The 71,189-nt window shown below is 37.3% G+C and overlaps 7 protein-coding genes and 1 pseudogene across 11 annotated transcripts in view; 5 read left to right on the plus strand and 3 right to left on the minus strand.

Annotated features, from left to right (window-relative positions):
• Positions 1–3,550: 3,550 nt before the first annotated feature.
• On the plus strand, positions 3,551–5,105 carry LOC116111917 (pentatricopeptide repeat-containing protein At3g16610-like). Its single transcript, XM_031398079.1, has one exon. The coding sequence runs from the start codon at positions 4,140–4,142 to the stop codon at positions 5,103–5,105; it is 966 nt and encodes a 321-aa protein (XP_031253939.1). The 5' UTR covers positions 3,551–4,139.
• Positions 5,106–20,700: 15,595 nt separating this feature from the next.
• On the plus strand, positions 20,701–21,300 carry LOC116111924 (ethylene-responsive transcription factor ERF109-like). Its single transcript, XM_031398085.1, has one exon. It carries the CDS (start codon positions 20,701–20,703, stop codon positions 21,298–21,300), a length of 600 nt encoding a protein of 199 aa, XP_031253945.1.
• Positions 21,301–25,241: 3,941 nt separating this feature from the next.
• LOC116111934 lies at positions 25,242–25,681 on the minus strand. Its single transcript, XM_031398095.1, has 2 exons — positions 25,387–25,681; positions 25,242–25,282 (listed from the first exon to the last, which is right to left on the minus strand). The coding sequence occupies exons 1-2, from the start codon at positions 25,679–25,681 to the stop codon at positions 25,242–25,244; spliced, it is 336 nt and encodes a 111-aa protein (XP_031253955.1).
• Positions 25,682–28,520: 2,839 nt separating this feature from the next.
• On the minus strand, positions 28,521–38,173 carry LOC116111963. Of its 4 annotated transcripts, none has more exons than XM_031398159.1 (8): positions 38,125–38,173; positions 32,648–37,952; positions 32,285–32,535; positions 32,058–32,202; positions 30,929–31,127; positions 30,521–30,838; positions 29,706–30,397; positions 28,521–29,438 (listed from the first exon to the last, which is right to left on the minus strand). In XM_031398159.1, the coding sequence occupies exons 2-8, from the start codon at positions 37,793–37,795 to the stop codon at positions 28,770–28,772; spliced, it is 7,422 nt and encodes a 2,473-aa protein (XP_031254019.1). In that variant the 5' UTR covers positions 37,796–37,952; positions 38,125–38,173; the 3' UTR covers positions 28,521–28,769. The 4 variants fall into 4 exon arrangements, with proteins under 4 accessions (XP_031254019.1, XP_031254014.1, XP_031254006.1 ...); XM_031398154.1 differs by having other exon boundaries at positions 29,706–30,400; XM_031398146.1 differs by having other exon boundaries at positions 30,509–30,838.
• A 3,246-nt stretch (positions 38,174–41,419) lies between these two features.
• On the plus strand, positions 41,420–44,369 carry LOC116111952 (eukaryotic initiation factor 4A-like). 2 transcript variants are annotated; one of them, XM_031398126.1, is made up of 8 exons: positions 41,420–41,551; positions 41,630–41,678; positions 41,766–41,903; positions 42,889–43,122; positions 43,441–43,480; positions 43,569–43,669; positions 43,912–43,977; positions 44,080–44,366. In XM_031398126.1, exons 1-7 carry the CDS (start codon positions 41,493–41,495, stop codon positions 43,927–43,929), a joined length of 639 nt encoding a protein of 212 aa, XP_031253986.1. In that variant the 5' UTR covers positions 41,420–41,492; the 3' UTR covers positions 43,930–43,977; positions 44,080–44,366. The 2 variants fall into 2 exon arrangements, with proteins under 2 accessions (XP_031253986.1, XP_031253976.1); XM_031398116.1 differs by having other exon boundaries at positions 43,912–44,369.
• Positions 44,370–66,794: 22,425 nt separating this feature from the next.
• Positions 66,795–68,420, plus strand: LOC116111942 (protein DETOXIFICATION 48-like). Its single transcript, XM_031398106.1, has 2 exons — positions 66,795–66,935; positions 67,026–68,420. The coding sequence occupies exons 1-2, from the start codon at positions 66,795–66,797 to the stop codon at positions 68,418–68,420; spliced, it is 1,536 nt and encodes a 511-aa protein (XP_031253966.1).
• A 1,270-nt stretch (positions 68,421–69,690) lies between these two features.
• On the plus strand, positions 69,691–70,431 carry LOC116112002 (annotated as a pseudogene).
• Positions 70,432–70,708: 277 nt separating this feature from the next.
• LOC116112013 (cell number regulator 1-like) overlaps positions 70,709–71,189 on the minus strand; it is an 867-nt gene continuing 386 nt past the window's right edge. The window contains exons 2-3 of the mRNA XM_031398184.1: positions 71,000–71,189; positions 70,709–70,811 (exon numbers count right to left, since the gene is read on the minus strand). The exon at positions 71,000–71,189 is cut by the window's right edge and continues 23 nt beyond it. Coding sequence (XP_031254044.1) covers positions 70,738–70,811; positions 71,000–71,189 — 264 coding nt within the window. The 3' untranslated portion in view covers positions 70,709–70,737. The remainder of the gene's footprint in view (positions 70,812–70,999) is intronic.

Here is a 71,189-nt window from a genome sequence, read left to right on the forward strand (position 1 = left end):
TTTCCTTTCAGTTGGGGGGTGTCGACGTGATTTTGGGCATTACGTGGTTGAGTTCCTTAGGGGACGTTTGTGCCAATTGGAAGAAGTTGACCATGAGGTTTGAATTGGATGGGGTCAGGGTCAGTTTACAAGGGGATCCGTCTCTGGTAAAGTCAGGTGTCTCCCTGAAGTCAATGTTACGGTCCATCAATAGCACTGGGGGAGGGTTTCTGGTGGAATGTTTTTCAATTGAAAGGAAGCCAATTCACCCAGACGAAGACATCAGTCTGCAAGTTCAGGCAGTTTTGGATGAGTATCGGCACCTTTTCGACCAACCCTCCAAACTTCCTCCACACCGACCCCATGACCATGCCATAAACCTTATAGAAGGCGCCCAAGCCCCTAACATTAGACCCTATAGGTACCCATATTTTCAGAAAAATGAAATTGAAAAATTGGTGGAGGAAATGTTAGCGGCGCATATCATCCAACCGAGTACCAGTCTGTTTGCCAGCCCGGTGTTGTTAGTTAAGAAAAAAGATGGAAGCTGGAGGTTTTGTGTGGATTACAGGGCCCTCAATGAGATAACAGTCCCCGACAAATTCCCAATCCCTACCATCGAAGAACTGTTGGATGAATTGGCAGGGGCAACAATCTTTTCTAAGTTGGACCTTCGATCAGGGTACCATCAGATTAGGATCAAAGACGAAGACATTCCCAAAAAAGCTTTTCGAACACATGAGGGCCATTACGAGTTCTTGGTGATGTCGTTCGGATTGACCAACGCTCCTTCAACATTTCAGTCACTTATGAACAGTATTTTTAAACAGGTTTTGCGTAAGTTCGTATTGGTTTTCTTTGACGATATTTTGATATACAGTATTAACTTGGAAGCCACACTCAACACCTTCGGCAAGCCCTTCAAATTTTGGGTGACAATGACCTGGTTGTGAATTTGAAAAAGTATTCATTCGGACAGCAGAGACTGGAATACCTAGGGCACTTAATTTTAGCACATGGGGTGGAGGCAGACCCCCAAAAAATTGCTGCTATGGTTTCCTAGTCCACACCCACCAATGCGAAAAGTCTCCGCGGATTTTTGGGTTTAACGGGGTATTATCGCAGATTTGTTAAAGGATATGGCAGCATCGCCCAACCACTCACGCGACTCCTGAAGAAAAACTATTTTAATTGGGATCAAGCGGCTCAGCAGGCCTTTCACGCCTTAAAGGAGGCTATGACATCAGTTCCAGTGCTGGCAGCCCTGGATTTCAACCTTCCATTCGAGATCCACACAGATGCCTCAGGCCAAGGTATGGGAGCTGTGCTAGTTCAACACAAACGACCCATAGCATACCTAAGTAAGGCTTTTTCCTTTCAAGCTAAACAAAAATCGGTCTATGAAAGAGAATTAATGGTTGTTGTTTTCACTGTACACAAATGGAGTCCTTATTTATTGGGCAGAAAGTTTATCATTCGAACAGATCAGAGAAGCCTTCAATTCCTCAAGGATCAGGGGATTAAGACATCGAAACAGCAGAAATGGTTGTCCAAATTGATGGGGTATTCATTTGACATTCAGTATTTGCCGGGCACCACAAATAAGGTCGCGGATGCACTATCCTGTCTAGATGAGAACCCAGAATTATCCTCCTTATCAAAGATTCAGTTTCCGAAGTATGAGGACTTGGCAAACAAAGCCCACCAGGATCCCAAGCTGAGGCAGTTGATTCAAGCGTTGATTTTGGACCCTAACAGCCGACCACACTATAAAATCCACCATGGGTGTCTCCTGTACAAAGACAGGTTAGTTTTGCCTAGAGATTCTCGGTTTGTTCAAAAGCTACTAACTGAATTCCATTCCAGTCCGTCAAGAGGCCATTCCGGATTTTTTCGGACATACAAAAGTGTGGCCAATGTGGCTTATTGGGCAGGTATGAAGAAGGATGTCCAGGATTTTGTAAAAAACTGCACCATTTGCCAAGTTAATAAACACTCAGCTTTGAAACTCGTAGGGCTACTTCAGCCACTTCTTATTCCCGCTCAGGCATTTGATGACTTGACAATGGATTTCATCGGAGGCCTCTCAAGAACCAAGGGGTTTGATAGCATCCTGGTTGTAGTGGACTGTTTGACTAAATACGGCCACTTTCTACTTCTGTCACACCCTTATACCGCCAAGGAGGTAGCCTTAGTTTTCCTAAAAGAAATAGTGAAGCTTTATGGTTTTCCTCAGACCATCATTTCAGACAGGGACAGATTATTTATGAGTCACTTTTGGCAGGAGATTTTCAGAATATTAGGGACAGCTCTGAAATTCAGCTCTGCTTACCACCCTCAAACGGATGGCCAAAGCGAGGTGGTGAATAGGTGTCTAGAGGCGTACCTCCGCTGTTTCTACAGCTCACAGCCCCGTCAATGGCCAAACTGGCTATCATGGGCTGAATTTTGGTACAACACGACGTACCATCGCTCCACTAAGATGACCCCTTTTAAAGCATTGTACGGCCGAGACCTTCCGACTCTCCTTAAGCTCACCGATTACCCCTCTTCGGTCGATGAAGTAAACTAGCAGATCCGTGAACGCAATGCCATCCTTCGAGACCTTAAACATTACTTAGAAGTAGCACAAGCTCATATGAAAGCCCAAGCAGACCGCCACCGAAGGGACATCCAGTTCTCTCCAGGAGATTATGTTTATCTCCGGGTTCAGCCCTACAAGTTTAAATCTCTCGCCAAACGATTGAATGAAAAACTGAGTCCCGAGTCTTATGGGCCCTTCCGCGTCGTCGAGAGGATTGGTCAGGTGGCATTCAAGTTAGAACTGCTGGGGAATCTGCTTGTTATTTCTATTGCTCTGTTTATGTTATCTTAGTTCCAATTAATATAATCTGCCATTTCCTTCTCTTTTCGTGCATATTCTTTGGCTGTGTGTTGCTGTGGTTCACTGATTGCAGGGAGTTCCATCAGAAGCCATGTGCCCTTTTGTAAACAAGTTTGGTATTTTTAAGAAGCATAGGAGGTACTATAGAGCAAAAGCAGTTCCTATCAAGCCTTCCTAAATGCACTCATAGAGAGTCTCTAGTTGGAAATCCTTAAGTTGTGGCCAGTTAAAGCCAGAGGCCTCACTGGTGCCGTGACTCATTCACTTGAATAATATCTAAATGTGATGCTGGTTCATAGTTTGGGAATTGTTGGCCAAAGCCTTCTCAACCATTTGGTACTGGAAATTATGTGTGTTCTGTGGGCTCTCTAGCTATCTCAATTGGTGCAAAAATTCTGGACTGGCTGTACAAACATGTTTTCTTTCATTTTCATCACAAAACAAATTTCGCTGCTGCAATTTTTTGATCATTGTTTTTCATTTTATTACCAAGTCTTATGAATTTTGAAATATCTATGTGGTCGTAGTAGTAAATTGCTTACTATGGATGTGATTTTGTTGAAATATGTAGATGATGGAAAAGGGAGTGTTGATGCGTTTATGAGGATGATGAGGAGAACTACATACGGGTACTAGAGCCTCTGCAGAATGTTGGAGAAAGAATTGTGCCGTAGATAGCAAAAGCAATGGGTAAGAAGACAGCTTCAAAGTTCAAATCTCTAGTTCAATGGCATTATGTATCTCCTTTTTCTCTTCTACCTCATTTCTCTACAACTCCTTTACATCTATTTTTATCATCAAAACACTCACAACAATCCACAAATAACTTTTCTCTCAATTTTATTCCGCTGTTGAAACACTGCCGCACTATTCAACACTTGAAGCCTTTGAAATCTCTCCTCATCGTCCACGGCCTTACAAAAAACAAACTTTTACTTGGAGATTTTTTCAAATCTTGTTTTCATCTGGGTGCTCCAGGTCTAGCTCTCTCTACATTTCAAACCATTAAACAGCCATGCATGTTCTTGCAGAATTTAATGGTCAGAAATCTTTGCAATTATGGGCTATATGAAGATTTGTTATGTCTCTACATGAAGTGCCGAGTTTCGGGTTGCTCATCTGATGATTTCACATTTCCTTTTGTGATTAAAGCATGTTCGTCTTCAAGGGCACTTGGGATTGGAAGAGAGATTCATTGTGTTGTCTTGAGAACAGGGTATGACAAAAATCTTGTTATACAAACAGCTTTAGTTGATTTCTATGAAAAAATGGCGATATGGAGGCTGCACGTGTATTGATTGATAGAATTCCACAACCAGATTTGGTGTCATGGAATGCTTTGATTGCTGGTTATTCCTTAAACGGGCTTCATCAAGAAGCATTTGAGACTTTCAGGCGGGCCCTGGAAACGGGTTTGGAGCCTAATGTGAGCACTTTGGCAAGTGTAATTCCCGTGTGCACCCGTTTGGGTTTGTTTCATATTGGTAAATCTCTTCATGGCTTTATCGTCAAATCTGGATATATGTGTGATTTGTTTTTGGAGCCTACTTTGATTTCAATGTATACCGGTGATTTTGATTTATCTACTGCTAGAAAATTGTTTGATTCTGTGGTGGAAAAAAATGTTACTGTTTGGAATGCCTTGATACCTGCTTATACACAAAGCAAAAAGTTTTTTGAAGCTTTTGAGATGTTCAGGGGAATGGTCCGGGCACAACTGAAGCTTGATTTGGTCACTTTTGTTTCCATTATTCCATCATATGAGGGTTATAGTTGCATTGATTATGGTGAATCCCTTCATGCTTGTGCAGTAAAGCATGGATTAGAAAATCAGCTTTCTGTGTCAACAGCGTTCTTATCAATGTATGCGAAGTTTGGAAATCTTGATTCGGCCAAGTTCTTATTTGATCAGGTCCCGATTAGAAACCTGTTGTCATATAATGCAATGATTTCTGGGTGCGTGAGTAATGGGCTATGGGATGCAAGTTTAGCTGTATTTCGTGAAATGAAGATTGAAGGGTTCAACCCGGACGCAGTCTCCCTTATCAGTGTCATTTCAGCTTGCTCCAAACTAGAGGTCATTTTGCTGGGTAAATCTGTCCATGCATTTAGTCTAAGAAATGGTTTACACTCAAACATTGATGTTTCAAATGCACTCCTGATGTTTTACTCTGATTGTGATCAACTATCCTATTCTTTTAAGCTATTTCATAGAATGCCTGTGAGAAATTTGGTGTCATAGAATACTTTAATATCTGGATGCATACATTATTTTGTTTAAACCCACTCTTTAATTTATATTTAAAGAATAAAGAGTCTGTTAGACTTTTATTTTTATGGATAAATTTTTTATAATAAAGAGTTTTTGAGCCGGTCCACGAAATGAAAAAACACAAATTTTAACGCATTGAACTACTAATTTTTTTTGTCTTTTTAACATCCTTAAACGTGCGATAACCTTCTTTTATTTCTATTCAAATGTCAAATAGAACCCATTTAATAAAATATCGTGTAACATGACAGTTTGGGAGATTTTGTTACAGGAATTTTGTTTTGCACAATGGTGTTGCAAATCATAGTACTTCACATGGAGTTAAATCCAGTTAATCACTTCGGAGGAGATCATTTAGCAATTTGCTGCTAAAGAAGCAAGAGACATTGACGTAGTCATAGTGTGAAAAAAAGAAAAACCCAATCATTGAATATTTCAGAGGAGACGATAGTTTATGGTGGCGTACAGTGTGAAATTAGGGTATGAAAGGATTATTTGTCGATAATTTGAGATTGTGTTGATACAGCATGAGAATGAACCAAGAAGCATGGATATAGTGGAAGGGGCGGTGAAGAATGCGGCGGGGCGTGAAACAATCGATCTGCCGAGTGGAGGTGGACAGGGCAACCAGCTAACCTGAAGTTGCCATAAAGGGAGGGCTTTTCTTCGACGAAAGTATCAGTCATTGGTTAGAAGGACGACAATGGTTACGGTCATGGCCGACGGATAAACGGTCAACAATTTATCTAATTACACAATATGATATTTGTGTTCCGTGCTAGTGCCACCACACAATTTAGTCAACACTGTTTCAAAACACTGTTTTTTGTTGTACATGTCGGGCCCTTCAATCCAGCTCATCTTTGGAATAATAGATGCTTGTTTGAACTATTCATATTCAAATTTATATGAATAATAGATCAAAATATTATTATTATCACTACTTTTAATTTCAAAATTTTATTTTAGAAAGTGATAGGTAGTCCCAAAGTATAAATCCAAGAATTCAACGAAAGAAACAAACTTCTTTGACCGTCAGACCGATCATTTAAAGTTACTTAATTTGATATTTATTAAACACTTTAAGTGATAATTACTTTGTTTTATAACAAAAAGACACAACTTGATTATATTTCTTTTTGTGGTCAACTAATATGTAAAAGTTTATCATTATCAATATACATATAATATATACAAAATTATAAGTTCTGTATTTCAAATAAATATTATATAAGTTACATACATCTATATTAAAATTGGCTGATGGACTTAGTACTTGCATGGTTTTAAAACACGGCTCCGCCCGTTGAATCGGTTCGATCGAGAAATGATGGCTAAATCGGGTTGGTTCATGTTAAAAACTGGAAATAGCAATTGACCAGCTTCCACCCGTGGTTGAACCAATTTTTTTCCAATGAACCACCGGTCCAACCGGTATAACCCAAGTTTGCTACATTAAAATATTAAAAATTAAAAATAATAAAATTAAAAGTAACCATTTTCAGCTTTTCTCTTCTCCCTTCCCTATTTTTATTGGACAAAACCAACACCAACAGAGAAGAAAAATTAAAAAAAACCCATTAAAAATTAAAAATTGCATTTTTTTTTAATTTTTTGTTTTTTTGTTGACATCATGAATGGCGTCATGGTCCGACCTACCGGTCGGACCTTTCGACCCGTAAAACTCATGACCCAATAGCTTGGTCGGGTTGCCTCTGGGTCGGGTTTTAAAACTTTGCTTAATAGAATATGTTTACATGCATTTAATTTGAATTTGATTAATTAATCACGCGTTATAATGACATAATGTAGTATATAGACAAAAATGTGTCTTGTAAGGGTATCTCCAACCCTGCGTTAATGCAAATTTCAACTCCAACCCAATGCTATTTTTTTCCCTTATCCGAAAGCATGTGTGGACAAAGTCAATAGATGAACAATTCATATCGTGTGATTCTAGAATCACTACAAGAAAACTGAATTCCTGCGTCTAGCAAAATTAGACGCAGAAAGTCACATTTAGACGCTAAACATTTTTAGCGTCTAAATTCGGTAGTCACCCCCTTATTTGCAGTAGGCTGGTCGCAGATTCATAGCACGTCTATATTGTGGTTTAGACGCAAAAAGTTTTTTTTTTTGCGACTATCAAAATAGTCGGCAAATGTTGTTCAAAATAGTCCCCCAACTTAGACACTAAAAGTTGAAAGGTAATTTGGTAAAATTATATAGCGACTAATCAATTAGTTGCAAAATGTCGGTTTTAGTGTCTAATAATTTGTCGCGAATCCCACGCAAATTAGTCGCCAAAGGTGTAAGGGTAATTTCGTCAAAGGCTTTCGCAACTATTTTATTAGTCGACGAATGTATCTTTTTGTGACCAAAATTTAGTGGCTACTTGTAACTCTTTTAGACGCTGAATGTAGAATCCAAACGGTTTTCGCAACTATTTTATTAGTGGCTGAATATATTTTTTGGTGACCAAAATTTAGTAGTTAATTATAGTCATTTTAGACGTTGAATGTGGAATCTAATAGGTTTTTGTGACTATTTTATTAGTGGCCGAATTTATCTTTTAGTGACAAAAATTTAGTGGTTAATTGTAATCATTTTAGACGCTGAATGTGAAATCTGAAATGTTATCGCGACTATTTTTTAGATGCTGAATATGGAAACAATTATACTAAATTACTTTTTGCTACTAAAACATTAGTTGCAGAATGTGTTTTTTTAGAGCATTTCATATTGACCTTAGCGATGTGCAAAATGCCTAAATGACTTTTGCTACTAAAATATTAGTTGCAGAATGTTTTTTTTTTAGAGCATTTCGTATTGACCTACATTATACATTCAACATGAACAAAATAATGGACACAATATTAAAATTTGATCACTAAATCAAAAATCATATTTATCATATATATGTAGTCAATACATGGATTTTTATGCATGATGAGCAATAAAAATCAAAATGCACTATCACAGTGCATAACCCAAAAGAAACACATGCACCCACATTATCCTTTTTTACCTATATCTGGGCATAACTAACAAAAAAATGCCCACCATGTACACCATCTAACACTATATGCAAACAATCCTAAAAAGATGGTTTACCCCCATGTCAAAATATCTATTGTCCATACACACAAAAATAACCATCAATACCGTTAGCACGTCAAGTGTCACTAGTTCCGGTATTTGAAATAGCTGTAGTGATGAGGACGAGTCTTCATCGTTCGAGAAGGCAAGTGTGTCGCGTTGGAGCTTTATCAGATTTCTCTAGTTCAAGGGCTATAGTTAGCTGCTTCATCATCTCTAACAGACCAATTGTGGTGTTCAAGGCTTTTTATTTTCTCTTTTGGATCAAAAGATTAGAGGGTCCTCCAACTGTTTAACTCTATCCATTGTGACTTCTAGGTTCACAAAACATAAATTCAGTATCATAAATATATTCTATCACAAAGACAATACTCAAAATTAAACCACATTCTCATGCCAAAATATAGTACTAGTGATAATGTAAATGGGTCTAAACGATCAATCATTAATAAATATCAATTTACGTAACTTATAACTTTTTGTTATGGTTGTAGTAGCTGTGGTGCCCGCAGTCTTCTTAGCCTCGGTCTTCAAGTCAACTTTAAGATCTCAAAAACCTTTTACAACAAAATAATTAGGTTTTAATTTATAATTTATCAAGAATATGTCATTTTTTTTATATGAAAAGAAATAACACACTCTAAATTATTAATGTAGGAGGTCTCTCTTTGGTACCTAATTAAATACATATAAAAAACGTCAACTCTCCGTAGAAGTCAATGGAGACAAGAGGGCTATGGAGGCAAGCAATAAAAAGAAAAAGAATATGAACTGGCTAATTAATTAAAGAGATTAGGTAAGAATTACAAGGAGTTTAACAAGTAACACCATGATTAGACATTATAAAGTCTTAAATGATAGAATCAGACTTGTAGAACAGTAGGAAAAAGCAAGCTTTACAACTTTAATTATTTTTTTCTTGAGCATGCCTTATCCTCACAATCTTATAGATATTAAAAATTAATATATACATAAACAAACTTTGTTATTCACTTTTTATAAGAATTATTTAAAATTAAGAATTGTTGTAACTGATTATTCATCAATTACCATACTAATTAAAGCCTTCTATTACTTTTACTTGCCCAAAGCACTTAACAAATTTTTACTTGCCCAAAGCACTTAATAAATGTATATGTGTAGTTCTCAGCTCGGAAACAATATTTAATTTTAGAAGAAATTAAAGGTATTAGATATAGCTAACTTATACCAGGACTTACTTCAAAGTTAAATAAGCAAAAAGCATAACATCCGAAGATGAAATGTAGCATAAGGCCGCACAATTGAATGGATGCATTTAATAGTAAGGGTATCCAAACCAAATTAATTTCACTTTATGGATCTCTTACAAGAAACAGATGGGATGAAGAGCAAAAGACAACCCCTTTGAATGTTCTTTAAGTTATAAAATGAAGCTTCCGTTTATCATAATCTAGACACAGCATGCATAAAAGTCTATAGCAAGTAATTTAGTTCACTTGTTTGATCTTACTTTACTCTAATTTCACTCTATCATATTTATTAAAGATCTTCTATCGCGAAAGAGGAGGTCATTCAGTACGAAACAAAGCGAAGTGAATGAGATGAAGAACTAATGAGGCGACCAAACCAAAAGTATTGTCTGAGCCCTGTACAAGTGGCATCCCTTGCACCACCGCATGTCTTTCGGTAATTTCAAGAGCATCTGTGTCAAAATGGATTGAAGCTCCATTCCAATAGCTAAGATTATTGCAACCAATTAAGTATTCAGAATTTCAACTCTTCCAGTAAGTCAAGATGATAGGTTGCAGAGAATAAATTCTTACAATCACAGGGATTAAGGATGCCCACAATAATGCTTGCCATCCTGAAAAGGAAAATAAATATGTTAATGAACTATATCAACTTCTAGTAATTTAAAGGCAGAATCATTTAGTTCAAAAGGCATTATCGAGGAGAAAACTCACCTAACATTTACAAGCAAGAAAAGCACAAATGAGCCACGACAGGACTGCCAATAACAAAAAAAAAAGGAAAAAAAAAATGTTAGGACAGAAACATGACTATATGTAATTGATTAGGCAAGAGTGGTACAAGAAAACTGCAGAACATAGCATGATGAGAAAACACATTAAATAAAAAGAGTATACCTTACTCCCACCACTATCTTGAAGTCATCCTCTAATGATCGTTTAATATATTTTGAAAGTTAAATTTGCTTCCAGGAGCTAAATGAACCTATCATTAATACAGAATTGTTAGGGTAGAGCCACGGACTCAACTTTCCTAACTTTAGGAACTGTGAATTGTTTAACTGAAACTCACATTGATGAATCCGTTATGCAGCCTGCGTCATCTCTCTATTGGAAGGGAAAAGGCTTCTTCTTTCTCTTAGGTAGTACAGGTGGAAGATCCACATTTTGGGGATTTCTTGTTCTTTACAGTTTGATAATGTCCAGATCTCTGGCTAGAAGCATAACACTTAATTTTGAACCCCAATAATTAAAATTCAGCATTAAAATTTGATTAGAACATCAAACTAACCGAGCACAGCCACTTAAATAAGTCTCATGTTTCCACTTTTACTCATTCTTTGACTCATTTCCTAAGCACATGGTGAGTACAATGCAAAATAAAAAAATACTGTAATTAACAGCATACCATCTCACGCAATTCATGAAAATCACATGAAAACCTTGATTAATCAATAAAAATTTGGCATTATAAGCTAGATTCTATCAATCAAATTGAACTCAAGTGAACATAGATATCTATTCCACAAATCCCAAATTCTGTAACTTCTAGATCCATGCTTCTTTCATCTTATACACTTAGTCGCCAACAAGTACAAACACCCAAAACTGAAATTAGCTAATCAACAACACATACAACGCAATCATAATTGAGTTTAATTCAAACGAATAATATATCAGCTCTAAAAACGCAGTAATGAATTACCTTAGAAACAACATGAAATGTGTCAAGCAACAGTTCAAAAGCCTCCCTAGCGCCAGCAGCCTCCAATCTTTTCTTAAAAACTCTTGCAACGCCAAAATGGAACCTTCAATAGTGACTCTAAAACCCTCGATTCTCTCCCTCAACTCCAACAATGGGGCCTGCATCGTACGAGGCCGCGTCGCGACGAGCTTGGTGTTCAAGTTAACGAAATCAGCACAGTCCGGTCAATTAAATCAATAAGTTCATGCTTGAGGGAAGATAAAGAGAGTAGCTTAGATCGGAGTGTCTCGAAGGGAACAAAATTTCGAAGCTCCGAGATATAGGATCGGAGTCAAAGGTTGGGGAGGAAAGAGATTGGATTTAAACCAAAGAGGATGAGCGGCAACTAGATCGAAGAAGAGGTTAGTGGCGGATCTAGGCGGTGGAAAAGTTGCGATCGAATCCACATTTCTGATTGTGGTTGGTGTTCTTTGATAACAAGTTTTTTCTCCTAATTAATCAAGACTTCGTATTTGCATTGGAATGAAGATTTTAGAGTGCAACTGTAACTGCAATGTTAAGACAGAACGAACGCTTCTGACGTCGTCGTTAATAAAGAACATTGTTGTAAGAGCGTTTAGGGTCAGAAGCCGGCCGTGAAAAGATTGAGAACAAGAGGTTCGATGGACGACAGTCAGAACTGACAAGGAAAACGGGAGAAGTCCAGATTTTAGGGAAAAAATGGAGAAGAAGATGCAGGCGGAGTGATCAATTAGGGTTTGGGTAAAATTAGTTTGGGGCTTTTGGATATTGGGTATATGTAAAACATTTATTTGGTCCTTACATGAATGAAAAGTGACAAGTAGACCTAAATATATCATTTGACCCCTAAACAAAAAAAATGAGACAAAATCAAACTGTTATATACTTTGGGCATTGTAATTACTGTCCAAATATGGGATATTTTGAAATATAATTCTATTATGGAAATAAGTCGATTTGCAACTAAAAATTTAGTCAGTAAAGAATTAGTGTTAGTTGCCCATAATTGAGGTCGCGCGGGGAACAAATAATTTGGGGGGAATATGAATTTTTTAAGTTAAATAGAACTAAATCAAATTTAGTTGCTGTATATACTTTGGGGCCCTTGTAATTATGTCCAAATATGGGATATTTTGGTAATTTCATTTTCTATAACTAATCATAATAGTTACTAATAAATCCCTAATATTCGCAACTAATTTAGCAACTAAATTAGTAGTTGCAAAAAATTGTTTTGTAACAAAAAATGTAGATGCAAAAAGCCATATTTAGATGCAAATTTCAAATTTTGGAGGGGAAAAATCACCGGAAAAAATTGCAACAAATTTATTAGTCACTAAAACAACCGGTTCTGTGCACTAACAAAATAGTCGCAAAAAATTAACTTTAGATGCCAAATGTTGGAACATGTGGGCCCCAAAATTTTAATTCTCTTTGCTCGACTAATGTCAATTTAGTTGGTAAATGTAGTCTTTTTGCAACTAATTCTAGTTAATTACTAAAAAATTGTGTGCAAAATGTCAATTTTTGTAATGAATCAATTCACACAGTTTTTTTTTTTTTTTTTTTTTTTGTCATTAACTGAACTATGGATGTTGTTTTTATATGGTAAAAAGTTATGTCTTCGAAAAGAGAACTCATACACGTCGTATGATTTCTAAACAATAAAAGCACCTGATTTTTTGTTAAATCATTAACACGCACACTCGGGTTTACGACGTTTTTACCACTGTTAGTTTAAGTTACTATAGCATTGGTCCTAATAATTTTACCCTGCTTATAAAATTTCATTCTAAAGGACTTTTTTTAAATCTCTAATCTTCATCTTTCCATCTTCATTGCAAACCCTATCCAAACTCTTCTTCATCTCTCTCCCTTTTTACGTTTAATCACGCCCAGTTCTTTATTTCTGGGTAACTAACCAACAGTTTGCATACAGTACAAAACGGAGATCAGTTCACAGCACAATAAACAAAAAAAGAAACTAGCTAAGATTATGTTATTAAACTTTTCATTACTGCTAATTATATAATAAAAAACAAACGGATCTGCGTTTCTATGGGCTGAGATCGATGTGTAGTATAAGAAGAGAAAAGAATATGAGAAAGAAGAGGGAAAAAATGGCGAAGGATAAAGAGAATTAGAAAAGGAAGGTGAGGTAAAAAAGAGAAGAGACACACACAGTCACGCAGAGGAGAAAAAATTGGTGGAGACTCTGAGATAAGAGAGATAGGGAGAGGAAAACTTCATTTGGATTTTTAATTTTAATTGTATTCTCAGTCGTTAAATTTAGCTAACGTTTAATCAACATGAGGGGTGTTCAATAATTGACTACGGCATTGACATTTTGACATGATAGCTCGAATCATAACCTTCTCGAAACACTTGAATAATTCAATAGCAGTACTATATTTGTTGATACATAAATTTGCATCACCTCGACCGCTTCGATCAACCTTGGTGGGATCGTAATTGGTGTGTGCGTGATTACGGATATTCAACAATGAACGGATAATTAATGTAAAGAAGAAGATGACACATAGATTTTTAAAGTGGTTCAGCGAAATAAACTCTTAAGTTTACGTCCACTGTTCTTTGTATTTTCTGTGAGAGCTTATAGACTAAGTTCTATTAGAATTTCCTAACCCCTTTTTTATCATTTGAGGGGGTTTATATACAAAGTTTGTACAAGAAGCAAGAGCGAAATTAAATGGATTACAATTAGATTGAAATGTAACTCTGATATTCTCGCGATTGGGCGTTGTGATTGCACAAGGATTGTTGTCAATTTGATCATTCCCGTAATATTTGGGATATGAAGTTATCCTGGAATTGATTGAATGATCATTCGGATTGTTAGCAACTAGCTTGTGTTGGGTCGAGCTATACCTCAACGAGCTTATGCTGGGTCGGACAACCGATAGAGTTAGACTGATTCTGGGTTGAGCCACTACCTTGCAACTCCCTGAGCTTGGTGGAAAAATCACACATAACATCTGCCCCCTAATGTTTGATGCTCGTTTCAAGCTTCGAAGAGTATTGCTCGATTTAACATCGAGCTTTGCATTGTCAGTAGGCCATTAGATGCAGGCTCGGTCAAGCTCCAAGGGTTGTCCTCGAGTCTGGTCGACATACTTCACACTTGGGTCTTCTATCTTCTGTGATACCTGAAAAACTCAAAATATGAAAAGTTAGGACAATTATGTAAATTTCATGCGGTCATGTCGCATTAAATGTCGCAGCCTTTGGCAATCACGTTTCGTTGCGCGTAGGTGATTACAGTTCTCCACGCGTGGAGTCGAGGCGACAGTTATGATTGTAACAGTCTGACTATTCGTAACTCCTCGCGGATGGATGATGTGTGGCCATGTCCAATGGCCAGGATTGCTCAATGAATGGAGGGTCAAGATTTACTGTAGATCAACCGCTACGATCGAACCTCACCCTTTCATCTCCCATGCAAGCCATTATAAAAGCGAGCGAAGTCGTCAGAAACTTATTTTGCAAAAATTCTTTGACGTCTTTTGTTTATTACGTTGTCGCTACATTGTCGTCACGATGTCCATTTCGGCGAGTTCTTTCCCTTCTCTTATTCCGATAAGACTTCTTTCCTTCTCGTTAATTGCTTTCTTGATTTTTGCAGCTAAGGGTGGCCATTATCGTGGCCACATTGAGCTTTTTGGGATTTTACTAGGGTTTTTAAGTGCATCTCCGACGGCCTTGGTTTAAGAAAGGTTTATCGTGGTGGCCGCCGGAACCTTGGGTAGGCCGCGTGCAGTCACACAATTACGCCGGAACCTTGGGTAGGCTGCCGGAACCGATTGGTCGCCGAGTTTTTTTAGCTCTAACACATGTTCGCTTCTGTTTTAGGTACCCAGGAGTGAGCTATAATTACGTCTTCTTACAGCAGTCACACAATTAATCGTATGTTTGATTCACCCGCGGGCTCGACAATCCTTGGGGGTATAATCCCCAAGGCCTCTGAGGAATTCGTCACGTGGAGCTCGGATCCCGACATGGCGGGCTCGTTCAATCACGTCTCGGTGCAACTAGCTCATCGCAGACGATCTCCAGTTCATAAACGGCAGAGGGAACCACAATCCTCGATTAATGTCAAGAACCTGAAGCGCATAAGAGATGTTTATGCGCTGCAACTCAATTTAATGGTTCTTAGGGATTCTTCTCGAAAGAATGTTTCACCCGGGTGGGTAGCGACCTGTGAGATCCTCCTCAGATGTGGGGTATCTATTTCCCCTCATTATTTTATTGACAATGTCCTGAGTCGGTTTGACATCATTCCTCTCTGACTGTCCGCGAACTCATATGTCATAATCATAGGTCTATATATAGCATATATGATTGCCGATTTGGGTGAGCCATCCGTCAAGGAGCTCATCCATCTGTGTAGACTAAAGAAAGGGCAAGACCAGATGTACTCTCTTTCCAAGGCGAGGAAGGTACTTTTCATGATGGCATGGATATGAATTTATATATACATATTTAATGATCTACGCATAATTTGATAGTTGATGGATAGTTTCTTTGTATTGATACAAATATTATATGAATCAAACTTTATTCATATAAAATTTGATATAGATATTTGAAAATGAAATTGAAGATGATCAGCAGAAACTCAACATGATTGGACTAATGTGCTCAAAGAGAATTAATGTAAAGATTAGGGAAATTTTGATACATTAAGACCAACTCTTTAGTAAAGGTGTTGTGGCAAAACAAAACCACATCAAACAGTAAGCTACCTGGAAATGTGAGGATTCAACCCAAACAATAGGTTCAGGGTTTAGACTATTCTCCACATCTTTAGACTGTTCTCCACATCTTTTGAATATTATATACATAATAATAATAATAATAAATAAACAAAAAGAAGAAGAAGAATATCTTTTTCAAAGCATTTCCAATCAACATTTTCTCTTTTATGAAACAAAAATTGAAGTTGAAGCTAAAAATTTTGTACTCTCTCACATATAATTTACTTATTTGATTTATATGGAATCTTATTCCGGCCATTTAAGTTCAATGTGAATTTTATAGGAATTACTCATTCCATATCAAATCTTCATAGGTAATTAGGTGATGGCTACTACAAATCGGCAAATCATTGATTGATCTACAAAGATTGTTACCATGTAAAAAATTGCCAACAAGTTCATGTATCCATCTTTGGCTGAACGACATGCACCTACCCATAGTTTGTTATAAAGACAAGTTGGTACCTAAAAAGTTTGGGAATGACAAATACCCACTTTTCATCAAGTTCTGTTAGTGAATTCCGTCTGCTGAAGGATAGTGTGGTAATTGCAATTGCTTATTTAGTTGAAAAAAAAAAAAGTGGACATTTTCAAAACCATAGAACTTTTGGTCGTCGGCGACAGGGAAATGGCCGCGAAATCTTACAATCACTCACCAACAAACCCAGACTCCAACAGTTGGCTGTTGTACAGACTGGGAGCTGGATGTGGCAAAAGGTCGGACAAGTGGTGGGTGACGATGAAGCAACAAGGTTGGAGCGATGGGGGAGCAGCCGGTGACTAAAAAAACACCACAACAGCAACACAAACACTTCTAAACAGCAACCCACCGATCAAACACCAAAAACCAACAAAGCACAAAAGAAAAGGTTGCAAAATGTGCCTGTCTCGCGACGGCAGATGCAAGTCACAGGCAGCAAACGGCGAGTGGGAAGGGTTAATGGAGAGATGGGTTTTGAAGAGGAGAGGATGGGGAGTCAAACGGTGGTGACATGGGTGGTCAAATCCCGCTGGGGATGGTGATGGGAGGTGAGATCAATTGAAAAGGTGAAGGAAAATGGAAAGAAAGCCAACAAAAATGTCGACGGTGGTGGCTTTGAAGAAGAAAAAACTGAGATCGAAAAAGATAAAACAACAAAAACCAAAAAATCCAGATTCCAAAAAATATCAGGAGTTTGAAAGAATAAAACCAAAGAGATCTTTAATGGCAAGAAAATATCTGAACTTATAATGCAACATTCATAGTGTAGAAAGAATTGAGTTGACATTCAATTCACAATCCCACTTATTGTGATTAGTTGTCATGAGTTGTGAAACACTTGAATCAATACCAGGAATTAAAATTGTTTTTGTGTTCCTTGTCAATTCTTAATTTTATAAAATATCTCTCGAATCTAATTTATATTCCATTCAGGCATTTGACTGAATAGTTACCTGATGCACATGGGACTTTCAAGCTTTTAATTGAAGAAGAAAGGGGTAAAATGACATAATTGCCCTTTATTTGTTTTTAAATTTACTATTTTATCCTTCTTCAGTTAAACTTAACCAATAAATATTAACGGAAAGTAGGCGTTTGTCATTTCCAAACTTTTTGAGTATCAACTTGTCTTTACAGCAAACTACGGGTGGGTACATGTCGTTCAGTGCGGACGAGGTGTAGCCAAACACATGCGAGCTGCGAGTCAACGAGCATGGGTATAGCCCAACCCCCCCGACCGTCAAAGAAGGTCGTGTTCGATGTATGGCAACACTTCATCAAATCAAAACGGCCAAAGCCAAATGGGGAAGGGGAAGAATCATGTGGGATATGTAATTTCTATGGAACCATTATTGGCGCTGAGAAGGGGATTTCGATGATGCGACGACACGTGGAGAAGAAGCACCCCCAAATAATGCAGTTGTCAGATACATCTTCAAGTGAATCAGATAGACAAATTCAAACTCAACTTAATTTTAATCCACAATCCTCAACTCTTTCAACATGGCAATACAATGCACATGTTGCACGAGAGGAAATAGCAAGATTCATAGTTGCTACGAACTCTCAAATTTGTTTATCTAAAAATCCTTATTTTATTCACATGATTAAAACTGTATTTTGTCCAGCATATACCCCTGTTAGTAGAAGTACAAGTAGAAGAGATATACTAAAACTTTATAACAAAATAAATAATAAACGCAAAAACGAATTTCAAAATTTTAGGAATATATCTATTACACTCACATCAGACATATAGGCTTGTAGATCAAAAACCGATTTTTTAACTGTCACAATACATTTCTTAGATCATAATTGGGGTTTACAACAAAAATTGATGGGTTTTAAACCATTATATGAAAAACATAGTGCTGAAACTATTCATTTTACAATTCTTGAAGTTTTGCAAGAATATTTATTAACTGATAGAGTTGTAGTGCTAACGATAGATAATGTACCTGCTAACACCGCGACAATATCTTGATTTGAAAAGAAATTGGATCCGTGTGGTGAAGGCAAATTTTTTTCACCAGAGATGTGTTTATCGCATCATAAATTTGATAGTTAAAGCAGGTTTAGATGTTATACATTGAAAATGGAGAGGGTGCGCATGGCTATCGGATTTATCGTCGGCAGTAGCAATAAAAGATGGCAGGAGTACGTCAAATATTGTATACAAGAGGACCCACCAGTTCGACCTTTGAAGTTATGTACGGACATGCCTATCCGTTGGAACTCCACCTACTTGATGTTGGAAAAAGTTTTGCCAACCGCGAAACAAATTACAAATTTCATCAACTGGAAGCAATATCCAGAGGAAGTTGTTAGCTATGATGATTGGGCGGTTTGTGAACTTTTTTATCAATTTCTTCATATTTTTTATGATGCTACTAATACATTAAGTGGTATTTATTATCCGACTACTAATTTAGTGTTAGATATTTTACTTCAAATTGCTAAAACTTTTGCTCAATATAGATATAATAATGATTTAAGGGAAATTGTTTTAAAGATGGAAGAAAAATATGAGAGATATTGGTTAGATATTCCATTTTTATATGGATTAGGCCTTGTTCTAGAACCTATGTTTAAATTACACGTAGTTAACTGTATAATTACTGAGATAGACCAGCATTTAGGACATGATTATATGTCTTATTTGACTAACTTAAAATTGGATAGGCTTTTTTCTTTATATAAGAACAGGTACAATGGAAGTGGAAGTGGAACGTTCAGGAGAGAGGATTCGGACCTTAATGCAACCCTCCGTCAAGGATCGAGCAAGTGGACGTATGTGGAACGTCGCAGAAATAGCAGCTCCAGCTCATACATACATGGACCAAATGAGTTGAATCGCTACCTACAAGTAGACTTGTCTTTTATGATGATGAAGGAGCAATATGATATGGATATTCTTCAGTGGTGGAACCAACATGAAAGTCGATTTCTCATCGTAGCCCAAATGGCACGTGACATTTTATCTGTGCCGGTTTCTACAATTGCATCCGAGTCAACATTTTTAACGAATGGTCAGATTGTTAAAGACAAAAGATGTTCTTTAACCGATGAGATGATTGAAGTGATAACGTGTTTACGGGATTGGACTCATGCAGAAAGAAGACTACAACAGCACCCTGAAGATCCCGAACTACTCAAACTCTTTAGGAATACAGATTTGAATGATGTAAATATTGTTGACGGTGAAAATGAATAATTTAATAAAAAAAATTATTTAATTGTTTATTTGTGAAGCGTGAATGTGTGAAATGTGAATTTATCTTAAAAATTAAAATTAAAATTAACTATTAATTTTTTTATTATTTTATTATTTTTTAAAATTAACTAAATGTTTAGAAACTTACTAATCTACCCATGAAAAATTCTAAAAACCCCTTACAAAATTTTATTTTGCCCCTAAAATATAAAAAAAAAACAGGAGGGAAAAAGAAATTATCCAAACCCATAGGATCAGTCCTGGGTCATAGAACTGGTCTGAGTCCTCATATTTTTCATGGGCCTGAGACCCGTGAGCCACTGGTCCCATTTGGGACCAGTCCCAAACGGGCCCAGGCCTGGGCCTGCTTGGGACTTGTGGTTGACCAGCTCTCAGTTCGCCCATTAAGAAAAAATTGTGTTATGAAAAGAATAGAGAATGTAAAGAGGAGAGAGAAAAAATAATTGTTTAATCAAAAGTTTAAAATTTAATATAAAATGTGGGGCCACGTTTCTCTCTCCCACATCGTTTTCGCTCGACTGAGACTCAAGATTTCCAGTAGTTAAAATGGAGCTGAAAAAAGTGATTGAAATAGTGTCTATGGCATTGTCAAGAAGGAAGCAACAAAAGAGTAGACTATGCATGGCCACCGGCCTAAAAAGTACTTTCTTGTCTTCGTCATGCTAGCTTGGGGGTAAAAACAAGTTATTCTTTTCCCACTACACCAACCTAACGCCCTGAAATTTTAAAATCTCAAGCAAAACGTGTCGATGAATCTTTAGGAACTTAGATAAAAGAAGATAACAGAGAGGAGATAAAAACCGTTGGATAGTAGGACAAATTTAAAGAACCGGAAAAGAATAAAAAAGACGGCTTAATTCATGATATATAACCGTTTGTGTGACTTTGTAGTGTGTAAAGACGAAACAACAGAATCCGGCGCAGCTACTTACACAGGATGCCTCCGGTCCCTCCCTATAATTACAAGTTTACTTCTTCCATTTTCCTCGTGGCAGAATCTACGATAAACTGGGAAGCATGGAAAATCCCTCAAAAAAACTGAAACAGGAAGGACTTCCTGAACCAGAAAACGAGCACAATATCATGGTCTCCGCTCTGAAGCGCATAATCGCAGGCGACACTGGTGATGATCAAGGTGCTACCTCTTCATTTCCTTCAATTGGTACTACAACTGGTGAGAGCAAGGATGAGCAACTAGTCCACACAACCATATCTCTGCCTGCAGTTGCTGAAACGTGTCAGCAATGCAAAATTGAGGGCTGTCTTGGATGCAACTTTTTCTCCGATGAAAGAAATGAACAGGACGACCAAAAGGAGAAGAAGAAGTACAGGGGAGTTAGGCAGAGGCCATCGGGTAAATGGGCAGCTGAGATTTGGAACCCGGTCGGAGCAGAACGTGTGTGGCTTGGCACTTTCGAGACGGACGAGGCTGCTGCCAGAGCCTATGATGAGGCAGCCATTAAATTCCGACACTCACGGGGACTTAAAGCTAAGCTTAATTTTCCAATCTCAGACTATAATATAAATCAAATCGTCGAACGTGAACAAATCGATATAAATGCAGCTGAACGCCATACAGAAAACGATGAACAAAGCACAGATGATGTAGATATATAGCAATAGAGAGATATCTTCATAGAAATTAAATGAGATGTGAGAGTTGATCCATGAATTCTTTCTTAACAGAGTTTGACAGGGTTAACTCTTTTGTGTTTGAATTCTCCATTTGTCAGATTTTAATGTTAAGAAGTTCATTTAAGTCGTACATTATGGAAGATCAATATCGCAATTTCCTGATAGTTTGCCTTAGTTGAAGAGTTTCAAATTTTTTTTCCGGGTAGACATCTTGGAAATTCAACGAAGGCTATTTGAAACTCCGTGGGCGCGCGATAAATAAAAGAGAGTCAATAGTATGACCCTAATTATCTGAAAATTTTTGTTATCTAATGAGACCTCAATTTGAAGGGATTATTCCTTGACTCAATACAATAAAGCAAAACTTAATTGAAATTTTAGGGTAACTTTTTTTTTTTTTAATCACCGAGGTATTTGGGTCAGCCTGCGCATACTTCAATTAATCTTTCAGGGTTCTGGAACTACTGGTCAGATAAAAACCCTAGTGACCACCCTTATTAGTGTCTAAGGGGACTTGAACTCAACCATTCATAAATTCTCCTTTTATTCTTTTACCATCAAGTTACCTAGTGTCCAATAGCGGTTATTTTAGGATAACTTTTAAAGTCACTGTATTTTCATAAAGTACCGTCCAAATGCTAATTATAGCTATATTATACAAATCAGTCTTGTTTTTTTCAACAATTATTCAAACACCACCATGGTGTTAAGATTGGTATGTCCATTATTGTTATGGAAAAAATTGTCATTTCCATTATGTGCACTCATTTCTATCAATTATTAAAGAAAATGAGACGCTATTAACATTAGGGATTGTGTTTGATCAATTGTTGAAAAGATTGGCATGGCCCCGTACTTAGCATTTGAGTAATACTTTCTAAAACACCCAATGATAGTTTTCGAAATTACTCCATTAATATTTTATGTAAAGAAAGAAGGGATGAGATGGAGTAAATGAAAATGTAAATTCTATCAAAATAATAAAAAATTTATCTTCAATTTAAGTTGTTGTAGCTCAAATTTTTTACCTAATAATATATTACTTAATACTATATTACCTTGTGTAATTGATAGACACATGCCAGGTTAGTATTTTTTTTAATTAAATACCCCTTCAAATTTTTTTTTTCAAGATTACTATCACCATCCAAATAAATTACTGAAGAGGCTGTTGAATGGGATTTTATTAGTATTGGTTTGTTATTTTGTTAGAATTTTATAACGTCTAATCTCATCTAAGAGCTTGAATTAAATAAATTCTCGAGGATGGTGTTTAGATTTTAATTATTTGAGCCCGTTAGAAGGGAGATGGCCAAGAATTTAGACAAATTCAGAAATATCCAAAATTTGAAAGATAGTATTGAAAGAAATAAGAGTTTGAAATTTGGGAAAGAAACAGTCCACACGTAACAAAGTATCTAAAACAATAATCTCATGATCACTTCTATTGATGCCTGAGAGAATTCGAATTCAGAAATTCATGAAATCTCTTTTTATTATTTTATCATCTCTTTTTATTCTTTTATCATCATACTATTAATGATAGTTAAGGTTTTCAGTTTTTATTCTTCTTTTTTGTAAATTTAGTAGATCTACACGTATTTCTCTTTCATCTTCGTCTCTTTCCTATCTCTCTACGGTTTGAGTCTTTTTTCCTTTAAAAGTTTTCCTCTCCAACTTTTTCATATTTCTTCTTTTTCAGTCTTCACCCTTCCTCCAATTCTTTTTATCTTCTTCTTATTCGTCTCTCCTATTGAAAAGAGATTAATTTTTTTCCTTTGTTATATATATATGTTGGAAAGGAGGTTCACTACTGTTAGGGTTTGAATTGTAATTTACTTTTTCATACATGGATATGGATTGACAAATTTCTAGTGAATGTAAAGTGCTTAATATTTGTTATTTTTAGAAGATGACGTAGGATTTATTTCATGTAAAGAAAGTTGACTTTTTGTTAGATATTTATTATTTTTAAAACCATAATTACATTATCAACTTTTTAGAAATAATTTTATTTGAAAAACTAAGAGATACAAACTTTTATACATAAATCAATGTGTACATAGATGAGTATATGTAAAAAGTAAACTCGATAAATACTAAATCAATGTGGTAGCAACATAACTAGAAAAACTATTTACGGGCTAAAATGTAATGTTCAATGGATAAGGGTGGCCAAAGAGAATTAGAATTTTAAATTTAATACCATAATACTAAATTGTTATATTCAAAAAAAAACTATGGAGGGCTAAGTTGAAAAACTTGAATCTATAAGGATTAAATTGTTAAATTTCTATTTAATATTGGCCTCTGTTATTTATTTTTAGAAGATGATGTGGTACATATTTTACATAAAGAAAGTTGACTTTTATTGGACATTTATTTTATTTTAGAAATATTTTTCTTTGAGTGTGGATTGTAAATTAATGGACCATCTACAAAATTATATAATAAATCAAATATTGTGTCAAATTTTTCTTAATTTTAAAAAATAATTAGGATAAATTTGTAAAGTAATTAATATTCTTCAAAAACCTCATACATATTCTTTAAAAATTCTCAAATGTAAATTTCTTAAAGTTTCTAATGTGAAAGCTAAAGGTCAACGACTGGTAGTTGGCTTTGATTTCATAGCAACATGTTGTTAACTGTTAATCTCGTATGCTATAAATTTAAAAATGTCTACACCAAAGATTATATATAACTCATGTAAGGTTGATGATGGACTCATTTAAAAACATGAACATCTTATGGGTAATCAAGATCTTTGCCCATCCAAAATTACCATGAATCACTCCATTAGTTTAGTGTAAATCTTATGGTTTTTTTTTCATTATGTAACTATGCAATTAATTTCTGTAACATTTTATTTGCAATTATCTTTTGTTATTTTATAATTTTGATCAATTTATCTACAATTTAAATATGAAGTTATTTCTCACCCCTTCTTCACTTCTTTCAAAAAAAAAAATTTAGGCCTCAATCCGTTTTCATAATTGAGCTTTTGGAGAAACTAATTAGCGTTTAATTATAAGCCAAGATAGAGTACCAATGGTGATTAATTCTACCTATGTAAACATTTGTCCTGTCATGTCAACTCAAAAGCAAAAAAAGTGTTACGTACGTCGAAGTATTTCTACCTTAAAGCCTAGTACTTCTTTCAATTTCTCGAAATTAATTTTACAACCAATTTACAATAAAAACACTTAACAAACAGTTCAGTTTCTTTTCTACTGCTTGATATATGTTAATAAGCTTTTTTTTTTTCTTTAATTTATTCTGTAATTTTTTTTTCTTAATTTCCCTCTCTTTCTAATGTTGTTATTGGTTAACCTATTGGAAGTGATCCAAGAACGTTCTTGGATGACTTCAAAAAGGGTGAAATATATATATATATATCAACTTTGTATTTAATTGCATATGAGATTTTACAAAGAGGATTTGTTTACTTTTTAGTGTTTTCTAAAGAAACACATGTTTTCTAGGTAATACTTTCCAACCTTGATCGAATTAATAATTTGTAAAATGATATGGTATCACCAAATTAGATCCAAAATCATTTTGGAAATGCAAATATTTAGATATAATCTTGAAAATTAAGTATAACAATTCTCGTTAATGTGAAATGAAAAGCACATAGGTAAGTAGCATGGTGCCTTACTCCTATATCACATATGAATGATATGAATAACATATATAAAATTTAATTAAATATATAAATTAAGAATTTTTATATTTTTAATCGAGTTTGAATAATATATATATAATATCCAAGAAATTACATTTAATTAATGGTGTAGGGCTTTGCAAATATAAAATTTTAATTAATGCTTATATAAGTATTGACACATCCTTGAACACTCTTTATTATAAACTGAAAAAGCATATATAAGAAAATTACATTTTGCAATATTATAATTTTTTTATATCTTCCAGTTTGGTGGATGATCAGGAACTGTGTAGCCTGAAACACAAGATTAATTAGTTAATTTACATTTCTATTGATCAAATTAAAATAAAATTTAAGGTTTAAAGTTTAGGGTTTTTGAACTAAATTTTTATTCTTACTTCCACATTTGAAGCCTGGTTGAATTGTGAGACCACATTTTCTTGCTACAATAACGGCATTCGTCATGTTAACCAGCTTTGTCACAATGGGAGTAACAAAATTGCAAGCACAACGGATGTCAAATTTGTTCACTGCGCTACAACACTCTTGTGACGGATTCAAATTAGGATTTTCAACGAACTTGGAGCATTGTTTTCTAAGGTCGGAAATATTTCCTCCGCATAGTGTTTGTTGCGAGACCCCAAGATGAGCGAGCATCAAGTTTGCCGCCACCATCACCACTATTGTCGCCATGGCCAAACCTCGAGTGTTTACTATCACCATTTCTTGTTTATACACTATTGCTAAATCTTTGCTAGTGTTCTTGCATATAAATGTAAAGAGTTAATATTAGTTTAAGTAAATAAGGTTAATTTAGAATGAAAAAATTAATGCTTTTAATTGATTAATTAAAAAAGAGGTTAAAGTCTGTTGGAAAGTATATAAATGAGCCTTTATCTTGTAATTAATTTCTTTTTCCATATTTAGTATATAAATAAATTTTTTCATAATAATAATAATAATGGAAAGTAGTTGTAATTCACACAATTAGAGCCTAACTTATATTTTAACTATAAAAAAACCTTTTATTAAAAACTCTCGAATAAGGGGTACTTAATATTTTTCAATAATAACATATGCACTTCATAATAAGTGATCTTACTTGAAAGGGTGTCTACAACCTATACAAACTCGAAAATCTGACATGGACCAAATCGATCTAAGTAGGTTGGTTCAGTTTTGTAAGAGTGTTCAAATTACACAAGTACAAAAACAATAATACTAGAGGTACAAAAAATTTTACAAAGATTTATTGTACAAAGTGATGTGGCAGAGAAGTAAATATAAAAAGTCAAATTCATCATATTCACTGATCAATTCATTTCTTACCACATCACTTTGTATAAGAAATATTTGTAAATTTCTATGTACGTCTTGCATTACCTGTACAAAAAAGAGAAATTGAATTTTTTGTGGTTCGATTCGAAACAAAATTGATCCCGAGCCCAAAAACCCAATAATTTGGGTTACAAGGTAAATGAATAAATCGTAATTTTTTTTGGCAAAATAATTGATATGGGTTTTATGAGAATTAGTAGTCCTCGCGGCAAAAATGTTGCTCACAACAGAGATAGAACTAAATACTTTAAATTATATGGGTCTTCTAAAGATTTATTACTATCATCCAACATTAAAGTACAAAAAATTACATACATCGTTTTAGTAATATAATCTTATTTTTATTCTCATTAATACAGTGCAATACTATATATCTTAACGTTTATTATAAACTTTGTATCGTGTTAGGTAGAACAAGGAACACTTTGGTATATTGTATTATCATGTTTAGTACTGTATAACATTTATTATATCATATAACACTAACATAACGAAACATAATAGGGTGTTCAATGTACTACTAATATCATATACTTTTTCCTCATTCAATTACTATTGTTTTTTCAATACTGTTGTAGCCTGATTTAACACTCCAAAAAGTCAAGGATTAATTAGAATAATGTACTATTAAATCCAAAATTAAAAGGGTTTATTATTAAAGCATTTGTTTTCTTAGATTATACTAAAATATCAATTATCGCATTATTTTCGTCGTATAAGTCACCATGTGAGAATGAGAGTTCGGATAACGAGGCCCAAATATAAGAGCCCATAAGTTGGGAAGAGGAGAGGCTTAACATGGGTAAGCCCAATCAAGGCCCAAATACCTGGGTAGCCACAATCCATAAAAGGCTCAAACTCAAATCAAGATTCAAAATCTATACACAATGCTGTAAAACTCCGAAATTTTGGCTTTGGATGATAAAAAATAAGTCTTTCTATAATTCTAATTATTATTATAGAATTGGAAATTTTACCTTTTAGGGTTTAGGGTTTAGGATTTAACCTAATGATCTTGACATGCATAATTTATGTAGGTTGAGTCTTTATTTATTTTGTTTGGTTTTTTGCTTTAACCAATTTGTTTTTGTTCTAGTGTTCCTAGATTTGACCACACTCATCTATTTTCCTCCTATATTATATTATATTATTTTGAATTTGTCCCTTCTAAAATTAATTTCTTCGGGTGGCCAGGGCAATACCAAAATTTTAACATTTTGGATTATAATATTATTTAATACATTTTTAGATTAAATACCTATTTTGATATCCTCGGATGTTGAGTTATGTAAATGTATCAAATTGCCCTTGCAAATTCCAATTAAAAGGGTCTCTATTGATATTATTTTAATTATAAAGGCCTCAATTGTGTTTTTAATTTTGTTAAAGGTAAATTCGCCCCATCAATTTGTTTAAAATCAAAATTCCATCTTTTCCACTTCTCCAATTGTAATATCAAAGTCCCAAATCAGTATTAAACAAACTCCACTAATCCTTCAAATCAAATCATTAATATATATTATTAAACCTCAGGTGTGTCCAGTCAAAACCCCACAGAAGCAAGTAATGAAAGCAGATAATGAAGGGTTCCTGAAAAACCAAAATCAAAGTAAAAGCAGTGGTTGATGGTATTCAGGCTGCAGAGTCGGCTAAAAGTGATTTAGTGGGTAGACAAACAATGAGCATTTCCCAAAGCTCACATTTGTTAATATTGCCACATTTTTACATAATGTGATAGAGGTTCAGGTATGCAAAATCAAGCTATCTTGACCAAAGACAAGTCATTGTTGTACCTACGCTTAATAATGTTTTGTTAATAATCGCAGTGAGTTTTGTGTTTTGGTATTGGTAATCAACGAGCCTTTCAGCTAACTCCATGGTGGTAGTAGGAAATGAAACACAGGAGAATCATGTGAATCTGGTTCTAATCACTGAAACATCTAGTAAATTAAATCTACAATAAAAGTGATGAAAGAACAGAGTAGGAGGTCAGCGTTCCCCAAAGCTCACATTTATCATTACTGCCATGAAAATAAAAAAAAAAATCAGCAGGATCATAAATAATTTTAATACATCAAATACCAAGAGATAAACAATCAGGTTTGCAGCCTAGAAAGGACAAATAAAGGAATCGATAGACCACAACCGACTATTAAACAATACTTGTGAACAGCGGTGTGGCTACCAGCCCAACTACCACACTAGAATCCATTCCTCCCTCACTTCGTCAAAAGACTCAAAACTGCTATTATCGACCAGTTTTGCAAACTTACATTACAAAAACCAGCATAGCTTTAATTATATTGGCGCTCAAATTCACACACTTGACATTCCATATTTACGCAATGAATCATGCCAAATGTAAAGAAAACGCTCATCCCAAAAAGTCACCCTTCTTTCTGGCGCTCTTTTCTCAATCCAAGAAGATCATCCTCCATCATGCTCATGATGGTGCTGATGTCCCACTCGTGGTCTGTTTAGCCACATAAATCTGCTTCATCTTTGAGGGGGCAAAACCCTTTTCTGCACTGAAGGGCTGGTTCCGCCCATGGAACCCCATTCTTCGGTGGGACCATTCGCCTCCAGAACTATTCTTTTGTGAAATACCACTTCCTCTTTGATAACTGTACCCTGAAGAATTACTGTACTGCTGGGAAGATGTATTCTTTTGCTGCGAAGACTGAGGCTTAAAAGTAGCAATATTGTTTTGGCCAACACTCTCACTGCTGCTGCTGCTGCCGCTATTCTGAACAACATCAATCTTGCCAGCATCTGTGATGGTGCTTAGAGACAAGCTCTTAGCAACAACATTCTGTGTCGAAGTCCCAGGACCAGTAGTGTTTGATGAGTCAACTAACCCCAGTTCATCAGGCAACTGGGTGACAGTTACATCACTAGCTGCATGATAATTCCGGCTGCTCTCAGAGGGTGTTGATGTTCGGGACTCAGAAAACCTATTGGCAGATGACTGGTCAACAGGAGGTCCATGGTTATATTGTGGAGGAAGTACACCATCTGGCTGTTGTTGCAATGGCATTGATATGGAAACGGGCTGATGAGGAGCTGCAGTAACATTCGACCACTGACCTTGGACCGACATATCTGAAGAGGACTGGACACAAAATATTCAACCAAGTGTTAGCAAAAAGAAATGTGGCAGTAAATTACTCTAATCAACAGCAAGATATGCTTATTCTGTGGTCCCGAGGCTTCAGAATAATTCCGAACAAAAACACTCCCTACCCGTTTCATTGGCATAAAACCAATGGATTTTTTTTTTGCAAAACATAATTCAGTAACAAAAAACCTACAGAAGAGGGGAAGGAGAGAAACCATCATTTTAGAAGTCAAATGGCTTTCCGTTTTAGAAAATCTCTACCTGAAACGGGGAAACATCAAACATCGCCAAAGTAGAAGCCATAGGCATGAGAGGTGACCCAGGGGCAAGATGCTGGATTGGAGCAGTTAAACTGGTAGGATTGCGTTGGGCAGCTACCATGTTCAAATCGTTCACCTCTCCTTCACCAACACCCATAGCAGAAGATACAGGATGACGCTTCCAATCAGGTTGCTTTGCAGACGGAATATAAGTGGTACCCATAAAACTCAAACCAACTTGTCCAAACTGTCCCACTGGTGCAAAATGGTTGTAGACAACCATGTGTGGTGGGCCTTGAACCCCTGGTATACCCCCAGTCGGGCTGATGAAAGGGCCAGCATATCCTGTGGGAGCACCATAGAATGAATCTACACCAGAATGACATTGTTGCCAGGTCCCAAGGGGAGTTGAACTTGGAATACTACTCTTCTGGGTCTGTGATTGAGCAGGGACAGATTCATCATGAGGTCCAAAAGTGAAAATCGGACCCCCCAACATGGGATTCATCTCATAGAAAGGAAAATGAGATGCTGGGCCTCCAGGGAAATGTGAGATCATCTGGCTAGAAGAATTTGGTGGGCTCGGTAAAGGTGGCCACAAGGAAATTGGCGGGGTCTCAACAGACAAATCTGCTGGCAAAGCTACAGTGAGAGACTCTTCAGCCCTAGATTGACTCACTGATTGCTGATCACCTGCTAAAGAAGATTAGACAAGTGTCAGGTGAATAGATTGGAAAAAAAATTAACACCTAAAAATATATGGTGCAAGGCTAACCACTGTGGTAGCAAAAATATATTTACTACCAGCTGTTATACCATCAATTTCTGCACCTCCAAAACTTTTGGTCTCTGATACAGAGGCAGAGCAAGTTCCCAGTCCATTCCCAATAATCTCATCACTACTTATAGCAGCAACAGCAATGGCAGAGGCAGCAGCTTCAGCTTCACAATCTTCCAGATTGACACAAGTTTCATTAGAGTGTTTCTCTTTGTCAAAGAAGAGAGTGCAATCACTCTTAGCTGCAGAAATATTATGGGCGATTTGAATTTCTGAGCGGCATGGACCAGGAGGGCCTATTCCATGAGAAACGGCACGAGTGCTAGGTGGGAGAACTGTGGGAGATGTCACAGCACCTGGATGCAAGAGGGAGAATGAACTTTAAGAAAGAGAGAAAAGAGCATTTCTAGAAAGCTAAAAGACTCAACAAAAGAAAATATGCCCACCAAATTGAATTTTCTCCCCAGCAAGCAAAGAGTTTATTGGGCTTGCAGTGGAAGAAAATGACTTGTCTTTTGTCAAGATAGCTGATGATTGCATGCTGGGCTCACCAACTGAGCTGGTATGATCTTTACTGGAAACACGAGAATCAAATTGCCCAGGATTCATAGCCTCATCTAGCTGGTTCTGCGTTAGGGCCATTACCTACCAGAAACTTGAATCAGGTTAAGATTTTCAAACATTTTCTCAGTAGCTACTTAAAACATATGAAACCATGCATAAGTAAATTTACCCGCCAGCAAAAAAAAAAATAATAATAATAATTCAGCCCAATAAGTGGGAAAATACGTCATTCACTACAAGACAGTATGGTCCTGATGAAATTAATATCAAGAAGTCCTGACTAGAAAATGGCTCTCTCTCTTCCATATATAGGGTCAGAGTGTCAGACTATATCAACTTAGGCCTTTGATTTAAAACAATTTAACGGTTGGTAAATGGGAAGTTACAAGTAGTAATTTTACGTGCCACGTCATTGTGATTTATCAAGAGCTATAAATCAGTGTCTCAAATTAAATAAAAAATTTAAGTTACTATAGCTCGACCCATACATATATATATTTGTAAATCTTGATGGTAGGAGGAAAATTATTAAAAAGGAAAAATACTTTGGCTGTGCATCAGAACATACAGAAAGAAAAGACCAGGATACAGTGTAAAATAAATACACAGGACAAAAGCACCAAAGATGACAAGTGGCAGGTCAAACTTCACTGAACTAGAGGACATATTGGTAACACAAGGCTTAAAAAAAAAAAAAAATACACTTCGTACATGCTGACATGTCTACATTCTAACATATGTTCAACTTTAGCAATTGCTGATCCTAAATAAAACAAATTGAACCATCTGAGCTAACATTTTCTGTCAGAGAAAGAGACTGCTGAGCATATACACGCATGCAAATTAAACACATGCTGAGACTTTAATGAAAAAAAAACAATGAAAGATTGAGATTCTGAGGTAAAAGCAAGGGGCCAAAAATATGGGCAGCATTTTTTTAGGAATACATCCCAATATGTCAACAACTAACAGCTATCGTAATCAAGAAATATGTATCAACAGTTTGCAAACCTGTTGATTAAGCCGAGAATTGCCCCACGAACCCATAGGTGTTTGAACATTATCAAGAACTTTATTCTTGCTGTCAAATATGAAGCCTGATGCAAGATTCTTTTCACCACCAGATAAGACTGGAACGGGGCTCTTTTGGAGAGACCTGTGGAAAAAACATATGAGATTGACACAACTGAATGTGTTTATTTTTTGGCAGTATGAAATTTCTTTGAGAGCATATATACTTGATTGTCTGGGGTCTTTTATCAGCCTGGACATCTGTTTTCAGAGCTGGAGTGCCAATTGGAGCCAAGGGTTGCGACACTTTGGAGGCACCAAATCCTGTAGACACTTCCATATGTGCCGAATTCCGTCCGTCAGTGGCAACAAAATCAGAGCGAACATCATTTGCTGCTTCACTCATTGATGCAGAAAATTTGTTTGAACTTGCTGAGACAAGAGAATTTTGCGAAGTTGAACGAGATTTCCTTGGCATCTGGCATAAACAATAAAACACATTCAAAACCTTATTGCTTAGTTTCTTACTTTTAAAATATTTCTCATTTTAGGGCAAGACATAAAAACAAATTGAAACATAGCATCAAAACCTTTGTGAACCGAGACTTTGCCTTGATCTCTTTTTCTCTCTGTTCACGCCGATCATTCAGCATTTGCCTCTTCGACCTCACCTCAATAAAGTCATCTTCGTCACTAGGGGCTTCTATGCCAGGTTGCTCAAAAACACGCACGACGCCACTTTGTAAGGGAGTATCAACATCCTCTTTAGAGCGAAAGGTCCTTTTAAGGTTTCCCTCTTCAGGATGTGGGATGTTCTGACTCTTAGTCAATGATTCTCTTCCTACTCCCTTTCCAGCCTTGCTTCCAGAGTCTATTTCCCGTGAACTTATTACACCTAAATCCAGGGATTCTGATTCATTCATCTGTTTCATCGATTTATTTGACACAACGACTCTCCTATACCCACTTCGGTTAGAAAATCCAGTACCCCTTCCATTGATATTTGATTTATCATCTAGAGTTATTTGGTTAGCTGAAACAACACCAGCAGATAGCCGCTTATCAATATTTTCCCGAACTCGAAACTCAGTTCGCTGGCGCCGAGGCCTCCTCTGAAATCCACCAGAATCTGAGCGAGAAGTTTCAGGAGCAACAAAAGATGACTTTGAGCCAGAATTATTTCTAACTGAAACAACATATCTTTTACTTCTGCCACCAGATATTAGACCTTGAGCTTTTGACACATTCAACGTTTTTTCTTTTGAACTTGACACAGAAGATGCTGCTCTAGCCTGAAGCAGGTTTTCTGATTCTTTGGACAAGGATTTGAAGTTTCTCATGACTGAAATATGGTGACCCTGGTCCTCTACTTGAAGACCTGAATCAGACCTTGTTTTCTTATCACCAAGGGGGAAAACCTCTGCACGACCCTGCTGTGCCATAAAAGTAGTTACTGCACTTTCACTTGCTGGCAATGAAGTTACCTCATTTAATGCATTCCCTTCAGAAAGATCCAAATGCCTTTGAGCAAGGCCTAATTGGTTATCCATCGAAAGAGACGATGCATCACTTTTCATCAAATTCTGAGAAATTTCTGGACTAGGTTGAATAGGCTGTGAAACTGCTGCATTTTGATTCAATGAAAAGTTGGCTGATATATTAGATTGAACAATAGGCACTGATTGAGCTGCCAAAGGAAGTACTCCCTGGGAAATAGGTGAAGAATATCTCAACTGTCCAAACTGGAAGAGAGGAGATTGTGAGGGGTGCATATGGGCAAGGGATGGACCCACTTGGGGATGCAGAAGAGGCATCTGTATAGAACCAATCTGTATGGCTGGAATAGGAGAAGGTATCAAAGAAGGCCCTGAAAACAGCCCAAACTGCAGCTTAACAGGTGCCTCTGCCTGACTTGGACCAGCAGAAGTTGCAGACGTGACGGTCTGATCTGATGATGAATGTGATGTCATATCAATAGAAGACGGTATTGGCTGCTGATTAGACACAACAGAACCACTGTTAGCATCCGCATGAACCAGTAGCTCAGAAGCTGCTGATAATTGTGTACTACTGGGCTGAATAACCAAATCGTGCATTGCATTCTCAGCCTCCTGGAAGATTCTAGAAGAACCACCAGTAGTTGCTTGGGAAGGAACATTGGCAGATTGTAGTGTTCCACACACACCATCAAAACATCCCTGGTCTTCAACAACAGTACCAACAGAAACCTGTGGTACTGGAAATGATGATTCTTCATTTAGGGGACTTCTTTCAAACTCGTCATTGGGCATTGCAACCTCAACACCCTCATTGAAGCCTAAGACCAAGTTGTTCACCATGTCGGGAGAGCTTTTCTCCACCAAATGCATATCTTCAAATTCCTCTGTCAAGTTAATATTCTCATCATCTCCTTCATGAATTTCGTCTTCTTCCTCATATCCATCTTCATCCTCATCATATTCTTCTTGCTCCTGCAATCGTTCATCATTCTCAACTGTCCATTCTTCATCATCACCAACCGAGACAGAACTAGAGTGAGTCATCATATTCTCTTTCTCGGATTCCATGGGCAACACAACAGGATCGTTGCCTTGTCCTGATGAGATATCTTTATCCTCATCGGCAGATAATGCCAGAGAATCTCCAGATTCATCCAAGTCATCATGAGATAGATGAACTGGGGAATCAGGAGGGCTAGAGACAGAGAGTGAGGACTGTGAATCACATCTTGGTGTGGTATCCGTATCCAGATTCTGTTCCAGACTAGCAGCATTATCCTGCTGGACATCAATTATTTCAGGTTGTACAAGATTATGCTGATTGCTGCTGTCAAAACCTATCTTCCCAGTTGTTTCACTTCTTGCTGCATGATTGTACTCCATCTCATTTTCTTGAAAAGTTGAAGGGCCAGGTCGCTCATTCTCACGTCTATAGGAAGTTTTTTGCATCGCACTCAGAGATGGAGGGGGAAGTACACGAGGGTGCCTCATGGAATACCTTGACCTCCCAAAGGAAGAAAGCCCATCTGTTTCGGGATTTTGATATAGTCTTTCAGGGTATGAAGGATAAGGATTGCCACGATACCGACTATGGCCCCATCCAACATCACTGTATCTCTCAGACTGATTCTCATGAAAGTCAGATTCAACCTCAGCATTTCTGGCATAGTGATCACCGTCCCCAGATATATTCCATCTCTGACCTCTTGGATGATTAATTTCATCTGTGCGCGGCTCTTGAATCCCCGCTTTATAATAAGTCCTTGATGACATAAAACCAGGTCCTCCAAAATACTCTTTCCGAGGAAATGTTTTCCCGCCAACAGTTGCATCTCGCCTGGGGCTATAATGAGCATTATCCGAGTCCTGTGGAAAGAAGGCTGAGCTGTTCCCATTCTCAAATGCATCCCTTCTCCATGAGTTAATAGGCTTGCCTCTTTCCATAATGGCAGGAGAATTATCTCTGGCAAAGTGAGGCCTACAGTTCATGTCAAAGGCTCTATTCAGACCAGAGGAATCAGAAGATGCTGAAGTTGTAATCCTCTCCACCATTCCTTCACCATCTTCCCACTCAGCCAAATCTGTCACTTTGGAAATATCTCTTTCTTTAGGCATTCCTGAAAATTTCTCTTCTGCAACAATGGAAGAATTACTACCACCCTTAATTGCTACAACCTGCCTCTTGGCCATTCTTTCTTCCAATTCTAAGAGTTTCTGCTTAGCAGCCTGTTTCCTCCTCTCCTCCTCCATGACAATCCTCTGTTTCTCCTCCTCTCTAGCTATCCTCTGTTCTTCGGCCTTGCGCATGGCATCCAGTCGCTCTTGTTCAGCTCTCCATGCAGCTTCTCTGGCTTCTTCTTCTAACCTTCTCCGATGTTCTTCTTGTTCCCTAGCCACTCTTAGCCTCTCTTCTTCTTCTCTGCGAGCTAGCTCCAAAGCTCTTTCATGTTCCTCAATAATCTGCAGCCGCTCCTGCTCCTGCATCTTTTGGACTCTCTCAAGCTCAGCCTCAAAAGATTCGCGGACAGGGTCATGAAAATCAGTCTGCTTAAGATCTTTCTTCTTTTTAACAACCCCAACAAGACCCCCAGAAAAAGGATCACGTACATCAAAACCAGAAGCCCCAAAGTCCTTCATGAAAGGGTCCTCCAGGTAAGGTTTTTCACTCTTCATTACTGGACGTTTGTCCCTACCAAAATTGAGAATGGGATCATTAACTGGAAGCCCTCTGCCACCTGAGGAAAATGATGATTTTGATGCCGAATTATTCTGGGAAACATCACCCCTGAATCTATTGTATTGTTCATTGCCATATCGCTCCCATGGATTCCTTTCAGCCCTCTGACGGTAAGGTGAGTTCCCCATGTTGTTCCGAGGCTGCCTCCCAGCCTGTCCATACCCCAAATCCCTTTTACCAAAATCATCAGGCGGGATGTCTCGAAACGACGAAGAAACGAATTTATTCTCCTTGTTTGCTTCTCTGTTCTGACTATATGGCCTTGCACCAAAACTATTTCTGTCATTTCCTATCTCTTGTGCACCAAATCCATCTTTTTGAAGAGGAGAAGAAGCTCTCCACAAGTTCCCTTCCCGTCCCTCTCTGCTAGGTGTTCTTGCATCTCTGCCAAAAGGGTCTACTTTAGTGACTTCACTGGAAGAAACCTTTCCAGTTTCATTGTCACGCTGTGCCCACCTGTCAAAAACATTATGAGCTGGCTTGTGTGGTAAAACACTTGGCCTTGGCATATCAAAATCTCTATCCCAGTAAGCTTCACTCTTTGAAAACCCATGATCTCTGTCCCGGACTGCAAAACCATGACCCGTATCACGCTCATCATCAGCCCAATCAGATCTTGGGTTCAACCTAACCAATGGCAATGGACCTGGAAAGTATTCATCCTGCTTTCGTACTTGCTCTGATCCACGAGAACCACCCAAATCACGATTTCTACCACCATTCTCACTCAATCCATTACCAAAACCACCTGACTGTGACCGAGGATGCAAGTCAACAAGGGAGTTCAATCTAGAACTATCGCTTCGGTCACTATTACCATACTCCTCACCCATAGCATGCTTCTGTTTCTGATTCAAACCGTCTCTATGTTTCTTTTCAGAGCCAGACAGAGATGGCAATGCAGCCCGCAAAGATGGAAAATCTTCACCCCTTAATACACTCACCTTCTCTACATGCGGAAAGGTAGAAGATGGAGGCCTGACAGGACCAGACCGCACAGAAGGCGGCATATAGGCACCACCACCACCACTCCCCTTACTCACTCCATCAACACCATGCAAACCCTGATCAACACCATCATCTGTCATACGATCACCACTAACAACTCCTCCCTTCTCTTGCAAAGCAACTTGTGTACCCGGCTTAGTCCAACCCATGCCGGAGGAACCAGGTCTCTGCCCACCACCTGAAACCCCTCCCCCAGCAGACACACCACTGGATCCCAACGAATCAAATCTCTCATGCTCTTTCCGTAACGAGGGCAGATTCAAGGGGGGTGGAACGGAAAGCTTAGGCCCAGCCGCCTTCTGGGAACTTCGGGGCCGTGACAAGACCACCATTCCTCCTCCACCAGCACCACCACCAGGGCGGCCCCTATTGGACCCATGATGGCCCGAATGAGATAAGTTGTGAAGATTATTCTGATGCTGATGATGTGATTGCCCATAAGATTTGTTCAGATTCACAGACAAAAACTTTGTCCCGACCCCGGGATTGGCCATCTCACGTTCTGACCCAAATATGTATCCCGTTTGGCGGATTCCAATCCCCGCCAACGCATCAAATAACTAAAACAAATACCAAAATATAACCTTAGAAATTGATCTCTCTTCTTTTTACGGATCAGATTAAACACCGAACCCTAAGTTCTCTCCTTACCTGATCAAGTGAAATAAAACAAAATAAATTACCTATAATCAATTTCAGATTCTTCTTTTTGTTGAAAACAATGAAATTATATTAGATTTTTTATTAACTCGATTAGGGTTTCGATATGGATAATTTATAACAAAAATGGAGGAAAGTCGAACGCATAGGTTAAGGGGCGTACCTCCGGGGAGTATGATAGAGTGCGGCAAGCTAAAGAGCGCCGCGATGATTAGAGAAGGTTAATAGAGAAATGAGACACAGTACTGTAACCGGAGAGGAGAAACAGAGAGACGCAGAAAAAAAAAAATTTGAAGCTGAGAGTAGAAGAGAAGCACGAAGAAAATAAGAAATGGTTTTGATGTCTTCCTGTTTTTGCCCCTTCAGTTTTGTATATTTCGTTTTATCCCAAGTTAGCTTTTTGTTTTTCTAATGTAACCCACTGACTCAAGTGAAGTTACTTAATACAGTACATGTACTTCATAACTTTTCATATAAGTGTACACTTACGTCAGTTTTAACGAAGTACAGAAGGTAAGTTCTGAGGCCACGTAATTTTGAGTTACAACGAACCAATCTTTTGTTTAGACCAATTACCACCAGTAACAAACCACCACTTCATAAATTTTCTTAAAAGATTTATTTTTCCGGTCCCTCTAGGTTTTGTGTATTTTTGAGCCCATATGTTTGGGGAAGTTACAATAACACCCAAACATTTGACAGACATTTAATGAAAATTATCATTTGAGCCGAATCTTTATATCAAAGAACCCTGAGGGGGCATTTAGTTCAGGAAATATTGGATCACTAGAAAGTTAAATTACCTTGAAGATTACTAAGAATCTTTAGGAAAATATGTTTAGTTAATTGATGGATTTATTATATTAATATGTTTGGTTCGGAGAAATAAATTGGTGGATATGTTATTTAAATTATTGAATTGTCCTCTAATTAAATATTATTATTATAATATTTTTTAATATTGATTATTATTTGTATTATTATAACCCCCTACATTTAAAAACTTAGCAAAAACAATCTCATAATAAAAGTTTAGAAAATCAACAAAGCACCCCCACCAACCCAGCCACTGCCAGCAACCACCGTAGGCCACCGGCAGTCGGAAGGCAGGAAATGGCCATACGTGACAAATCTGTTGTTGATGACCAGATCGATGATAGATTTGGCCATCAACAGCCAGATCGATGACGGATCTGGTCGTCAACGGCTATCGATCTGGCAAGAAATGGCCATATCGACACACGGCAGCCATTTTCAACCTTTCGTGCATCATTTCAGTTGTGGCAGTGGTTGTCGGTGGGTGGGGATATGGCTTGGGTGGGTTGCAATTTGTTTTGAATTCAAGGGTAATTTTGTCCAAAAAGTTAATTAATTGGGGTGAAATAGTAAAAGCCATATTCATGTAAATAAATTTTAAAAAAAAGGCATTATTGTCCTAAAATTTTATTAATAAGGGATATAATTGTAACAAAAAAAAAAAATTACCCTGATAATATTAGAATACCTAAGAAAATTGAGGTAATCAGATTACCTTCAGAGAACGTTTGGTTGGCGGTAATGTGAGATAATGAGGGTTATGTCATCTTATATTACTTGATTACCATGTTTGGTTATCAAGTAATATAAGATTCCGGTAATCTTCAAATATCAATAGTAGTTACTATTGGTAATATTGGAGGTAATCTGATTACCTCCATTTTCTTAGGTATTATGAGATTACCAAAGTTGTCTTTTTTTGTTATAATTTTATCCCTTATTAATAAAAGTTTTGGACAATAATGCCCTCATTTTAAAATAAATTTACATTAATATCATATTTCAATTTTACCCTTGTGTAATTAAAATTTTAGACAATAATGTCCTTATATTTAAAACAATTTACAGACCACCATTGCCATTCAGCCACCACCACCACTGACACCTAGCCACCACCGCCGACAGCGGGCCATCCACCACGGACCGTTACCGAAAATTCGTCGGAGTCCCTAAAAAAGAACGAGATTCGGTGGGAGGCTTCGATATGGCCAGAAACGGTCATATCGGAGCCTCTTGGTCACAGCGAGCTACTGACAGGGACTTTCGGAGACTTTCGGCGGTGGTTTGTGGTGGCGGCAGGAGGTGGGGGTGATTTCATAATAAATTAAAGTTTTATATAAGCAGGGGTGTTTTAACTAAATCTGAAATATTGGGGGTTAAAAAAATTATTCAAAAATTAATAATAAAAATAATATTATATTAATATTTGAAAGGAGGACAATTTAGTAATTTAAATAATATACCCATCAATTTATTCCCTCTAACCAAACATATTAATATAACATACCCACCAACTAACCAAACATATTTTTCTAAAGATTCTCGGTAATCTTCCAAGGTAATATATTTTTCCAGTAATCCAACATTCCTAGTAATCTAACATTCCTGAACCAAACGTCCCCTCAATATTACTAACAGTAACTACTATTGATATTTGAAGATTACCGGAATCTTATATTACTTGACAACTAAATGCAGTAATCAAGTAATATAAGATGATATAACTCTAGCAATTTCACATTACCCCCAACTAAATGCCCCTAACCATCATTATCAATTCGCTTGTGACAACGGCGTTATTAGAACTCATTTTGTTTATATTTTATTTTAATTTTTTTAATAATAAAAGATGCAATAAAGGAGGAAGAATTGGTTGGCGAGTAATGCTACAGTCACTAAGAGTAGTACACCAAATCTATGCACCGAATGATGTAACGTAATCCTGATCGTCGATTAATATTAAGTTATAATTAATAGACGATTAGGATTGCGCCACATCATTTGATGCACAGATTCGGTGCACTACTCCCGGTGTCTCTATTATTTTCCATTGGTTGGCCTGGTGAACCAATTATTAGTAAAAATTGTAAAACAACATTTTTCATTTTTATATATGGTTTTTTAGCTTTTACATATCAAATAATTTTTTTAATATTTATAAACTAAATATAATTCAATGAAATTGTCTTATATTGTATTTACATAATTATATATAATCACCATAGAATCAGATAAAAAAAGATCATTGTAAAATTTTTCTTCCGCATTTATTCTCTTGTTGAACACCCATGGGATAGGCCTCATGCCTCCCCCGCCATTCACCACCACGTCTTAAATTATTTTCTCATTTGAGTCATTTTGCTTTCACCTCTTATCTAGACTTCGAACTAGTGTGGACTGTTAGGTGTATTATTTTTTTTGGGTGGTTAAATAGTTTGATAAAAACTTTTTAATGTGTTATTTAAGAGATTTTTAAGTTTAAGTTTCTCTTTGAGTATTAATAAGAATAACTATTATAATTTTTATCTGATCTATAATTCTAAATCTTGAAAAATTAGTTAAAGTGGATTTAAAATAAACTTAAAAAAAAAACATAATTGATCTAATTCCGTCAAATTATCGTTAAAAAACAAAAATAATAATAAAAAGAGTCGCGGCTTCGTTAACAAAGTGAGTACCTTGAAAGCAGAGCAACCGACTCGAGTCTCTCGGGTTATGGCGATAGATGGAATCGAAGCTCCCTCTTCTCCCTCTCAGTCCTCTTCACATTTCAGGTAATAGTATTACAAATCTCTCTTCTCTCTCTCTCTTTTTAATTTCACCATAATAATCTTAATTCGTTGTCGTTCCAGTCAACCTCGTCACTTCTATGTTGCCGTGGACAGGCTCCAGTTCAAGATGGTCATCCAATTTCTTTGCTCAAAACTTTCTTTTAAGAAATATACATTTAATTCAATTATTTTATTTTAAAACTTGTAATTATTATAGGAGACGCTGGTGGATCTGTTAGGCTTGGCTGGGACGCGCAAGTGCTTGCCGATGGTAGTCTGTTGCAGCTCACGTGACGAGCTTGACGCGGTTTGCTGTGCCGTTTCCAATCTCCCTTACATTTCCTTCTCCTCTCTGGTAAATAATTTTATGGCTTAAACTTAATTTTTTTTATTTATTTTTTTAAACACTTCAATTACAGTTCAATAGTATTGGAATCAACTCAGAGAAAGGATAGAGTGGTTGAGGATCCGTTTGATTTATAATTGTCAAATGTTTCTTTGTTTTCGAGTATTAGGACTATTAAATCGAAGGGTACCCATGTTGGACTTCGAACAGTTTCTGAATATAGTCTTAAAATCATTAAAAAATAGAAACTTATATTTTTTTTAATTTGACCAGAATGTATTTAACTTTAATACTAGTTTTTAAACACTGTTTTGGATGTGAAGGTTGAAATAGGATAGCTTATAAGTCATATAATTGTAAGCAGTACACACCAGGTTGTTAGATTGGTTGAAAATCAAGTGTTTTGGGACTTTAGAGTGGGTTTTTTTTTTATCCTCTTGTTTTTGTGATTCTCTTCATTGATTGTTTGTGCATATGACAATTTTTATCTATTCTGATGAATTTTCTTTTTCAGAGTAGAGTTCATATTGTCTGTTAATGCAGTGATCTTCATTATTTAGCTCGATACATCTACCAAAGTATTAACTTATGTTTGTGCCTTAAAGAACAAATGCTAATATGATTTTCTTGTTTTATTAAGTTTAATTATTGGGTGAATGACCTTTTCTGTTGGTGGGTGGTGAGGCATAGGTCACTTAATTGTAAATTCTTTATGAATCAGAAAGTTCATGCTACAATTTTGGTTTTCTTTCTTTCTTTCTTTATTTTTCAACGGCATGAGTTAGAGATTCTTTTATTTTTCTATTTCTCCTGTTTAAGGTTTTTGGTTTTGACATAAGCTGTAGTTGATTTCCCAGAGTAGCTACTTTTGATACTTTGTTAACTTGTTAGTGCGTGCACTGATTTTTAGAGTGTGTGATTTGGAAGTTTTATTGCTGTTTATTAAGAAGAATAGTTGCTAAAAAAAGTAAGCATAATGTTGCTTGTATACCAGTACAGTGACCAAGTTGAAGTAGACCGAGCTTCAATATTGGAGAAATTTCGGCAAGTTACAACAGTTTGGAGCCAAAAAGTAACTGAGCCTTCAGGAGATGATGCTGACATTGAAAAAGATGAGTACAAGTCACATATGATAGTTGTAACAGATGCTTGCCTTCCACTTCTTGCTTCCGGAGAATCTCCTATATCTGCTCGTGTTCTGATAAATTATGCATTACCATCAAAGAAGGTATAATCCCACTCTTCCTCCAGACATCAATGTGTGATACAATAGCGTGCAGTCTTCAGTACTACAGTTTATACTTCTCTCACCACCTTTTAAGTTGTCCCTATATTTATGTGGTTAATGTGGTGGTTTTAGAGCTGTAATGACAGAGCTGCTTCAGGGTCATTGGAGATTGGTCTATTATATAACATGAGAGTTGATTTGGTGATTGTCTGTGTAATAAATGGCTAGTAAAAAGTGTTTGGACTTCCTTTCATAATTAATTGTTCATTCCAATGAATCCCTTACGAGTTTCCCATTTCCATTGATACTTGCTTGCAGGAAACATACATGAGGCGGATAGCAACTTGTTTGGCAGCAGGTTCTTTCTTTGGTGATGTTATCTTTTGTTGGTTTTCTGTTGTCACTTTTGATTCCAAAATAACTCCATTTGACCAAACCAAATGCAGATGGTATTGTAATCAATATGGTGGTCGGGGGTGGTGAAGTGGTAACTCTAAAAGCAATTGAAGAAAGCAGCAACCTTATTATAGCAGAGATGCCCATACATGTAATTTTGTTGTTTGCTTTATATACTTTTATCTTTAGATTGGAAGCTAGTTGGGTGGCATGGCATTTAACTACTTATATTATGACCCAACATGTTGCTTTTGAACAAAGCAAGGAAAAAACCATTAACATTTTTATTTTAATGAACATGGCTGTCAATATACAAAATTCATTTTAGCAATGATCCTTTCTTTATTTGAAGTCCTCATCTGGTTGATTAACTTGAAATGGTGACTGCTGCAGATTTCCGAGATGTTGTGATGCTGTTAGTCTTCTGCATGTCAAAAACACATTGGAGATCTTGATCCCGTGAGTGATTCAGATTTTCTGTTTGCAACCGTGATGTATTGAAACTACTTTGGTCCGAAGTTACCCACTACTGGTTCATCAAGATTTATATTTGTCTTGCAGATGAACATTAGCTTTATTTGTTAAGGAACAAATTCAATCATGTTACTGGAATAGAAGAACTTTCGTAGGAAAATTAACTCAAGAAAAGAAGTGGTCTTCTACCTTGTGGAACTTGATTTCCGGGCAGAGTTAAGATCCTCTATTCAGTACTTGACTGATGTTCTTATTCTATTAGAGTGAGTGTTTCTAAATGAGTTATTTTTTTGAAGTTCTTGTGGACCAAAAATATTGAAAAAATGTTTAGACCAGTTTTGTAAAGAAAGAAAAAAGGAAGGTTATAAGGACGGTGGTGGACTCGACTAGTAGTTAATATTAATAATGATCTGGCAAAACTCAACTTTCTTTGTGAACCAAACTCAATTTTCTTATCAATTGACAGTAACAGTAGGAAAAAAAAATCGAACTCCAAAGAATGAGTAGAAAAATAGAAAGTAAAAAGGGTCGAAATTCTAAGGAATTGAACAATAATAGTGGGAAAAAAAATCAAACTTCGAAGAATGAGTGTAAAAATTAATTTACAAATTTTGAATTGTATTCAATACAGCAGAATGAAAATAAATCCAGGAGCTTAAAACGATCAAGAAGTTATTTGATATAAATATACTTAAAAAACGCAGCAAATTGAAGTGCATCCATTAAAAAAAAAAAAAAAAACATATTCAGAGACCTTATAGACTATAGTATATTACAAAAGTTGATTCCACTACCAAGAGGTAGATGAATAAGTGTTAAAACTCCAATGTCAGCATTCCTGGAGCAGTGTGAACTGTGAAGCAATAAGCCAAATCGCACCGAGAGAAAAAGAAGTATGTGGAAGTAAAGGAAATGTGCATGGCGAACCCCACGAGGTTGGTCTGACAGTTAAAAATATTTGTTTCCTTCATTTCGAATCATGTTGAGATCATTTATCATATTTAGGGTTTACTTTTGAATGTTAAGTTTATAAGATGTTCAATGAATCCTAAAAACTAGTTGAGACGCAAGCTGGCTCGGACACCTCAATCATTAAAACAAAAACAAAAAATGTGCATGACTCCACTCTCACAAATGCCCATTAAAATGCCAGTATCTTATTTATTTACTTTTTTCTTTCTAGGATTACAATGAGAATTTGGAAGGATTCTTGCATAATTTATAAGGAAATTTTCTTTGGTTGATCGTTTTTAATGACAAAAATATCGAGGGGTGCATTTGTTTCCCAATTTTTGCACCATCATATTCTTATCATTTCCAAAATACACGGTTGTTTCCCTATTCTGAAACTACTATTATATTTTATTCAATTATTTCAAACCCCCTAAGTTTGTTAATTTAATTAGACACCCCCTAAAAAAAGTTTAGAAATTGATAAAAACACCCCCACCCACCCACATTTGTCATATTCCCGCCACCACCACAGGAAGTTGGCCGGAATCTAGTATAATGGCGCACTATCAACTAGATCTGGTCGGTAGTGTGCCGATCTAGCCTTTTTCGGCCAAATCCATCGTGGATCTAGCCGGAAAAGGCCAAATCTACGGCCAGATCTTTGGCCGTAGCTAGTCGTCAACAACGGCCATATCTTTGACTATAGTTGACTACCAAACGCGGCCAGATCTGGCCGTCAATGGCCAAATCTAGCCGTAGATCTAGAGTTTTTTTACCAGATCTACGGTGGATCTGGTTAGAAAAGGTCATTTCGGTGCACGAACGACCAGATCCAATCGGTCGTGTGTCGATACGATGACTCCGACCACCTTCCAACGGTGGTCGCTGGCTGCCGATATTTAATGGGTGGGTGGAGTGTTTTTGTTAATTTTTAATATTTTATTATAGGGGTGTTTAGTAAATTAACAAACCTAAGGAATGTTTTTATTAATTTTCAAATCCTACCTCATAATAACTATCAAACTCTTACTTTTTCAAAAATATTATCCAAAATACTAAAACAAACGCACCGAGATTTTCTTCAAAATAACAAAAAACAGTCATAAAATGCTATGATTTTGATATGACATGATTGTTCTTTATGAAAAATATTCAACTCAACTCTTATCTCTCCTATCAAAGAAGAATAATATTACACGTACAACATTCTCATATAATACTATATAGCAAAAGATGATTAAATGAAAATTTAAATTTAATTTAAAATTAGCTAATCATATTTTACCACATAATGCTGTAAGAGAAATGTTGAATAAAAATATTGAATGTGTAGACTGTAGTATTACTCATCAAAGACTATGTTAGCGGTCTAGTATCATCTCATATATTTTAATCTTTCTAATTATAAAGTCTAGTATGATATGAGTTCATATAAATTTAAAGCATTGACACGAGACAGCCAGAGTTCCAATCTTGAGGAAGATGGTATATATTTTTTATTTTCATTTATGAAAGTTTTATGCTTATACATAATAATTTTACAACATATTTTTACAAATTTTAAGTTATATCTTGTTACAATATTTGAAATCTAATGATAATTTTTTTTTTATAAAAATTATCAATTTTAACTGGAAAGATTTAAAAGGCCTGTAATCTAAAATTCTAATTATTCAATCAATTCATTTTTGGTAATTAAATTTTAATCTACCTTGCATAATTAATTACCTTATAAACAACAAAAACTATTAACTAAATCTAATCTTTAACTTTTTTTTAATGTGTTTTACTAATTAGAAAGATATATAAAAAAGAAAAATAAATAAAGAAATAAAGAAAAGAAATGAAATGATAAATGATGACATTTCATAAAATATAAAAAAATAATTAAATTAATAAATTCTAAAAAAAATAAAATAAGTGAGTGCATACGTAATCTAAATTGGAAGATATATATGCTATCGTACGCTTTCTTTTGGGTGATCAATAAGCAAAATTCAATATATATATATATGAAAGAAGAAAATCATGATATTTTTTCAATTAAGGGAATTAAGTCAAATCACATGATTTTATATTTACTTTTATTTTTAAATAAAAAAATTTGATATTTTTATTTTTGAAGTATTCAAATAATAATATAAGAGAACAAAGCCCATGCTATTTTAAGTGCATTCGAAGCATTCTGGGTTTTTATTTTGAATTAATATAATGAGACGTCAAGTGGAAGTCTATTATAAGTTATTATTTTCATATATAAATAAATAATAACATAAGTTACTTGTGTGGTAAATTTAGCTCTTGAATTTTTCATGATTCAAAATCTAGATCGACCCATTTCATCTTTACTTAGATTGATTTTGTTTGTTTATAAAGTAGTGGTATTGTTTGAGCTCTTATTATCATTTTCCAGAATGTACTTTGTTATGCTTAAAAAATCAGGGCTGATGCAGACTTACGTCAACGAAGACCAATCAGAATTTAGGAAGACATTGTGCCGCCTAGGCGCTGCCACGTCGTCCAAGGACAGAAAGAGTAAGGCTATCATCAGCTTGACAAGTAAAGGCCTGGCTAGTGAGTGGTTGGGAGTCACCCACCTGCCCAAGCCCTATGCGATTTAAGGATATCTTCCGTGCAATCAGCTAATGGGAAGCAGGGTAGGAACTGTACAGCACCTGCCCGCTGGCAGACTCGTAATCATTACTCAGAAACCTCTTACTATAAATAGAGAGCTCCCTTCTCATTTTTTGGGATTCTGATTCTGACAATATAAACACCCTTTCTCCCTCTCTATATTTCTATTTCTCTAATCGCTACTTGCGACCTGATTGTAATCTTTCATTTATAAAAAAAACAGTGGACGTAGGATTCCCTTTAAGCATCCGAACCACTTTAAAAATTGTCTCCCTTTTATTCATTTCTTTTTCCATTCACGTGTAATTTTTATGTCCGCTTAGCACCTTGCACGTGCGAATAGTTGATGTCCAAATCAAGCATCAACAGTTTGGCGCTAGAAGGAGGATTTGATTTAGTATTCACTTTTCATCAGGAATCTCTGATCAATCGATTCTGTTCGCTAGTAAATGGCCCGTGGTTTCAAAACCAAGAGAGCTAGCCCCAACAATGAGGAGGTCCCCTGAGTACAAGAAGACACTTCTGCCAAAGTGCCCTCGATTCAGCTTAGTACCGTAGCAGACATTTCCTTTGAGCTCACAGCTCGACTCAGCTGTGATGGATTACCTGGAGAGGTTCAATAATACTCTCCAAATGGTTAACCGAAGGTTAGACCAATTGGATCAGGTCGTACCACCTGAGTCCGACAAGGCGGTGTCACCGTAAAAAACAACTGTAGGTCGCACTAAAGCGCGAAAACAAGCAAAGGCCCATGCCTCGCGCACTACACGTGTAAAGGCAAGGGAAAAATGGTGGCAAATAATGTGTCGAAGGACTCCAAGGGACCAGCAAATACCAGTCGTGAAGCAGGTGGAATACATGTGGCTTTGCGACTTGGCGATGTATCGCATCATGAATCGTCTCATGCCACATCGCATGGGCACCCCCACAAGAGTGCAACGTAAGGAAACCCCCAGCAACCGCAAGTCGGTTCTGACCACCGCGGAGGTTAGGTTAACTCCCCAAACCTTTCATTGCGTTTGTTAGTGTATGCCCTAGAAACCATTCGTGTTGTCGGTTTCAGAGCATTTTGTCTTATATCAATATATCATAAATAATAGAAGAAAGAGTTCTTCAATTCATATATATAAATTGCTTCGTTTATTCAGTTATGCATTTAAAATAAAGTATGTATATGAATTGTCCAGATGATTCATTTAATCGATAAATGAATTTATCAAAAGGTTCCCTACAGAAGCAATATAATTTGGGCAACTATATTGCATAGTAGGCATACTGGATTCTTCTGAAAGATATCATGAGTTGATATAAGTATGAATGACAATGATAGTCATATCACTGGGGCATTAGTATGGATTAGCTGTTGGTGAACTATTTTTCGAACGTGACCGAATAATGACAAATCACTTGGAAAAGCATGTAGTCAATGATTTATCGTTTGGTTATATCAGTGCACAATGTAGTCTTTTGACTTGAGATATTATGGTTGGATCTGATACGGATGCGTATGGTTCATACAATGTATAAGTACGAGACTAGTCATGTTTCGTATGATAAAGCCTATTTGGTCATGTGTTGTTCATATGCGGAAACAAACAATGGTCAAGAAGGGATCCATTGACTCAGAAATATAGGATCAGGAGTACAGTTGACTCTATCTGGATTCGAGTTCCTGGACGAACGTCGATAAATGTATGAAATCAGAATCTCTGGCCAGAGTCTTTTATTAGTCAAACGAAAGCAAGTTCGTGATGACAAGTTTTGGACATATTGATCGACGATTCGGTAGTAGATCGAGTTTAAGATTTTGACGTTCCATGAATCCGTACTCGATCAAGATATATCAATGGAGGGACTTTACCTACTTGGTATATATGATCTGAAAAGGGTTCGATAAAGTATTTCTTCATCGTGGTTTAGGGACTATGGCACATTGCTAGATATTTACCATAGTCGTTGGGTCTCCAAACAGGTTTTCGGATTCATCCAGAACCGGCTTACAGGCTACAGCTAATCCATAGTGGACCTACATGGTCACACCAATAGCCTTGAGAATGATAAGAGAGAGAAATGATTATCTGAAGAGGGCTAGCACATTTCGAGGGTAATGATAAGATTTCTATGGTAATAGTTACATAAAAAATTATTTGTGACATTTTAAAGGTTAAAATGGTTAAGCAATAATTAATTATATTTAATTATTATATCTTAAAGCGTTAAGATAAATGAGATGAACTAAAATAACTTTTTAATAGTTAAAGGGCAAAAGGGTAAACTTATGGGTTGTTAATGTAAACTAGTTTAGTTTACATGGGCCCTTGAATAATATTGATTATTCAAAGGGCAAATTAAAAAAATGCTTAGGCTCTTTTTAGAATAAGATTTTATTGGGGCATGCAAGTGAAAAACAAGTAACTACAAAATGATCCACACCATGTATATATAAATGCAAATGGTTGCATTTTAGGTTAAGTGTTCATTTGTTCACCCAAAAGAAAAAAAAGCTCTCTCTCTTAGGTTCGACCACTCTCTCATTCTTTTAAGATGGTGTTAAAGTGTAGAGGATTCATACTTTTGAATCTTGGCTTCATCAAACCTAAGCACTAGAAGAAGGTATAATGTTTTTATGCTTTATTTACGGTTTTTGAATCCTATTAATCCTTATATTTACATGCATGTCTTGTTTACATGCTTCCAATCAACATTTTCCGCCACCTCTTCATGGTTCTTTTCAGCCTTCACACGGCTTTAGTCAGTGTGTGCCAAGATATGTCGGAGCCTCCAGCCGAGGCGAGGAAGAGTCCGATCTGTAGTCTTTCCTTAGCCATAATCGTGAGGGTCGAACCCGCGTTGTGGAAAGTGATCCTCAGGTAGCTCCACTGCCTCAGATTGAGGAGTTACAGCAAGCTCTGGATTAGCTTAAAGCTCAGCAAAATGAGCGTGGGCAGGTCGCTAAGGCGTCTCTCTTTTCTCTAGCAGTGTTAGTTGCTCCTCTCCCGTCAAGGTTTAGAATGCATGATATGTGAGCATTCGATAGGAATTCTGATTTGTAGGATCACCTCTATGAGTTTAACGATCTCATGGAGCTTCACTAAGTTTCCAACTTAGCCAAATGTTGCTGTTTGGCAGTGACCCTAACGGCCCACGCCAAGCGCTGGTTTAGATCGCTTTCGTTAGGATCTATTAACTCGTGACAGCAGATGAGCTCGTTATTCTTGAGACACTTCCAGGTGAATATGAAGTTCTCAATGTCGTTGAGTTGTCTGAGCAACATACGGCAGGAGAAAAATGAATCTCTCAAATCCTACATTGACAGGTTCCACAAAGAGCTACATAAGGTGACTAACACACCTGAAGAATCTGTTCGAACTCTTATTATTATGATAGTTTGCTCGCAGACCGACCTGTGGAAAAAGCTACAATCCGAGGACGACATTTCCCTCACCCATTTTTACGACCTTACGGAGAAGTACCTCTGAATAGAGAATTACATGGCCGCTCTCAATCGCCACGACCCCGATCCCGATCCTTTAACCAGTGCTCTTGACTATGGGGAGGGTAGGAGAAGAGTTGATCGCAGATGGGCTAATGACGATCAGTGGAAGGGAAAGAAGCAGTGGTTTGAGCCCAAGAAATCTTATGCCTAGGTTCCTCATCGCGATCGTGACAAGAATTTGTATACTCCTCTGAACGCATCAGTATCCGCTATTTTGGATAAGTCAGAAGAGGTCAGCTTGCTCGAAGAGTCGAAGCCCATGAACAATCCCCCTTCAGCAAGAAAAAACAAGAAATATTGCTGTTATCATCGGGGATAATGGGCACCACACTAATGAGTGTCGGGCTCTCAACCAAGCAATTGAAGACCTCATCAAGTAAGGGTACTTCAAGGAGTATGTTGATGGTCCGACTCCCGTTCAGGAGAAGAATCAAGAGGAACAGGGGAAGAAACGTCGTGGTCGTAAGGATCTCTACTTCTTGGGGATCATCTTTGGAGGATCACACCTTGTGGGGAATTCTTGAGGTGCCCAGGAAAGGTACGTTCGAGAACCTCACCATAATCCCTTGAGTGTGATGAGTACAGCGTCGTGAACCGCTAAGGTTCGCAAAGAAGAAGAGATTACCTTCTCAGAAAAAAACGCGATGCGATTGTATCATCCCCATAAGGATACACTCATCATCGCGCTTAAAATAGGTCGGTGCGAAGTCCATAGGATGTTGGTAGACAATGGTAGCACTGTGAACATCCTATTTCAGTGAGCTTTTGAGGAAATACAATTGGACGAGACAGATCTAAAGCCTGCCTTTATCCCCCTCTATGGTTTTACTAGAGACTATCTGATTCCCAAGGGAACGATTACGCTTCCCGTCACTTTGGGTGAGACCAATGAAGTGACCAAGATGACAGAATTCATAGTGGTAGATTGTCCGTCCGCTTTTAATGGCATTCTGGGACGAACTTTACTACAAAGTTTCAAAGCCGCCACCTCCATTTATCATTTGAAGATGAAGTCTCCCACTCCGACGGGTGTGGGGAAATGAAAGGGTCTCACCAACTGCTATGTGAGAGCAATGCATATGGCATGCAAAGGGAAATGGAAACTAGTGGGCATTCCCGAGCAGGATCGAACCACAGTCAAGTCCAGTGGAAGATTGCATAGATCCTTGTGTTCAGTAGGAGTATTCCCATAGTAGGCTGGTTGAGTCTCTGTCTGAGGTATTTATCGATCAGAATGAGCTAACGCGAGTTTTGAGAATCGAAAGTAATCTTAGCCCTCAGCTCACAGCAGATTTAACAAGCTTCCTCAAACATAATATCGATGTTTTTGCATGGACCCATGCTGCTATGGTCAGGATCAGTCCGATTATAATATGTCTTGCACTCAACATCGACAGCGTGGTTAAGTCAATTTGCCAGAAGAGAAGAGTCATAGACCCGGAGTGCTATACTGTTCTTAAAGTTGAGGTGGATAAGCTCCTCTCAAACGGGTTCATTCGGGAAGTTCCTTACCCGAGTTGGGTCGCCAATCCGGTTTTAGAGAAGAAACCCAACGACAAGTGGTGAACTTGCATTGATTTCTCTGATCTCAACAAATCATGTCCAAATGACAGTTTCTTTTTGCCCAGGATCGATCAGCTTGTTGATGTCACGTCTGGGCATGAGCTGTTGAGCTTCATGGATGCCTACTCGGGATATAATCAGATCCTGATGTATGAGCCTAATGAGGAGCATACCTCGTTCATCATAGATCGAGGACTGTACTGTTATAAGGTCATGCCCTTTAGTCTGAAGAACGCTAGGGCAACCTACCAGCTTTTGGTTAATTGTATGTTTTCCTAGCAGATCGAGAAATCAATGAAAGTCTATGTCGATGACATGCTAGTTAAATTGCATGTCATTTTAGATCACATAACATATCTCGCTGAGATGTTCGACATACTCCGAAGGTATAGAATGAAGTTTAATCCTCTAAAGTGTTCGTTTGAAGTATCCTCAGGGAAATTCTTAGGGTATATGGTTAACCATCGAGGGATTGAGATTAACCCCGAAAAGATCCAAACTCTCATAGATATGAAAAGTCTCGCAAATCGAAAGCAAGTTCAGAGCTTGAATGGGAAGATAGCGGCTCTCAGTCGCTTCATATCGAGAGCAATAGATCGTTGCTTGCCATTCTTTAACATACTCAGGGCTAACAAGAAGTTTGAATAGACTCTAGAATGTGAGCGAGCCTTCCAAAGCATAAAAGAACATCTCATAAAGCCACCTCTCCTATCCAAACCTTTTCCCAAGGAAATCTTATTTATCTACCTGTCTGTCTCTCAATATGCAGTTAGCACTGCTCTCATCCGAGAAGAGGGCAGAGTTCAATGGCCAGTGTATTACACAAGCAAGCGACTACTGGATGCTAAGACATGGTATCCAGAGATGGAACGATTAGCTTATGCCCTACTAATCGCTTCTAGAAAGCTGCGACCTTATTTCCATGCTCATACCATCCATGTTCTAATCAACTATCCACTCAGACAAGTTCTTCAGGAGCTGGAGGCTTCAAGTAAGTTGTTTAAATGGGCTATGGAATTAAGCCAGTTCGATTAGCATTACAGACCAAAGGTAATAGTCAAAGGGTAGGTTGTTGCTAATTTTATTTCGGAGTTCTCTTTTCAGCCAGATCGAGAACCCGAACAGCCAGCTAGCAAAGTTGTTCAGGAAACTGTTCAAAATTTATCAACTTAGAGCCTCTATGTTGATGAGTCTTCAAACAGAAGAAGAGTCGGAGTTGGTCTTCTACTCCTTAGTCCCAAAGGAACTTGGATTCATGGAATTCTTAGGTTCGGATTCAAAGCTACGAATAATGAGGCTGAATATGAAGCGTTACTTGCTAGTCTGCGCTAGCAAGAGAAATGGGGTAGGAAATGATTGACATCTATAGCGACTCCTAACTGGTTGTTAATCAGATCTTGAGAGAATATCAAACCAAATAAGAGAACATGATCAGCTATCTGACAAAGATGACAACTGATCCTAGTTTCTGGTCAATCCATGGGAAGAGCTATTCCTACTGCCCACCCGAAAGAGATGATGAAGACTAACCACTACTGCCATCTTGCTTGAACCTTCAATCAAATCCCGAGAGACAGTAACTCTGTCACGGATGCTTTGGCAAAAATAGCCTCCTTGCTGGACTCCAATGTCCTAGACAGCATTCCACTTTGGTACATCAAGGTTCCCAACATTAGCTTGCCTAAGCAAGCCGTAGATACGACCAAATCTACTTCCTGGATGACTCCAATTATTCAGTATCTCCAAGATGAGACTCTACCCAGCAATAAAACTGAGACAAGAATCCTACGAACTAGAGCTGCTTGTTACACACATATCGAGAATCAGTTGTATAAGCGAGGGTTTAGCATTCCCCTCCTCTGATGTGTAACCGATAATGAAGCAGACTACATCATATGGGAGATATATGAAGGGATCTATGATAATCACATTGCTGCACAACCTCTCGCCAATAAAATTGTCCGCTAGGGATATTATTGGCCTTTACTTCACGAGGACACCTTCAACTTTGTGAAGAAGTGTGATAAGTGCCAGAGATTCACGAATTTTCCGCAAGCTCCTTCCCACCAGCTGAAAACAATGACCAATCCCTGGCCATTCTCTATGTGGGGTGTTGATCTCATCGGGCTCCTATCGACTTGTAAAAAGGGCATCAAGTATGTAGTGGTCGCAGTAGATTATTTCACTAAGTGGGTCGAAGTTAAGCCTTTGGCCGCGATCACTGCCAAGAAGCTCAAAGACTTTGACTTCAAGAATATAGCGTGCTGCTATGGGATTCCTCATACACTCATCTCTGATAATGGGAAACAGTTCGACAATGAGGAATTCAAGCAGTTTTGCGACAAGCTATGGACTCATAAGAATTTGCCTTAGTAGTAAGACCGCAAGCCACTGCTCAGGTTGAAGCTGTCAATAAGACCATTAAGCACACATTGAAGGCCAAGCTTGGCGCAGCCAAGGGCAATGGGACCGATGATCTCCCAGAAGTCCTATGGGCATATAGGACAACTCTGAGAACCTTTACTTCAGAAACACCCTTCTCGCTAGCGTATGTCTATGAGGTGATGATCCTAATGGAAGTAAGAACTGGTTCACTTTGGATGAAATTTTTTAACGAGGTAGACAATGAAGCACTCTTGCATTCAAGTCTGGACTTGGTTGAAGAGCATCACGGCAAAGCTTAGTTAAGGATAGCTTCCTATCAGTAGCGGGTGAAAAAATTCTTTAACTCGAAGGTCAGGAGAAGGGACTTTCAAGTTGGTGACCTAATTCTAAAAGAAGTCCTTCTCGGTACAAGAGAACCTAGTGCGGAGGTATTAGGACCCAACTGGGAAAATCCATACCGCATCGCAAAGGTAATACGACCAATGACATATCACCTTAAAAGGCTTAACGGTTCTGAAGTGTCGCGAGCTTGGAATACTGAGCATCTTCGCCCCTATTATCAGTAATTCTGAACTCGTTTACAGGTTTGATCATTTCTTTTTACTTGTAAAATTTCCCTTCTTGTAAGTATTGTGAATAAGATTGTTCTACTTCTTCTCGAAGAAAAACTTGTGTCATGATCTCAAGTTCTTTATAACATTTTGCAAATTTAATGGTTTGATAAGTTATATTTGTTTTGTGAAGTACTTAAGTTATAAAAGTATTATCACAAGTGACCAAAAGTTCCTTTTATATATTGAAAAAATATGTATAAAAGGCGACAAGGAGTTACAAAAGTTAAAAGCTTAGAGAACTACAGGAACAAAAAAGGGAGCGATCATTGGTCTTCATTTCCAGGCCCCCCAAGCACGACCTCTCGATCCTTGTAACACCCCACTTGAGGTACGTAGTTAAGATTTGATGAATGGCTTGAATGTTTATTGATTTATCCTCAATTGAGTCTGTATGTTGTTAATATTGTTTGGTTTATCCTTGGATGAAAAGGTGTCTTGGTTTGGTTGAGTGATTTCCCTGAAAATTTGTAAGAGTTGGCAAAATTTTAGGGTTATAGTCTTCGCCGCGGCGATGAGGAGGTGCTACAACCCGTATAGCTTCTATGAGCTTTCGTCGGGGCGAAGAAAATAGCTTTGCCGCAGCGAAGACCCGGCTGAATGTTCCCCTTGAGTTTTTGAGATTTCTTCCTTTTGAGACTCAATGACCATTCTACCCCTTTTTAGCAGGAAAAGTGGGGAGTGAAATGTAAGGAAATTGCATGGAGAATAGTTTGTTTGGGGTTGTGTTTGCAAAGAATGAAAGGTCTTAGATGGAATTTTAAAGAAAGAGTAAGGGTATTTTGGGAAAGGGTGGAGAAAATATGTGATAGTAAGGGTTAGCTTTAGAAACCCTTTCATTTACTTCTTCACCACCGCCTCTTTCATCCCTTATTTCTCTCAATTTTTCATTCAAGTTTCCAAGGATCTTTAAAGAGCTTTTGACTAGAAATTGTTACAAGTTGATCCTAAGCACTAAAAGGTGAGAATCCTTACTCTAGAAGTAATTTTTATTTGTTGAAAGAGTAGGATCCTTATTAAGTTTTGTATTGAAGGTTAAGAGAAAGTGTCAAGCCATCAAGAGTAGAGAGGTTTAGTGGATTCTACTTGTGTCCAAGGTAAGTAAGTTCACCTAAGTTGTGATTTACTTGATTGAATGATGTATAGAGATTTTTAGATATGTGCTTGATGCTTGAATTTCTATTTTTAAAATGAGTTGATGAATTCAAGGTTGTTATAAGAAAGAATTTCCACCATGAGAAGGGTGGATTGTGTTGTTAAAGTTAGGAAGAAGTGTGGATAGAATTAGAAGGATTTGAGAGGATTATTTGAAGTGTATTTTCCCTTGCAGGTTGTATGATGTTTTAAAGGAGTTGAACTCCTATTTTGGATGATTAAGAAAGGAATATAACTAAATTTAGAATAGAGTTTATGTATGCACACATTTTGTTTGATGAAATGTCTAAAAGAAGCATGAGTAGAAGTAGAGAACCTTACTTTATGCAACATAGCATATTTGCATGTCATGAATGCATATAAGAAAGATTTTAGGCATGAGCCATCCATATGCATAGGTTTAATTGAGTAATCACATGAGAAAGAAATATGAGAAATGAGAAAGAAATATGAGAAATGAGAAAGAAATACTCTATGAATAGAGATAAAGAAAAGAATCAATTCTCTTAGAGTAAAGAGAAAGAAAGAACTAGCACTAGAGGATAAAATGATTATTAAGTGCTACAGAAAAGAAAAGAAAAGAAAATAGGTTGTGCGATGGGGAACTCGTGAGAGTAAAGTTACCCTAATGTGAACCGTTATGAGAAAGAACGGTCTCCGCCATGAGAGAGCGGAATGCATGTAAATCGCTATGAGAAAGAGCGATCTCCACCACGAGAGAGCGGAATGCATGTGAACCGTTATGAGAAAGAACGGTCTCCGCCATGAGAGAGCGGAATGCATGTGAACCGTTATGAGAAAGAACGGTCTCCGCCATGAGAGAGAGAAATCCATGTAAACCGCTATGAGAGAGAGCGGTCTCCCCTATGAGAAAGTGGAATGAGAATGAATAGAAAGAAAAGAAAAGAAAGAAAAATGAGAATCTGAATTAGAGAAATGATAAGAGTACAAAGAGAATTGATGAGTAATGCACGGGGATGATAGAGTAAGAGATATTTACTTACTGGGCATCTTTGTGCTCACTCCGTTGTTTTCTTTGTTGTACAGGACATAGGTGAGGACCGGGTCGAATGGACGTCGGCAAGCGGGGAGACTTGGCTGCACTGTCCACTGTTTTCGTTTTTTAGAGTCTTTGTGCACATGATGTTGTGTTTTGTAAAGAATGTAATTATTAAGTAAAGAAAAATTTTTGGGCCCAACTGTTTTGATAAACATGCTGTCTTTTTATTAATCTATATTATGAATTTGGTAGAAGAAAGTAGTTGTTACAATCCTCTAGACAATCATTAGCCTCTGGATCGTTTGCCTGATCTTCGGGAATGTTCGGCTAATCATCTTCTGGAGGAGGTTCCTGTTCCTTCTGCTGCTTGGCCTCTTCAGCTTGAAGCATGGAAACAAGGATGGACTGGTATTCGTCCAGAAGGTCAGAGATGTCCATCTCCGGGTTTCTCGACTGTAAGCTATAAATGGCTTGTATTGCCCAATGAGCAGTCTTCCTCTCAAGCTCGAGGTTTTGTTACTTTATCTACTCGGTCAATGAAGCGACTCACCCTTGAGACAGCTTGAGGTCTACCTCAATTGCCCTCTTCTGCTTCTCAGAGTTCTCCCACAGCTGAGCTCGATTCTCCTCCACCGCCTTCCTGAGATTGGAGCTCACCTTCAGCTCCTTCTCTCTCTCGCTCAGCTCCTTGGTGAGTCTTGCCACCGTTTGTTGGAGCTCCCTATTGTCTCTATCTCTCTTTTTGAGCTCGACCTTCTAAAAGTCTGTAGCCCGAAGTGCATAATCTCTCTCTACCAAGTACTGATCCGCTTGGATGTGAGCCGCTTTAGCCTCTACATCCATGGCTACGAGGTCCTGCTTTAGCTTGACATTCTCCTCTTTCAGCTTATAGAGTCTGTCGGTAGAGTCCATATCGATCTTTTATTGGGCCACGGTCAGGGTGTACAAGGGCTGCATGGGAAAAAAGACAAAAGGTAGTTTCATCTTCTCAAAATCATAAAAAGCTAAGAAAGTTCTCAAAGGGAACAAGCTATTTTACCTGACTGTGCAGTTGGAGTGCGGTAACCACTAGGTCAGTAGGACAGGAAGCCATGAACTCCTCGAAGGCCAAGGCAAGTTGGCATTCCAACAGGGTGTATATTTCTGGCTACAAGTGCTCCGATAGTTACCCTAGGGAATCTAGTACAGACAGATCTGGTCTTGAAGGGATAGGTACATCCTCGACCCATTGCTTGTCTGCTTTCTTCTGGGCAATCGTGGTCGCTCTCGCTCCCTTACGTAAGCTCCCAGGGGCTGTCAAAATATCAAGAGGCTCATCAAGGGCACTCTTGAGCGAGTGACGGGGTAGGGTTGAGTTCTTTCCAACAACAACTCGAAGCCCTCTGGCTCAAACTCTGTTTCCTTCTCGGCAGTCAGTTGTTTCATTTTCTTGGTCTTATGGCCCATGGTTTTTTGTTTCGTGGCACGAGTAGCCACGGGCCAATGAGCTTCTTATGTGACTCCGTGGGTGGTTGCCTTTCGGCACCGATCCGTATCCCTCTTGTGGGGAAGGCACTGGGGGTCACTTCGACTAGCTCAGTCGGGTTGACCTGGGGGAATAAAAACCCCTTAGCCTTTGTTGGTGGCTTCGGAACCCTTAGTGGCATGCTCGCTGCACGCCATGAAAATGTGTTAGCAAAAAAGTCATCTTTGGTACAAGGCTAAAAGTTCTTTTAGATACAAAGATACTTACGGGTTAGAGCTTCCAAAGATGCCTCAGGGATGAAAAATCCGTACTTTTACAGGTTGCCAGTGATCATGAGCAGTCTTGCATCACAACTCTGATCGGGTAAACGACCAAATGCCTCGATACGATTGAAATCTGCTAGAGCCGACAACCTGGTCGTCTTGTTCTTTGCGAAAAAGAAAAATTATATTAGTCTTAACAACCAAAAGAGAGTTAAAAGGAAAGGATAGTCAGTTTGGAAAATAAAAGGGAAAAACCTACTCGACTTCCTAAATTTAAAAACGCCATCATACTCAAAGAAGAAATATTTGGTGTCGTAAGCCCTAACATTGTGAGATAACCAAATATCCCTTCCTCGATCGTAGATTGCTTCGAGAGGTAGAAGGAATCTTTGTCCTTGCTTTTCTTTAAGTTGTAAGCGCATGTAAGTTCCAACGTTGTTAACTGGCTGAATTCGTGTTTGTGGCATGCGATATACATAGCAATCACTATCATATGCATATTAGGCATCAGTTGGAATGGCGTGACCTCGAAATGGTCGAGGATCAATTTGATAAAGGGGTGAAAAGCTATCGTCACCCCACATTTGCAGATTGCTTATAAGATCGCAGCCATTCCTTCTGGAGGGTTCTGAGCGGTGTGTGACTTATGCTGGTAGTCGTTTACGTTGATCACAAACTGGTCTACTACCTTTTGAATCTCATCCGCAATGGTTGCTAATAACACCACCTATACGGGACCCGCTGAGGTGGTTAGGGGCTACGAGCTTATTCCTATAGTTGCTCTCATCTTCGAAGCGTCCATTGCTCCAAAAGTCTGAAAATGTGTGACACGTAGAGGTGACTCAGTCTCCATACACAATTTTCATACGACGACTCGAAAGAGTAAGAAAAACCCTAATTTTCCTTCCCTAACCCCTAAAACCCTAAATGTCCTTCAGAATGTGTTCCCAAGGATCTGTGCCCTAGGTTTTCGATTTGTAAGAGTGTTCCTTTTTGAACACTACCTAAGAATGTGCATCATGTAAAGTTTACCAGCGTTCAAACCCACCATTGCTGTGAAAGAATTGGGTTTTTAACAAGAATGAAAAGAAGAAAAGGAAGAGTTTCCCTTACCTCTTGGTTTTTGGGGATGAACGTTCTGTCGTAACGGCGAGTACGCATCAACTGGAAGAAGGATGGACTGGTTTTTTTTAGTGTAAAAACTCTGTTTTTCTCTTTGAAGACTCGAGTTCTGTGAAAATTATGAAGTGAGCTTAGGGTTTTATAAGGAAGAAGACGACGTTTTGTTTCCTTTGCAAGCGATGTTTGGGCGAGACATGTTCTTAGCTGTTGGATGCGACCACGTGTAACCAATCCTCGTGAAGAGTAATCTTCACACTTCGTAAAAATCAATCAACATTTCCCTCCGTTGAAGACACCAAACGTTGGCATGGTTATCTCCACCACATTAAATGCACCATCATCCGCATTTAATGCTTTAAAAGAGAATGTCGTTTCAGCATGACTTGCATTTAATGCTCATGGCTGACACTTATTACGCAAAGACACGTCTATCAGATAAATCTTACTTTATTGACCAGACCAACTGTCAAGCGCAACGGATAACATCTGAAGGGGTCGTTTGAATGAAACACTCTTCTCCGTGTGTTGAGCTAGAAATGAAATGACTTCAGATTTTCGGCGAAAATATTCTAAGTGTTTTTCAGGTCGCGAGCGATGGGCAAAGTTCGAAGCACGTTAGTATAGCACTGAACAAGATCCAACCCCAGGTCATTGAACCTTTAAGGGATGATCATCTCAGGTCGCTTATGCAGTTCACCAAGCCCCACGCTTATGCAGTTCACCAAGCCCCACATCGCGACCTCCACTCAGTTCGCTAGTCGACTAAAATAGTGAACTTCGTGTTATTTCAACCATTCTCCACTTGCAGTTCGAGCAAGCGATCCTCGGGATGAGTCAAATCATGGCATAATCATGAAGTTCTCAAAGTTCAAGCCTTGAACCTTAAGAATTGGGGGGCTTATGTTATGCCTAAAAAATCAAGGCTGATGCAGGCTTACATTAGTGAGGACTAATCAGAGTTCAAGAAGGCATTGTGCCGCCTAGGTGCTGCCACGTAGTCCAAGGACAGAAGGAGTATGGATGTCATCAGCTTGGCAGGTAAAGGCCTAGCTAGTGAGTGGTTGTGAGTCACTCACCTGCCCAAGCCCTGCGCAATTTAAGGATATCTTATGTGCAACCAGCCAATGGGAAGCACAGTAGGAACTATGCGACACCTGCCCGCTGGCATACCCGTAATCATTACCCAGAAACCTCTTACTATAAATAGAGAGATCCCCTATCATTTTTCGGGATTCTGATTCTGATAATATAAACACTCTCTCTCCCTCTCTATATTTCTATTTCTCTGATCGCTACTTATGACCTGATTGTAATCTTTCATTTATAAAAAAAATAGTGGACGTAGGATTCGCTTTAAGCATCCGAACCCTTTAAAAATCGTCTCCCTTTTATTCATTTCTTTTTCCATTCACATGTAATTTTTAAGTTCGCTTAGCACTTTGCACGTGCGAATAGTTGGTGTCAAAATAAAGCATCAACATACTGTATATCTTAAATTTTAAACTACGTAAAAGGATATTAAAGTAATTAACAATCACTGATTTCCTGGAAATTTTGAAAATTTTCATACGGCTTTGAATGAATAATGTCAGAAACTTTAAGCGACTTATTTGATAGTTTTCAAAAAACCTTTTGATATTTTTATAATTTACAAATTTCTATAAAATATCCTAAAAAAGTCCCAATATCTTTTATTAATATTTTAAACCCCATTCGTGTGCGCGACACAAGTTTATTCAACCTTGCACGAGTGTAGTTACTCATGAGGGCAAGGCGAACTTATGGTCCGTTTGGCACACTCTTCTCCCACTATCCTATATCCTAAAAACTCAAAAATGCATTTGTTTTAATTTTCTTCAAAATTCAATCATGACATATTTAACTCAAAACATTACCAATTAACTTTCTCAATAAAAGTTTTAAAATTAACAAAAAAAAACCCCCACCCACCCAAGCCACTATCACCCGCCACTAGCTGCCGCTATAACGACGGACGACCGACTAGATTTGGTTGGTCATGTGTCGATCTATCTGTTTTCGATCAGATCTACGACCAAATATCTAGCTGTTGATGATAGCCAGATATCTAGCTATCAATGACAATCAAATTTGGTTGTCAACGACCAGATATGTGGTCGTAGATCTGGCCTTTTCCGGCCAAATCCATGATGAATCTGGCGAGAAAAGGCTAGACGACGCATGACTGGCCAGATCCAGCCGGTCGTGCGTCATTTCGGTAGATTTCAACCACCTTTCGATGGTAATGGCAGATTATCGGCAATATATGGGTGGGTGGGGTGTTTTTGTTAATTTATAAACTTTTTTTGTTAGGGGTGTTCAATTAAATTAACAAACCTAGGGGGTCAGTAGTGGATCTAGAAATTTCTATTAGGATGGACCAAAATAAAAACTAATTTCACATTAATATGGCCAAAATAAAAACTAATTTCACATTAATATGACCAAAATAAAAACTAATTTCACATTAATATTTTTGTCTATTAATATTTCTGTTAGGGTGGGCCAAAATCTAGAAACTATATATATTAATATTTTTTTAAAAAAAATTAAGGGTGGGCCATGCTAGTGTTGCATCTGCCCCTGTGTAGAGGGTTAAAAATAATCAAATATTATTCGAAAATGTACAAAAAAAACTTCTTAGAATCCTATTCTATTTTCCAAAAATACTATTTAGTATAGAATGCTATTCTGAATAACTAACCAAATAGAGTCTAATGAAATTATACGGGACTTCTTTAATATTTTATCAGGAACTCTGAAAAATATTCTATAAGTCCCTATAGTTTTATTAATATTTTAAACTCGCACTTGAGCGTCACACGAATTTATTTAACCTCACACGGTTTGTTCATCATTTTCCCAAAGTTTTAACATTTTAAATTTTTTTTTTTTTTTTTTTTTTAACACTTATTCATGTTGAAAGGCTATCAACTCTAGCATAAACAAATAAAAATTATTATATCTAATAAATCAATATAAAATAATATCTTAAAATAACTACTATAAAAAATATTGAGTTAAGTATGTCTCGAACTTTAATCATTAATACTGTCCATGTTTAAGGTATTTCACAAAATAAAACAATAAAAATGATTATTTAATGGTATAAGAAGTTTTATTTTCGGAAAAAATGGAATTATTCTAAACCCAGAGCCAAAATTCCTCTTTCATAGCAGTCGGGTATTTTTATGAGGAAGATGGGGTATATTTATAAGGAGCAGAAAAGTGGGAAAGGGTCTTACTTGTAAAGACCTATTTGAATGTGATTATTATTTAGTTTACCAATTTTAAAAGGGTTTTAAATAAACTTCTCTTGAAATAAAGTATTGAGAAAATCAGTCCTCACATGATCGAGAGAAATGAGGTTACCAAACTCAAGAAAATAAACCTCATTTAAAACAGAATGAAAATAAAAATGAAACTTCGATACAACATATGATTGATCAATAGTTACAAGTCAGTACGTTACATTACAATATCAGTTATATAACAATATAATAAATTTATAGCACCTCTAATTTTATCTATCTTTCCAATAAACCTTATTTATGATTATTAAACTGAATTGGTTATATTATATGTCATGTATCAAATAGCTTATGGTAATGTTAATGTGATTCTACAGTGGTATCATAAACTTTGTTTAGATGATAGAACAACTCGACGTGTCAATAACATACATATTGAGATATAGCTTTTGAATATTTCACCTAGCAACAGATTCAATTAATCCGATGGCGATTAATAAAACATTTCAATTTTGTTATTGACTTATGAATAAACGTCTTTGTTTCTATGTCTAATCAAACTATATCGACATCAAAATTCAAGGCATTAAGGCATTGACTGGAATAGAATACACAGATTATGTAGAGGTTGAGCGTGATAAAGTAAAGACTTTAGAACAAAAAAAAGACAGGGTATTATTAGAATATAATAAGAATTAACTCCATTATAAAATTTTGTTTAAAATAGGGGATTAAAAAGACATTATGTGGGAGCTCCACTTGAAACATAACACGAATGCAGCTGATTGAAATCCTTCTTACAATTTTTTTTTTTTTTTTTATGACCGATGTCCGAACCAATTTACGTGCACTTCAACTAATCCCTTTAGATCTTGGAACTATCGGTTGGATAAGAACTTTGATGGATATATCTATTAGCAATCAAGGAATGATTCGAACTCAAGACTTCTTGAGTAATACACCCAAAAATCTTTATTAAACCATTCGGTTATTCAGAGATAGTTTTATCTTACAAATTTTGATGTGGTTGATTGGAAGATTAGATTTTTTTCTTTTTCTTTTTCTTTTTGAGTTTTGTAGGACTTGAGATACACTTTATTGATTATTGGTTAGTTGAATAATTAAATCTTGCTTACAAAACAAAATTTGCAAAATGAAACAAGACTCAGCAACAAGGAGGTCCCTATCTAATTTTATAGGTTGGATGATAAATTAGTGCATGATCAACATCCACAAGGGTACCCACAACAGATAAAAGCACAAACTGCATATGAAAATCAATTAATTGGATTAGAGAAGTGGGTCTAAAAACTTCATTAAAATTTTGAATATGAGCATCTACTCACATGGACCTTGTTCCCATTGTTTGCCTGTTTATGGCAAACGACCTCTGGTTGTTCAATCGCTCTTTCTCTCTCTTTGGCTTTCGGCCAAAAATTTTAGTAGAGTGAGGCATGTCTAATAGAAGGGAAGAAGGGGACAGAAAAGACTTATTGTTTGTTATACATATTCATTGTAATGTGTGTTGTAAATTATGGAATCTCTATGACCCTACGGTAGGGTATATATGTTAATTGTGGAACCTCAAGGTTAATTAGCTTCGAGAGAGATGGAGGCCATTCGTTTTTATAGATTAGGCGCCCATTGTTGTGTGGTTTAAAAGTGATAATGATAATCCTTTTTCTCATCTCATCGATCACGACACAGTAGAGATGATTATACATACAAACAAAAGCCAGGAAAACAAAGATAATAGAGAAAGATTTCTTTAACCTATTCTTTGTCTCACTAAAACTTTTCACCCAATACACTAAAACTGTAGGCGTTGCCAATAAGATTCTTCAAAAACAGTAGTATGTCATTTTCTTGCATATTATCCTGCAGTTTTCAATATGATTTTAACGTTTAATGATATGAATACCAGAATTTTACATGGCTTTTGCTGCTTCGAGAACATTTGACCATACTCAAACTCAACAATATGAAGGGTGTGAAGAAAAGAAAAGTGGAATAAAACAGTAGTGTAGTTGTACAAGGTACGAAACAAAGTGTCAAGAGTGCTGAAAGGTGTTTTGACAAAATTTACCAAGACACACAGGCACAGCCATGCAAATATATTCTCCAACACAAACAATCTGGTAAATCATTTTTCTGGCAAGTGGCATGCATACATTTTTGCAGCAGCACACGTGCAGGTGGTTAGGATACGTGTAACACCCAACCCTTTTCTTTCTTTTTTTTTTTTTTTTTTTAATAAATTATAAATATAGAGGCAAACAAACCATTGAATTTGCAAAGGATTTGCCGGTACTAAAGGATACAAAATTTGTACTATTAATGGTACAGAGTGCACAAATAAACTAATGTTGAGACGAATATAAAAATGTATAAGTGTTTAAATGAATGGGAGTAAAAATGAGATATGATTGGAAATATAAAGAGATGGAAAGGGGCACCCCTAGATTGATTAGAAGAGGGTGGGTGCAATGGGGCCATGCCATGGAAAGGAGAAATAGTTGTTTTGAATGTTGATGATGTGTTGACAGCTTTCCTTGTTTGGCATTTGGAGGGACTGCCACCACCTTTCCATTCATTTCACTCTTTAACCTCCTTTTTTCACCACCAACTAATCTCTTCTAATTACATTACTAAAAGTCATACAGGAAAAACCACTCTCAGATATCTATATATACAACTACCTCGCCCTGAGATTGATTGTCCAGTATCCACCCCGGAAAAGAGAATGTCTTCCCTCTATTTAACTGGATACCCATCTATCTCAAACACCTTTGCTTTCATTTTCAGTGCTCTCTTTTGTTATTACTAAGACTCAACCTACCTCTCTGCAGGCTCAAGTAATTCTCTTGTCTTTCTAATTAATTAAGATGGTGAATGATTCGTCAGTTCCTCTTCTGTTGAATTATAACTCAACAACTTCTCTGCATGAAACTGCTAAAAATGTAGCAGAAGTTCAGCAAGATTCTCTGAACTGCCAATATAATGCGTGCCGACCATCTCTATCACAGGTTAGTTTAATGACACCAGCATTTTCTTGTATTTTTCCTTTTACTACTACTGCTTTCATAGTTAATTTTTTTGGCTTTCTCAACTTTCAGGTTGTTGAAGAGGTCAAAGAGCTGTATACCATAGCCCTCCCAATGATTATAACAGGCCTTCTAGTCTACGGAAAATCAGCAATATCAATGTTCTTTATGGGGAAATTGGGTAAGCATGAATTGGCAGCAGGTTCACTTTCAATCGGTATTGCTAACATCACTGGCTATTCACTCATTTCTGGCCTCTCTATAGGCATGGAAACCATCTCTTCTCAAGCCTGTGGAGCCAGACAATGGCCACTTATGGGCCAAACCCTACAACGCACCATTGTCATTCTCCTCTTAGTTTGTTTACCCATCTCTCTTTTGTGGCTAAACTCCGAACCCATACTTCTCTTCTGTGGCCAAGATCCTGTTATCTCATCCATCGCTTCTACTTATCTCGCATTCTCCCTCCCAGATCTATTCTTCCAATCCATTATCAATCCTCTCAAAATCTACCTGAGAACCCAAAACATAACTTTCCCTCTTATGTTGAGTGCAGCTCTTGCTCTTGCTCTGCATGCACCATTGAACTACCTCTTAGTCTATCATCTAAGCCTTGGCATTCAAGGCGTAGCTGTGGCTGCGGTCTTAACGGATTTCAATCTACTATTAACCCTTTTGGTTTATATCTTCTTTTCTGATACTTGTGGAAAATCATGGCCAGGCTGGTCACTTGAATGCTTTGTAGAATGGAGACCAATTCTCGGCCTGGCAATCCCGAGTTGCATCTCTGTGTGTTTAGAGTGGTGGTGGTATGAGCTCATGATAGTCCTTTCAGGGCTCGTGTCGAATGGCAGTGAGGCTATTGCCACCATGGGAATTATAATACAAGCAACTTCACTTGTTTACATCTTCCCTTCATCACTAAGTTTAGCCGTATCAACCAGGGTTGGTAAGGAGCTGGGCGCTAACAGGCTTTTCAAAGCTAAAACTTCTTCTATCATTGCCCTATTATGCGCTATTTTCATGAGCATTATCGCCTTGTCGTTCATGACAACAATGCGAAATGTTTGGGGCCAAATCTTTACCAATGACACAGCCATTTTATCATTAACTGCTATATCCATGCCGGTGGTGGGCTTGTGCGAGCTAGGAAACTGCCCACAAACCACCATCTGCGGGGCGTTGAGAGGCAGTGCCAGGCCAACTTTGGGTGCCAACATAAACTTGGTGTCGTTCTATGGTGTGGGGTTGCCTATTGCTATCTTGATGGGCTTGCTGATGAACATGGGCTTAATCGGGCTTTGGTTGGGGTTATTAGCGGCCCAGGCTGTGTGTGCTGTTATGATGGTGGGAGCTTTGGTTAGAACAGATTGGATGGTGCAAGCCCAAAAAGCCAGAGAGCTCACTGGTACTACCATGGAAGATGAAGCAGAGAGGGGTTTAATATCAGGACCAGTGCTAAATTAGAATTTAACAATCAAATCTACACTGTTTAGTACCTTTTGTTTGAATCGTCCCTTATAGAGAAAGGCCTTTTTGCCTTTTTTTTGTTTTGTTATTTCTTCTGTTTTTAGGGTTTTATCTATTAAGATTATGTGTATGTATGTCATGGTGAATAGTTATGTACAGGCTCACATTTGAGTTGGGCCTTATGTTCAGTTTCAATGTTAAGAATGAGGCCAGAGAGTCCAATGTAATCACGATAGAAGCTATTTTGATGTTTATAATAGCCTCACATACAAAGTTTTCTTACGTAATAAGAATAATACTACACTTATAACTCAATCTTATAAACTCTCTCATAATTTTGATATGATAGCTCACAAATGGGTCTCATCTATTCGTGATGGATTCTGTCTATCCAATTGCGAGCTGACACATCGGAAATGTGAAAGAAAACTTGTAAAATTGGGTTATGAGTCAATTTTTATTGTTCTAAGAATATATTAATTTTCTATCCTAGATACATATAATAACTAATTATAGTACACGGATTGTACAAATAATATATATATCCTCTATCTCTATGTACCAGTTTCGGGCACAAAGTAGTACGTTTGACCTTTATATTTTGGTTTTGGACCTTTGGTATTGCCAATCGTTTGATGGAGTTGAAAATCCTTATTAAAGTCGTTTAAAATCAGTTGATGATGCTTTGATTTTCATCTTCTATGCATGATACGTACGTGGTGAAAGCAATGAAGTGGTATTTCTGAATAATACCGAATATCCTTAATTAGTTTAACTTCTTGTTAATTTTCCCTCAAACTCAAATATTTGTTTTTTGTTTTATTTATAATCAACGAGGTGAGTTCACAAATCCACCATATATACCTCTACGTACCTTCCTTTTCACTTTCTGTTTCTCTTATCCCATTTCCAGAAGACGAAAGCATCTTTCACTTTATAAAGTATGCCAAAGGAAGGGTCCTTTGGATGGTGAATCAAAGAAGATGCTTATCAATTTGTTAAAAAAAGGGGGTCTTTATTATTATTATTATTTTTTTTTTTTGGTATATATGCTGTTTCTTTGCCACTTGTTACCATATAGTCCACTCTTTTTTTCCTTACACGCATCTTCCGGAATTTACCATGAAACTTCCCTCAAGTTTCATGAAAGTGATTTGCAGAATAAGAATACGAGGACCAGTGGAGCACGCACCTAGCTAGCTAAGAAAAGAGAAAGACAACTTTCATGATTATTATTATAAAGGAAAAATAAAGCCCAAGAGGAATTGGCAACTTACATATAAATATGAAGGTCGAGAGGAAGTTGCATTCAAGCTTATCTCGGCATTTTTATAAGTTTGCTTGCTCTGCATTAAAGAATCATCGTGAGAATGTCCAAAACAAGTTTTCTCAATTTCCAGTATGGCCTTTCAAATAGAAAGTCCTCTCAAAAATCACCACCCCAGTTGAGCATCTCTATGGAAAGAAAAAATTCTAGTGCTTCAAAAGTCATGCAACCAAATGTGCAGGAGATGAGATCCGTGTTTGACAAATTTGACACTAACAAAGATGGGAAGATCTCTCGGCAGGAGTACAAAGCAGCTTTAAATCTGCTGGGTAAAGGAGTAGCAGAAACTGAAGCTGCTAAATCCTTTCAGTTCGTTGACACTGATGGAGATGGGTTCATTGACTTCAAAGAGTTCATGGAAATGATGAAGGGCATGGGAGAGGTTCAAGGAAAAGTGACATTCAAGCAGCGTTTCAAGTGTTTGATTTGAATGGAGATAAAAAAATTGATGCTGAAGAGTTAATGGAGGTTTTGAGGAGAATGGGAGAAAGATGCAGCCTTGATGCTTGTAGGAAAATGATTCGAGGTGTGGATGCTGATGGCGATGGTTCTGTTGACATGGATGAGTTTATGACCATGATGACTCGCACCATGAAAGTCACTTAGTGCTTCTGCCATGCATCTTCCATCCTAATTAACTCCAATCTTTGTTATTTTCTTAGGGATTGTATGTGTGCATGATGATGTTAAAATTAATCATGCTCTTTTTATGACTTGAATACTGAAGTACCTAGGACAATAATATAAAAGATAATAATAACAAAGACGAGAAAACTGGATCTTGGATCCTTGAATGGAGCCAAATAATCATCAGCTACAAGCATTCTTTTGTCTCCAAAGTTAAAATTTCTGAATGTGAGAAGGAACCTTATTGATCCGATGATTACAATAAGCCAAAAACAATGCAATAAATGACAACAGTAAAATTAGCATAAGGAATACAGCCGATTAGGTGTTCATATCTGCAGCTAGCTTGGTGTGTTCCGATCATCGGGACATTCCTCCAACAACAGGAGCAATGGTGATTCCTCTGTTTTGCCTTTCCATGTTTGCCTGCCAACCTTCCATACTCAAAAAATTTGAGTAATCAATACATTAGAATGGCTAAAAGAGCAAGAGAAATTTCAAATAGGTGAAATAATTAAGCCAGTACAGTGAAAATTCTCATTTTAAAAAAGACATTAAACAGCTACAAGAAAATTGAATTATTCAATTTGTGACAAGAATACTACAGAAAATGTACTCTTACCAATCCCCATATCAAAACCACGGTTCTTGAGCTCTCTATACTCTTGACAAAGAGCACATGGTTCACAACAGAAGTGAGTTAAGCAATCGGCGCAAGGTGCCTCCTGCAAGTTATATTGCCCTCTCAATCTTGAACGGTAAAAACATGAGTACAAGCATGATGAGCCCACAAAGCCCACTAGAAGCCCATA

The sequence above is a fragment of the Pistacia vera genome, unplaced genomic scaffold, assembly GCF_008641045.1.
Source record: "Pistacia vera cultivar Batoury unplaced genomic scaffold, PisVer_v2 Contig1194, whole genome shotgun sequence".
NCBI classification, from domain to species: Eukaryota; Viridiplantae; Streptophyta; class Magnoliopsida; order Sapindales; family Anacardiaceae; genus Pistacia; species Pistacia vera.

Coding starts and splice junctions, on each gene's coding strand:
- LOC116111917 (XM_031398079.1), top strand. CDS start 4,140: ATGGAGGCTGCACGTGTATTGATTGATAGAATTCCACAACCAGATTTG.
- LOC116111924 (XM_031398085.1), top strand. CDS start 20,701: ATGGAAAATCCCTCAAAAAAACTGAAACAGGAAGGACTTCCTGAACCA.
- LOC116111934 (XM_031398095.1), bottom strand. CDS start 25,681: ATGGCGACAATAGTGGTGATGGTGGCGGCAAACTTGATGCTCGCTCAT. Junction 25,283..25,386: donor ACCAGGCTTCAAATGTGGAA/GTAAGAATAAAA, acceptor CTTGTGTTTCAG/GCTACACAGTTCCTGATCAT.
- LOC116111963 (XM_031398138.1), bottom strand. CDS start 37,795: ATGGCCAATCCCGGGGTCGGGACAAAGTTTTTGTCTGTGAATCTGAAC. Junction 32,203..32,284: donor AAAAGACCCCAGACAATCAA/GTATATATGCTC, acceptor TTTTTTCCACAG/GTCTCTCCAAAAGAGCCCCG. Junction 29,439..29,705: donor TTGATGTTTCCCCGTTTCAG/GTAGAGATTTTC, acceptor TTTTGTGTCCAG/TCCTCTTCAGATATGTCGGT.
- LOC116111952 (XM_031398116.1), top strand. CDS start 41,493: ATGGCGATAGATGGAATCGAAGCTCCCTCTTCTCCCTCTCAGTCCTCT. Junction 41,552..41,629: donor CAGTCCTCTTCACATTTCAG/GTAATAGTATTA, acceptor TTGTCGTTCCAG/TCAACCTCGTCACTTCTATG. Junction 43,481..43,568: donor AGCAACTTGTTTGGCAGCAG/GTTCTTTCTTTG, acceptor AACCAAATGCAG/ATGGTATTGTAATCAATATG.
- LOC116111942 (XM_031398106.1), top strand. CDS start 66,795: ATGGTGAATGATTCGTCAGTTCCTCTTCTGTTGAATTATAACTCAACA. Junction 66,936..67,025: donor GCCGACCATCTCTATCACAG/GTTAGTTTAATG, acceptor CTCAACTTTCAG/GTTGTTGAAGAGGTCAAAGA.